At 41.1% G+C, this 72,089-nt stretch overlaps 2 protein-coding genes and 1 long non-coding RNA gene across 3 annotated transcripts in view; 1 reads left to right on the top strand and 2 right to left on the bottom strand.

Annotated features, from left to right (window-relative positions):
* SNRNP70 (small nuclear ribonucleoprotein U1 subunit 70) overlaps positions 1 to 4,756 on the bottom strand; it is a 16,664-nt gene extending 11,908 nt beyond the window's left edge. The window contains exons 1-3 of the mRNA XM_042472681.1: positions 4,647 to 4,756; positions 229 to 385; positions 8 to 70 (exon numbers count right to left, since the gene is read on the bottom strand). Coding sequence (XP_042328615.1) covers positions 8 to 70; positions 229 to 375 — 210 coding nt within the window. The 5' untranslated portion in view covers positions 376 to 385; positions 4,647 to 4,756. The remainder of the gene's footprint in view (positions 1 to 7; positions 71 to 228; positions 386 to 4,646) is intronic.
* A 13,353-nt stretch (positions 4,757 to 18,109) lies between these two features.
* Positions 18,110 to 48,772, top strand: KCNA7 (potassium voltage-gated channel subfamily A member 7). Its single transcript, XM_042476487.1, has 2 exons — positions 18,110 to 19,161; positions 41,441 to 48,772. The coding sequence occupies exons 1-2, from the start codon at positions 18,586 to 18,588 to the stop codon at positions 42,305 to 42,307; spliced, it is 1,443 nt and encodes a 480-aa protein (XP_042332421.1). The 5' UTR covers positions 18,110 to 18,585; the 3' UTR covers positions 42,308 to 48,772.
* On the bottom strand, positions 48,663 to 48,961 carry LOC121935214. The gene is made up of 2 exons (XR_006104746.1): positions 48,836 to 48,961; positions 48,663 to 48,741 (listed from the first exon to the last, which is right to left on the bottom strand). It is a non-coding gene; the product is annotated as an uncharacterized LOC121935214 (long non-coding RNA).
* Positions 48,962 to 72,089: the final 23,128 nt, after the last annotated feature.

The following is a 72,089-nucleotide window of genomic DNA, read 5'->3' as shown; positions in this document are numbered from 1 at the left end:
TACATACCTTTCGTTCCATTCGTTCTTCTCGGGTCTCTGCACGAGTAGGTGGAGGAGCATCACGAGGGTCCTGAAAAGAAAGTATCTTTTAAATAAATGACCCTCAACAGGTAATCAAGGAGACAGACAAAGCAATAAGAAACCATCTGACACAACAGGAAGACACTAAGCACTGTCCAAGCAGATTACTCAAGCCTGAGAAAGCCAGGCCAAAACTGAAGTACCTACCTCAAATTCTCGGATGTAGGGAGCAATGCCACTGTAGGGTTGATTGTGGTGCTTCTCATGGGGTAGTTTTTCCAAAGGAGGCAGGTAAGGAATAGGATCACGGGGTGCAAATAGCGCCAACAAATTTGGGGGTAGGAACTGCGTCATGTTGAGAAATCTGTTATACAAGAAAACCAACAGATGGATAAGAGAACAGGGCAAGGGCACAAGAGAAAAATCTACCCTTTACAGTGGACCCTTGGTATCTGCTGGGGTTTGGTTCCAGGACCACCACCACCCCATGGATACCAAAATCCATGGATGCTCAAGTCCCATTATATACAATGGCATAGTAAAATGGTGTCCCTTAAATAAAATGGCAAAATCAAAGTTTGCTTTTTGAAATTTATATATTTTGGGAATATTTTGAAGCCATGAAAGTTGAATTCGGGGATACAATACTAATCCACATTCAGTTATAAAACATTCTTACATTGCAAAGCCAGAGAGATAGGCCTGTTACAGACTGCCAAAATAAAGCTGTTTCGAGTCTCATTGGAGGTATGCTGTTTAAATGCTGCATGCATCCTAAGAATACAGAAGCTGCACCAAAGCTGCACTCCAGTGCTTAGAAATGGAGTGTGGCTTTGGCGCGACCTCCAGACTCTTAGGACCCATGCATCATTTAAATAGCATACCTCCAATGAGACCCGAAGCAGCTTTATTTTGGCAGTCTGTAACAGGCCATAGTAAGCACTTTCTGGTCAAAAAGTCAGTCCTACCCAAGCAAGGTAAGTGCTGGACTTGCAGTGCAATCCTTTGCATGTTAATCAGAAGTAAATCTCATTGTGTTTAATCTAATATCCCTGGCACCCTTAAAACATAACAGCTTTCTCTTTCTCCATATATGGTTTTGCCTATACTACACCATTCTAGTATATAGTATAGTGCTAAGACTGTAATCCTATGCACAATGGCAACACAGAAAACTCAACTTGCAGCAACTACTTCTGCGCAATAGCTGTGTAGCAAGTAATGACTTTGCTGAGTTTCTCCAAACTCCATTTGCATTGTCTTTTTGCCCTGGTTTTTGTATAGGGTTGTGAGACTTTCTTTTCTTCCCATACTGAAATTTGTGCACATTTTAAAATGCATTTTCTTAAGATGCAGATCTGTATAACTTACCAAATTTAGACAGTTTTCCCCATAAGATACTGACTGTATTGTGAGCAACTGCTTATGGCCATAAGCTATTTGCTTAGCAAGGCTAATTTCTTAGCAATACTAAGGTGATGCAAAAATGCAACCTTTGAAAAGGTAATCTCTCTCCCTCCCTGCTGAGCAGATAAATGTCATATTGTAAAATACTGAACTTTGAACCAACAACCAAGAACTTCTCCTCTGGAACCCTACTTCTGCAAATTGTTACATTTATGTCTTTCCTTTCCTTTAATGAGCTCGCATGAATGTACATGGCTCTTCTTCCCTCCACTTTATATTTAAAACAAATCTATCAGGTAGGTCAGGATGAGAGAAATAGAGCAACAGCATGTGTCTAATCTAAATTCACCCAGTGAGCTTTATGGTTCAAGGGAAAATGACCCAGGATCTTCCAAATCCTTTCCCAACTAGTTTTCCTTCCACATTTGCAGTTTTGACTTGTGTGGATTTGATTAATATCTTCTCTCTAGGAATCTCTAGGTCCAGTGTGATTCTCATGGTCAATGTCTGCCAGAAGTCACACTAGAGGAGCTGAAGATTCCTAGAGAGCTGTTCTTTCAGGTAAAAATCAAACAAATGAAGAAACCAGTTTTTTTATTTGTGTTTCCCTCCCCCCACTTTCATGGGGGTCCTGCACACCTAACCCCAGAGAATATGGAGCGCCCACAGTGCAACCACATTGGTTAGTAGCAGAGGCTTTCATTATATATACAGCAGAGGACAGGACTTGAGGTGCCAAAAGAAGTGCATCATTTCAGGGGGTGAGTGGAGAATTGCCATTTTCACATGTATTATCATGAATAGATTATTTGCAGGGCAAGAAAGCACAGGGAGGGGTAACCATATCAAATGAAAGTGTTCCAGTCCTAAAGCCCTTGAGGGGGATGTCATATTTAGGAGGGAGCAAGCTTGTTTTCTGCTGCTCCAGATAATAGGGCCCGGAACAATGGATGCTGGCTGGAGAAACATGTTTTTGAATGCTGTGAAAAAGGGAGAAGGAGCCAAGCACGTAGGGTTTCCAGGAAGAATAATAGAATCAAGCTACAAGAAAAGAGATTCCACCTAAACATTAGGAGGAACTTCCTGACAGTAAGGGCTGTTTGACAGTGGAACACACTTCCTCAGAGAATGGTGGGTCTTTAAACAAAGCCTGGGTGGCCATCTGTCAGTTATGCTTTGATTGAAAGTTCCTACATGGCAGAGGGTTGGACTCGATGGCCCTTGTAGTCTCTTCCAACTCTATTATTCTATGACTCTTCTTAGAAACCCTACACTGCTAGCTTGGCTCCCATTCCTTTTTTCACAACATTCAAAAACACGATTCTCCAGCTAGCCTGCCCCTTGGGTCACCTTAAGATTCCAGCCAGATTCTGAGGTGAAAAAAGGCAAGACAAAGCTGTGCTAGGAAGGGTAAAGCATGCCCCACACAGCTGTTGTTGTGTGTCAAGTCATTTCTGACTTATGACAACCCTGCAACCCGAAGGCAAACCGAGTCAGTGTGGTGTAGTGGTTTGGGCTTTGGACTACAACTCTGAAGACCAGGGCTCAATTTCCGCTCAGCCATGAAACCTACTGGGTGACCTTGGGCAAGTCACACTCTCTGACTCTGGGAAAGGGCGAAAGGGCTCTGGGGAAAATGAATGTCAGTTTCTCACACCAGATAGCTCCAGAAGCAGTATTTTAAATACCCACTGAGTGACCTTGGGCAAGTCACACTCTCTCAGCCTCAGAGAAAGGTAATGTCAAATTTCCTCTGAACAAATTCTGCTAAGAAAACCCATGGTAAACCTTTTAAGTAAGAAATGACTCAAAGGGACACAACACAAAGCAATCACTGGTGGCACAGCGGTTACATACCTGTACTGCAGCCACTCACTCACAAACCAGAAAGATGCGAGTTCAATACCAGCGAAAGAGCTCAAGCTTGTATCCTTCTGAAGAGGTCGCTAAAATGAGTACCCAGATTGTTGGGGGCAATTAGCTTACAGTTGTAAACTGCTTAGAGACTGCTTAGGTGGTATGAAGTGGTATACAATGGGACCCTGTTATCTGCTGGGGTTTGGTTCCAGGATCCCCTGTGGATAACAAAATCCGTGGATGCTTGAGTCCCATTAAATACAATGGCAGAGCAAAACAGGGCTCTGCTGCAAAACACCCCAGCAGAGAGAATGGGAGGACCACAGTGATTATTTGGGGCCATGGGGAAGAAGCAGCTGCTGGTTCTACTGCTATTTGGACCTCTGCCTTCCAAGTGCCTTCTAAGAAGCAGAGCCCTCCCTCCAGTTTATCTGGTGCCATCCGGCCATGGAGGGAAAGATGTAGGCCCAGCTCTATTGGGCCTGGCCTAGATTAAGAAGCTGAGCCTTCCCTCCAGTCCATCTTGGTCCAGGCCTCAAAGGGAGAGAAGACACTGCTGGAACTGATCCCTTCCCACCGCCATTCCCTTCTCCTTCTGTGGATAAATAAAACCGTGTATAAGGAGGGCTGACTGTATAATGAAGCTGTTGCTACCAAGGGGTTTTCTTGGTTGGCTTCTTCAGAGGGTTTGCCACTGCCATCTCTTGAGGCTGAGAGAGTTTGACTGGCCCAAGGGGGTTTTGTGGTGAGCGGGAATCGAACACTCCAGATGGAAGCCCAATGCTGAAACACTATGAACCACGCTGAATCTGCTCTCTCTTCCCTTCGGTTTCAGGTCCTCTTTGGCCCACGGGGTTTGTGATGTGGTCGCCTACCTTGCGGGTTGCTGTAAGGAAATCAGGCACGTTCATAACACACTTTAGTATCCCACGCAGCCTTGGGGTTTCTCATCCTCCGCGGCAGCTCAAGACTCCATTCCCTCCTCTTTCCTTGGACAACTTCCCCCACCCCTCCTTTGTTTGTTGTTGTTGTGTTGCCTTCAAGCCATTTCCCCTGAGGGAGACCCTAAGGCCATGGGCTTTTCTTTGCAAGCTTTGTCTTTGCCTTCCTCTGAGGCTGGAGAGTGTGGACCTGCCTAAGGTCACTCAGAGGCGGGTGTTGTGCCAGGATTGAACCAGAGCCGTAGCCCAGCACTCAAACCACTAAACCCCTCAGGCCCATATAAGCCCCCCGCTGTCCCCAAGGCCCTCTCCCCAGACACGCGCCTCCGGAAGAGAGACAAAACCCGCGTCTTCTTTTCCCCTTCGGATACACACAACACAACGCCTCTCGCGCATTCCCCTCAAGCAACCGCCTCTCACCCTCCGCTCCCTCTCGCTTTGGGGAGCAAGGGTTCCTCGGCTCCGCTGTCTTCTTCTCCTTCTCCCTCGTTAGGCGCCTTCCACCCCGCCGCCGCCTGGCCTAGTCGGCGATCCTTTGGCATGCCCGGGGAGCTTCCTAGCCCCCCCCCGGATCCTCCGCGACGGGACTTTTGGTCTCTGTCGAATGATCCTCCGCAGGAGCTTTTTTCCTTTAGACCCCCCTCCTCCGTTGGAGGGATAATAAAGCGATGGGACTGTGTTCTTGTCATGAATCATAAAGGCAGCATCCACAGGGCAGAAATAATCCTGTTTGGCTCCGCTTTAACAGCCATGGGTCAATGCTATGGCATTCTGGGAACTGCAGTTTGTTGCAACACTGCAGTCACAACCCCATAGCATTCATCCATGGTTGTTGTGGGCCCGAAACCACCTCAGTCCCCAGAATTCCATAGCATTGACCCATAGTTGTTGTGGATCCGAAATGAAACTGTACTTACCGAATTCCACAGCATTGATCCGTGGCTATTGTAGATCAAAACAAACCACTTCCCAGAATTCCACAGCATTGACCCCTGGCTATTGTAGATCCAAAACAAACTTACTTCCCAAATTCCACAGCATTGATCCATGGCTATTGTAGATCCGAAACAAACTGCACTTCCCAGAATTCCACAGCATTGACCCCTGGCTAGTGTAGATCCAAAACAAACTGCACTTCCCAGAATTCCACAGCATTGACCTCTGGCTATTGTAGAACCAAAACAAACTGCACTTCCCAGAATTCCACAGCATTGACCCCTGGCTATTGTAGATCCGAAACAAACTGCACTTCCCAGAATTCCACAGCAATAATAATAATAATAATAATAAATTTATACCCCACCTCTCCAATGAGATCAAGGCGGCTTGCAACAATATTACAAACGTTAAAATACAATGCCTCATAAAACCACCCACTCACCATAACCAATAATCACAACAATAAACAATAACAATAAACAATAGTGTCATGGATCCAAAACAAACTGCAGTCCCCAGAATTCCACAGCATTGACCCATGGATGTTGTGGATATGAAACAAATTGCATCCCCCCCCCCAAAAAAAATGCATTTTGTTTCTTATTCTTGAATTTCATTCCATGTTTATTTCTTTTATTTTCCTGGAGTGGCCGCAGTAGAGCACCTGGGAAGTGCATGTGAAGCCCTGAGATCAATTCTTTGGGGGTCTCCTGTCACAAGATGCTCTTTCCCTCTTGTTGTTGTTGTTGTTGTTGTTGTTGTTGTGTGCCTTCAAGTGGTTTCCGACTTATGGTGACCCTAAGGCAACCCTATCATGGGGTTTTCTTGGAAAGATTTCCTTAGAGTTGGTTTGCCATTGCCTTCCCCTGAGGCTGAGAAAGTGTGACTTGCCCAAGGTCACTCAGTGGGTTTCATGGCTCAGCTGGTAACCAAACTCTGGTCTCCAGAGTCATAGTCAAACACTCAGACCACTATGCCACTATGCCTAGTATGCATCGACACTGTAGAAATAAGGCAGTTTGATCCCACTTTAACTGCCATGGCTCTACAGAATCCTGGGATTTGTAGTTTGTTCATTGGACTATGACTCTGGAGACCAGGGTTCAAATTCCAGCTTGGCCATGAAAAAAACACTGGGTAGCAAGTCACACTCTCTCAGTGCCAGAGGATGGTAGTGGCAAACCGCCTTTGAAGAAACTTGCCAAGAAAACCCTGTGATAGGGTCACCATAAGTGAGAAACAACTTGAAGACTAACAATACACACACACACACACACACACACACACACACACACAACAGATGCACCCAGGGAAGAGTGTTAGCAAGTACATTACTATACTGCTTACTCATGTACTAAGTGGTTTACACAGTGTAAGCTAATTGCCCCCAACAAGCTAGGTATTCATTTTAGTGACCTACGAAAGGATGCCAGGCTGAGTCGACCTGGAGCCCCTGGATGGTACTGAACTCACAACCTTGTGGTTTGTGAGTGAGCGGCTGCACCAAGGTTCATGTGTGTTATAAATAGTTGATGTGAGAGGTTTTGTTGTTGAATGACTCTTTTACAAGACGATCAAAGTGTCTTGCACTGTTTGAAATCCCTATACCCTTTTTCCTGATGCAGCAGATGTAGATGCATGGAGAAGCCTTTAAAAATAAAAACCCTAGCACATCCAAAGGTGCAGCTACCCTGCAGAAATAACATACTTTGACACCAATTTAAATGCTGTAGCTCCATCCTATGGAATCCTAGGAGTTGTAGTTTTACAAGGTCTTTAACCTTCTCTACCAAGGAGTGTGGTTCCTTACAAAACTACAAATCCCTGGATTCTATAGGATGGAGCCAAGGCAGTCAAAATGGTATCAGACTGTAGTGTAGATGCACTATTCTCCTTCCACCTGCATCCTGAAGTGGCAAAGCCCAGAGTAGGATTTTACCACTTGATTTTAGTAGCCTGTACACATTGGTCTCATGATGGCTGGCTTGTCATGTCATGGCACTTCTTGGCAGCTTTCACCAAAAGAAAAACCAAAGTGGTTTCAGCCGAAACAGTAGATTTTCCATGCATGTTTACTATGGCGAGGGCAAGGAATCTCTATGCTTTTTCTGTCATATTTATTCTGAGAAAAAAGATGGTTTCTGTGATAAGGACTGGAGAGCAAATTGCTTGCCATTCTCAACCCCACTAAAGAGACAAGGAGTGGAGATGGTTGAAACTTTAGGCTGCAGTCTCATAATGCCATAACATCATAGACCAACCATCATGAAGCCAATGTGTATAAAGCAGCAGATGATAATGTGAAGTAAAACCCTACTGAACATCATTGGATTAACTTTGAAGTGAAATCTGCATTTTACTGATGAAAGCTTACTGACCATATTAATAATAATAATACTGTTATTAAGCTTTCAGGTAGTCCATTTTCCACCTTACTCCTAAATATGCTTATTTAAAATCATAAATGCTATAAGGTATTCCAAACAATCAGAAGCTGGCTGCAAGCAATTGTTTAATGAGCATGTGAGGTTGGCATCTTCATGCCAGAGATGATCAGAGGCAGTTGTGATATTCTACTGCTGTCCATTGTGCCAAGTAAGGTCCAAAACACATTGCAGAAATAATCCAGTTTGAGGTGGCTTTAACTGCCATGGCTCAATTCTGGGAACTGTAGTTTTGTGAGACATTTAGCCTTCTCTCTCAGAGAGCTCTGGTGCTGCAATGAATTACAGTTTCAAGATTCCCTAACACTAAACCAAGGCAGTTAAAGCAGTCTTGAACCAGATTATTTCTGCAATGTGCTTTGGACCTAACCTTGTTCCATTTGCATTATATATAGAAAATGTAGCTCACAGACTTAATAACCAACATAATCATAATCCTTACAACATAGCAATCATCGCATAAGATACTAGCTTTGTAGGTATACCAAATGGGGACACACATGTACACAGAAATCCAATTTAGGAAAAAGGACAATGGACACCTTGTCAATAACTGACATACTTGGGCAACAATAAGCCTAGAAAAGTTTATTGGCTGAAGCTCCCATGATCCCTCAACGCTGGCTTTATTGGTTGGGCTGCTGGAACTTGCAATCTAACAGGATCTGGAGTTTCAGATTTGCCTACCCTTGACCCAAAGAAGATGATCAAAGGATAAAGCATTAGCTTGTCTATTAGAAATAGCCTTAGTACCACAGAACAGCCTACAGATATTCCTTAACTGAAGTGCCAGACAGTAGGTGGCACTATCAGACAGTAAATCCTTTAGAAATAGCTGTCCAAAGATGATTTGCTTGGGTAGGGTGAAGAGGGGGAAATAATAATAGTAATACTGTATATATAAGGCTTATGATAAACCTGTTCTCCTTGCTTTTTAGATGGAGAGGAACAAGCAGTCAAAGAAACAAATTGGAATTAAACAATGGTCTACATCAACCCCACGCGCCTTCCCCATACCTACAAGTAAGCATTGGGACAGCAATGTGCCAACTCTGAGTACATTACCAGTAGCAAAAAAGTGGTGCGTTAAGGATTGACAGTACATAACAACCACAGTTTTTACTCCACTCGGAATGCAAGGATGCTATGTATGTGAAGCCGTTCAAAAGAATCTGAAAGTGAACACTAGTGGTGGCAGTGTGCTCACAACCTCAACAGTGTTGCAATCATATGTATGATTGTATTGAAAAGTCTCTTTTGCAGTGTTGGAGGTGATGATAAGAAAGATACAAATGATATGAAAGAACTGAAAGCAGAAGAATACTATCCATGAATGTTGCCACTGTTGCAGTGGAGAAGGAATATGGAAGGATGCATCCCTCTATTTTTCTTTCCAGAAGAGGAGTGATGGCATCTCTTATGGCAATAGTATAAATAATTAACTCCCTTTGCACTGGCAAATAAATGAAATGCTAATGAGGCTTTAATGTTTTTATTATTTGTGACTGAGTAGTTTAGAGTAAGTCAGAGAACAAAGAAAATAATCAATCAGAGGCTGGATACTTCTTTACTTTTTTGACAGGTTCCTGTATCATGCTAGGAATTTAAATGGTAATACGGCTTTGCAAGACAATTTGGCTGCTTTGTGCAACAGATCTCTAAGCTATCATGAAAGGCCAGTCAATTGATATTCAATGTTCTGCTTTACTGGTGGAGATGGGAATAGGTGCTTGTGAATTTTCATGGACTAGAAGCTAGATCTCTTGAGCTCATCTCCAGCCTTTTGATTAGACATGCACACAAGTGTGCAGGGCCATAAATCCGCATTTTAAAATCTTTTTACCTTCTGAGATAATGGGAAATGAGAATAAAATGTAACTCCTGTTTTTCAGCAGTGCAAAGACACTGGGATGAAAGAGAAAAACTTCTTGAAATTGATTTTTTTCATTAAACGAATAAATTAAATTATTCCAGTTTGAACGTATTAACCAATGTATATTTGATTGTGCTATTTTGCATTATAATTCAACATTTTGCAGATGAAAACAAGAACACATGTGGACAAGCAATATCAGAGTGATCAAGATGGCAAAACTTATTAATGAGAAAGAACACACACGGTAGGAGAGGCTGCAGCAGTTTGCTTTTGCCTGAATCTACAGGTAAGGGCAAGATAATGCCCCCCCTTCTCCTTTCCTGAGTTGAGTGCAAACTACTTTTGCATTCTGAACTCAATTTGTAGCAATTAAAGTAAGCAGAGGACAAAGGTGGGAACTGGGAAGAAGAGAACAAAACTGGGACATTTTAAAAGCAGCTGAAAACGTGGAACTACAAAAGATTACAGTGGTACCCCGGGTTACGAAATTAATTCGTTCCGCGGCGCCCTTCGTAACCCGAAAGATTTCGCAACCCGAAAAAGCCATAGCCGCTAGTGCTAGAAGCCGCGATTTCGTGCGAAAAAGCGCCGAAAAGCACCAAAAAATTTTTTCGTAAGCCGAAAAAAAAAACCCGTACCCCGGAACATTTTTTTCTATGGAATTTTTTCGTATCCCGGAAATTTCGTAACGCGGTGCTTTCGTATCCCGGGGTACCACTGTAATTGGAACTGCTCCTGCTAAATCAAGATGTTGAAGTGTATGATGCAGTGACATGTCCATTATTATGGCTGTCACTTTAAGTCCTTCCCTTCACAACAATTCTGATTACAGGTTTGATCTCAGGTAACCTTTTCTTCTATCTCCTATAAGATATCACAGGCCTGTTACAGACTGCCAAAATAAAGCTGCTTTGGGTCTCTTTGGAGGTATGCTGTTTAAATGATGCATGCACCCTAAGAATCCAGAAGCTGCACCAAAGCTGCACTCCAGTACTTAGAAATGGAGTGTGGCTTTGGCACGACTTCCGGACTCTTAGGACCCACGCATCATTTAAATAGCTTACCTCCAAAGAGACCCGAAGCAGCTTTATTTTGGCAGTCTGTAACAGGCCACAGTTTTCCCCAAGATAAATAGAAAGAGTGCTGAATAACTGTCATAATAAGTACATATGGAATTAGGTCCCTGCTATGTTTTCATTAGTTGGAACAAGACAGTCTTCCTTGGATGCTTATCAAGATCATCTGTCAGATGAATTGGCCATGCTAGCTAGGGGCAAAGGGTGGTTCTAGTCAAGCACATCTGGAGGGCATTGGTTTGGGAAAACTAACAGAAGATCAGTAACAGTAGATACATTTTCCTTAAAGATAATTTGCATGGCTCTGTTTGTCTTCTCTTGCCATGCACTGTAACACAAGGCATTGGTACTTCTATTTCGGATATATTCCCAGTACTTGCTGTGGCCTGAAAGAGCTGGGCAAATAGCCATGTGAACAGGTTATGCCCCCAAGAACGTACTCCAAAGACTCCATTCTAGTTTGTGTTCATATGTCATTTTATTCAGTTTTTCTGTTTGTTTTTTTAAAAACTGGTCATGGCTAAATCCCTTTACATCAAAACAAGGAGTTATGAATGGTTAGTAATCTGCCACAAAAAAGGGATGGTCTGCTCTGGTGTCATGACTTTAGTGTAGCCCTCAAGGGCCCTACTCAATAGAATGAACTGAATGAAGGTCCCTCAGCTTTAGAAAACCAATTTAGGGGAGTAAAATATGTTGCCATCTAAAGAACAATGGGATGACCATAGGATTCGCATGTAAAATTAGTTTAACTACACCACTGGCCTAGGTTTGTTGGTCAAGTCTGGGCCTAGTCCTTGGAAACAAGTAGTTGCAAATAACTAAGTTGTAGTTAATTATTTTCTGCAGTAATGAAGACATAACTACATTATATTACACTTGCAACTTAACAAATGATAGTGTCACTCCATTTGAAGTATAATAAACTTTTCAGTTAATTTTACAGTTAAGGGTCTATGGCTTCCCTACATGGTGAAGGAAGGATAACTATCACATGGTTGTAGTGCTGGCTTTTACAATGCTTCATGCTTCTTCCTTGCTCTTTGTTGTGGTCAAAGAGGTGATGCTGAGGTGGGCGGTAAGTGAGTGCATCTTGTACCACAGGCAAACAGCTCATAACATCCCAATTTTTTTTAAAGTAACTAATGTAGTTACTCGCTAAGAAAATATGAAAACTTGCTTTCTAAAAAACTTTATAGATACCAATAACTATCTGTTTTGTGGAACAGTCTTGGAGCTGCAGATGTAACTTACTATACTTTTTAAAATAACTTCCCCATTTCTGGATAGCTGTACCATTTAGCAGTATTGGGCTATTGCCTCTGGTAGCAGATGTTGGGACTAGCAGTAGTGTCATTTACAGTTGCCTGTTTAGGATCAGGTTTCTGGGCCAGAACCTTAGATCAAGGGATGGACAAGCACATGGATACAGACACAGAGAGAACATATTACCCTGTTTGGACATTAAGACAAAAAGAAGATCAGAGGCTGGATGGACATCTGTTGGGGATGCTTTGATTGTGATTTCCTGCATGGCAGGGGGTTGGACGGGATGGCCCTTGCGGTCTCTTCCAACTTTACGATTCTATGGCCTGTTACAGACTGCCAAAATAAAGTTGCTTCGGGTCTCTTTGGAGGTATGCTATTTAAATGATGCATGGGTCCTAAGAGTCCGGAGGTCCCACCAAAGCCACACTCCATTCCTAAGCACTGGAGTGTGGCTTTGGTGCAGCTTCCAGATTCTTAGGATGCATGCATCATTTAAACAGCATATCTCCAAAGAGACCCGAAGCAGCTTTATTTTGGCAGTTTGTAACAGGCCTATGATTCTATTCTATGACTCAACTACAGGTGCTGTTTCCAGATCACAAGGAAATGAGGGGATTGTTGCTTCTGATTTACTTAGAGAGTTGGGATAAGGAATATTTAAACTGGCCTGTCACTGAATACTAAAGTTAGGATTGTCCATGCCATCATATTTCCCATTTCTATCTAAGGTTGTGAAAATTGAACAGAGAAGAAAGGTGATATGAAGAAAATCAACTCATTTGAAATGTGGTGCTGGAGAAGAGTTCTACGGATACCATGGACTGCTAAAAAGACAAATAAATGGATTCTAGAGAAATGAAGGCTGAAATCTCTCTAGAAGCTAAGATGACTAAAGTGAGCCTGTCATACTTCAGACATTTCATAACTCACTAGGAAAGAGACAATAATGCTTAGTAAGTTATAAGGCAGTAGGAAGAGAGAAAAACCAAATTCCAGGTGGATATGCTCAATTAAGGAAGCCAGAGCCTTGAGTCTACAAGACCTGAGCAGGACTGTTTATGCTTAGATGACTGTTTATGCTCAGTTCATCTTCTGCAAAGGAAGATCAAGACCTGCATGTGTGTATGCAAGTGCATGTAAAATTAAACTGTAGATACGAACTAGATTTTTACAATTAAATGTAGGTTAATTCAATAGATGCACAGAAGTTTTGGAGTGGATTAATAAATGAGACATGATGTCCCATGGGAGAAAGTCTGAAAAGCACTAAAATGGGACCTCCTTTAAAGTTCCCTGCAGTTCAAGACATGTCCTTCTCGCAACAGGAAAGGCAGACTGAGGGGCTAAAGAAAACATTTGTAAAGTTAGTAACAGATAGTGTGAAGAGCAGAGGCTTGGGGCCTATTCAGACGTTGTTGTTTTTAACACGACTATCCGAATAATCTCATGAACACATTCTGGTTTTGTTGTTCACACTATTTTTTTAAATTGGAACCACATCTATATGCATCTCTGTGAATTCTGTTACTCACATGGACTTGATGAGGCAGATGTATTCATAGATGGACATCTGTCGGGGATGCTTTGATTTGGATTTCCTGCATGGCAGGGGGTTGGACTGGATGGCCCTGGTGGTCTCTTCAAAGTCTACGATTCTATGATTCTATGATTAATCAGGTGCATTAAAAATTCATGTGAACAGCAAAGATTCAACTCACATTCTAGCAGGATTATTTTAACCATCTGAATAACCCCTTGGAGTGTGCATCAGCACCATTACCACCCTGTGTTGTTACTAAAAACGAGGAAGGGAGAGGGAGATAAAATTGTGGCAATACCTTTAAAACTAAAGGGTTTTTATTTTAGCATGAGCTTTCATGGATATAAACATGCTTTCTCAGATGCAGTACCAAGTGATATTAATATCTCAGGTAAAAAGTATATATATATACACAGAGAGAGTTGTGGGAATTGGATAGAATGTAATAGGATTCAGACTACATGATAAAGAAAACATTTTAAAGTTGATAACTTGGCTAGTATCAAGAGCAAAGGCTTGGAGGGTGCATCAGCATCATTACTAAAAGCAGTTAAAGGACAGTATGCATCATATGTGACGAAAATGAACAGATCCCTGCTTGTAGGCTCACAGTCATAAAAAGGAAACTAAAGAAACAAAGAAATAAAAATTCCCCATGAGCCAAGAGAAGAGTGCCTTAGAGAGAGAGAGAGCCAACTTTGTAACTGCTGAATGGGAAGCAAAAAGCGGGTCGTACTAAAACAAAGGACAGTACTTGCCCATAGGGAAAGCATACTTGCCCATAGAGAAAGCATACTTGCCCATAGAGATTCATTGGAGATTGCTTGCCCATAGGAAACAATGGAGATTGCTTGCCCATAGAGAATCATTGAAGATTGCTAGCCCATAGGAAACAATGGAGATTGCTTGCCCATAGACATTCATTGGAGATTGCTTGCCCATAGAGAATCATTGGAGATTGCTTGGCCATAGGAAACAATGGAGATTGCTTGCCCATATAGAATCATTGGAGATTGCTTGCCCATAGGAAATAATGGAGATTGCTTGCCCATACTGAATCATTGGAGATTGCTTGCCCATAGGAAACAATGGAGATTGCTTGCCCATAGGAAATAATGGAGATTGCTTGCCCATAGAGAATCATTAGAGATTGCTTGCCCATAGAGAATCCACCTTCAACACTTTGCTTAAACCTCCCTCTCCTCCTGTCTCTTCATCTTTCTCTCCTAATGACTTTGCTAATTATTTCATCTCTAAGATTACCACTATTCGCTCTGAGATAGTCCCTCCTGATTCTTCTTCTGCTCTTAATCTTCTATCGCCTTCGCCTAACAAATTTTCTGTCTTTCCTCCTGCCTCTTTGGATGAACTCTCTACACTTCTGAACTCTTCCAAACCTGCTACCTGTCCTCTTGATCCAATTCCTACTCGTCTTCTAATCTCTATAGCTCCCTCCTTTCTGCCCTCGCTCCTCCATATCTTCAATCTCTCTCTCTCTACAGGCTCCTTCCCGTCGGACTTCAAACATGCTCTCATTTCCCCAATTCTGAAAAAACCTTCTCTTGACCCCTCCTCTCTGTCTAGCTATCGTCCGATTTCTCTTCTCCCCTTTCTTTCTAAGGTTTTGGAACGGGTTGTCTATTCGCGCTGTCTTGAGTTTCTTGAAGCCAATTCCATCCTTGATCCCTTTCAGTCTGGCTTCCGCCCAAGGCATTCTACAGAGACAGCTCTCACTAAGATCTCGAATGACCTTTTACAGGCCAAGGCTAATGGCCTTTACTCTGTTCTCATTCTTCTCGATCTGTCTGCAGCCTTTGACACTGTTGATCACTGTCTTCTAGTTGACATACTCTCTGACCTTGGGTTCTCAGACTCTGTTCTCGACTGGTTTAGATCTTACTTGTCTGGCAGATCTTTTGCAGTAGTTGCAGGGGGTCAGACTTCTTCTCCTGTTCCCTTATCTGTTGGAGTTCCCCAGGGCTCTGTTCTGGGTCCCCTTCTGTTTTCTCTCTACACACTGTCCTTAGGAAAACTCATTAGCTCTTTTGGCTTTTCCTACCATCTGTATGCCGATGACACCCAGCTGTATCTTTCTGCCCCTGACCTTTCTCCAAGGCTTGAACAGCAAGTCTCGTCCTGCCTCACAGCTGTCTCGCAGTGGATGCGCCATCGGCGTTTGAAGCTCAACATGTCCAAGACGGAGCTTCTTGTCTTTCCTCCTAAGCCCAACCTTCAACACTCCTTTTCTGTCTCTGTGGACAACATTTCCATTCAACCAGTCCAGCAAGCCCGCAGTCTTGGCTTTATCTTTGACTCTTCTCTGTCGTGTATCCCTCAGATCCAGACCACAGCCAAGGCTTGTAGATTCTTTTTGTACAATATTGCCAAAATCCGACCATATCTCTCCGCCTCCACTGCCAAGATCCTGGTCCATGCCCTAGTGATCTCACAACTTGATTACTGTAATGTCCTCCTGGCTGGGCTTCCTCTTTCTCACCTCCGTCCTTTAATCTCTGTCCAGCATTCAGCTGCACGCATTATCACTTCCACCCACCGCTCTGACCACATCTCTCCTGTGTTGGCATCCCTTCACTGGCTCCCTCTCCCTTTCCGCATTCAGTATAAGCTCCTGCTGTCGACATTCAAAGCCCTCCATGGACTGGCCCCTCCTTACTTATCCGACCTTCTCTCTCCTCACCTTCCCACCAGGGCCCTCCGTTCTGGTAGTCAAGGTCTGCTGTCCCAGCCCAGGATTTCCTCTGCCCCATCCCGGATTCGCCCCTTTTCACTTGCTGCCCCTCACTCCTGGAACCTTCTTCCTCCACAAGCAAGAGCCATCACTTCTTTAACCAGCTTCAAAACGGAGTTGAAAACCATCCTATTCAGAGAAGCCTTCCCAGGCATCGCATAATTGTCGCTTACTATCTGATGTTCTGTTGTTGGCTGTTTATCGATCCATTTCCTGTATTGCTATGTACTGTATATGTATTATCCTACTTGTGAGTATGTATTTTCCCTGGATAATGATTAACCTTCCATTATGAAGCCAAGCCCTCCCTCCAGTCCATCTGCCTTGGTCCAGGCCTCGGAGGTTGAGAGGAACTGCTGGACCTCTTACCCTTTCCCGTCACCACCCCCTTCTCCTTCTGTGTCTTGTCTTTCTAGATTGTAAGCCTGAGGGCAGGGAACCGTCTAACTAAAAAGATTGCATGTACAGCGCTGTGTAAATTTACAGCGCTTCATAAATAAAGGTTAATAATAATAATAATAATAATAATAATAATAATAATAATAATAATAATAATAATGATTCTCTATGGGCAAGCAATCTCCATTATTTCCTATGGGCAAGCAATCTCCAATGAATGTCTATGGGCAAGTATGCTTTCCCTATGGTCAAGTACTGTCCTTTGTTTTAGTACGTCCCACAAAAAGCAACACAAAACAAAGTTTGCCTTAGAACTGCCACAAGGTGTAAATGATTTGAAGGCACACAACAACCAACAGCAAGGTCCTTTGTTTACCAGTATCCTTTGTTTGCCAGTTGTCCAGTTTAAGTCCAGTTTAGAGATAAAGAATCATAACATGTGAGAGCCTTAATTGGTGAAAACAGTTAGTACCAGGAAAGCATAGTGAGCAGGTGGGCAGGGCACCTTGTTGCAATCTTCCTTATTAATGATGAGGCATACGGTATTTCTATTTATATTACAGTACCTATTTCCAGATTAACAACAATTAGAATATGAGCTGGCGGACTAGCATGGTGTCAATTTGGTGTAATTTGGTACATTTCCTTTGTTTTTGAGCAACATTTTTGGGCAACCCACATAAGGGGCCAAGAGGGGACAAAATCATGGGGCAGGGAACAATGGAAGAGAATTAATGCTAAGTAAGTTGTCTACCACTTGGTGAAAAAAAGAACCATGAAAAACAGACACAGCACTGAAGCTAATAGAGGAGAATATATGGAGATTAAAATATTTAACATTAATGACAGCTTTAAAAATGTACTTTTTACTTTTTCAATCATATTTCCAAGAATCCCTTAGCCACTACAATTGCCGTGTTGGCTGGAATATTCTGGGAGCTGTAGTCCAAAAAATGAACTTTTCCCTAGCTCTGCTTAATACAGGGGAACCATATGTCTATGTGTCTGCCTTTTCCGTGCCCACCTTTGAGTGTTAATATTGACAGCTAAGAAAGGGATAATAAGGTGTTAGAGAAGGCTGGGGCCCTAAATATGGTCTAACGTAGCATCACCTCTAATCCAGGGCTCAGCATGGCCCTTGAGATCTTACTCCCAGCCTGCACCACTCATGAGCAACCCACCCACCTACAGAGATGACCTGACTCAAGCACCACTTTCTTTCTAGAGAGCAAAAGAGTTCTTGCTGTCAGTCCTTTGTACCATCCTGAAGGTGCCCTGCCTTGCCCACCCCCACCCACTCTCTGCCCCAGGCAATCTGCCTGCCCCTATGTCACCACCATTCCAACTATTTTTAGCTCTCCCTTCCTCTGATCAGAGTACTGCTGGGATTGCTTTTAGGCATGGGGATGGGGGTGGTGCTGGGATGTTGGCAAGGGGGCCAGGAGTCTGTACCGTCCTGGGGCAACATGATACCTCTAGGTCTGGGGAAACTGTTTACAGCAGAAATCTTGGACGCTGGCACTGGAAGGCAGGGGTGTTCTCAGAAAGGGGACATAGAGAAGGGCAATTGGTGTTGGTAAGGGGTGGGGGCTAGTTTGTGGGGTCTACTCCCTTTGGAAACATCAAAGCAAACTTGTATTCAGTAAAGCAAGGGGGACAGAATAAGGGCGATGGCACTTGGGTGTCAAAAGCGAAGACCGCTTTAGCAAAACACATTATTGCTAAGAATGAAAAGAGATGGTGTGAAGTAGAGAAAGGATAAGGAGCAGAGGAGGAGGAGAGAGAGGCAGGCTAGGTCAGCTATGATTGAAGTAGGGAGTGAATTAGTGAAAGGAAAGAAAGTGGAGCTAGTAGGGTAGCAGGGCAGGAAAAGAAAGAAGATATCAAATGAGATACAGAAGCAGCCTAAGCGAACTGATATTGGAAAGTGTCTACAGCACAGAATAGCTTCCAGGAGGATTCAAGGACAAACCTTCTCTTCAGGGAGACAAGGCCTCAGCGTTCTGGTGAAGTCCGAATCATGGACCCATACCTTGTCCCAGGATCCCTTTAGCTGCCAGTCCTGCCATGGAGAAGCTACTGCCTTTGCCAGCAGGGGATGACGAGCCCGTTGTGCCTTGTGAGGGGCGTCCTCATAAAGACTGCTGTGAACGGGTTGTGATCAATGTTTCAGGCCTACGTTTTGAGACTCAAGTGAAGACCTTGCGCCAGTTCCCTAACACACTTTTGGGTGACCCGCGGCGACGGCAGCACTACTATGACCCCCTGCGCAATGAGTACTTCTTTGACCGCAACCGGCCCTGCTTTGACTCGATCTTGTATTATTACCAGTCTGGAGGGCGGCTCCGGCGGCCAGCCAATATTCCCATTGATGTTTTCCTGGAGGAACTCAAGTTTTATCAACTGGGGGATGATGCTCTCACCAAGTTCCGTGATGATGAAGGCTTCATTAAGGAAGAAGAGCAGCCCATGCCAGACAGGGCATTCCTCAAGCAAGTATGGCTGCTTTTTGAACATCCAGAAACTTCCCAGGCAGCCCGTATCATTGCCATCATCTCTGTGATGGTCATCCTTATCTCCATTGTGATCTTCTGCCTGGAGACCTTGCCTGAATTTCGGGATGACAGAGACATATCATTGCCAGTAAGTCATGAGACCCATATTGATCCTTTTTCCCTTTGCCTTCTCTTCATTTTCTTAGCACTGCTACCATAAAACAGTTTGGGTAGTTCAAAATGTATTCTGTTTGTTCTGCCTCAAAATGATCATATCAGATTAAAACTCACTCAAAAGCTTCAAAATGTACCAGCATTGTAATACTGATCCAAACACATCGCTGCCTTCACCACAGAAATGCAAGTTTTATTATCAGCATTTCACTGCTGAGGCATGGCATTCATCATCTGTTACAGTCACCAACAAAAGCAGAGTTTCTCCTCTGAAATTCACTATTGGGGGTTGGGGTTGTCAAAGGATGCCAGATTTTGAATTTGATGTATGCTGACTGTCAAGGGTACATTTCAAATTTAATTTTATAAAATGCTTATTTTGTTTCCCTATCATCTCATTGTCTCCACCTGGAAAGATGAGGCCCAGGTTATCTTATTGCTAAAGAATGGGCAGGTCCCTAGCTGAATATGGTCATTAAGGCTCCACATTGGCATCAATATCTTATCATATTAATTTTCAATACAGGTTGAATTGCAGATGTCCTTTTGAAAGTTCTCTTGCTCAGACTGCTTTGCACATAAGCTCTAGTGGATATTAGGGACAATACAGGTAATACAGGTCATTTCACTGTTTTGAGTGCTGGAATAAACAATTGCCTGTTCAAATTCACTACTGATGAGTCAAATTAGTACAAGTTTTAGAAACAACCTGAGCATTCTTGTTCTCATCCTTTTCAAACCCTAGGGCAGGCTTCCTAAACAACAACAACAACACTCTCCTAGATCCACATATGTTGGATTGCAGTGTCCATCATCTCAACCATTATGCTAGTTGGGAATTGTGGTCCAGAACATAGAAAAGTTGTAGTCAAACACATCTGGAGGACATCAGGTCAGGCACAGCTGCCTTAGGAAATCTATTCCATGTTAGGATGGTTGAATCATTGTTAGATGAAACTTTCAGAAAGTAAATATGGCCTGTGAGGCTACAGTACTGTGGAATACGGAAATATGCCCCATCAGCAAATGCTATCCCACAGTCCTGTATGCTGTGCTTTCATATCCTTAGCATTTGTCTAATTAACAAATTGTAAGCCGCTCTGATAGCCTTGGCTGAAGAGTGGGATATAATAATAATAATAATAATAATAATAATAATAATAATTATTATTATTATTATTATTATTATTATTATTATTATTATTATTTAGAAATCTATACCACTGAGCCATGGAAGTTAAAGTAATGTCAAACTGAATTATTTCTGCAGTGCAGATACAGTGCCAGTCTACACCCTCAAGCTGCACATTTCTTCAGTAGCCACAAACTGTGATGCCATTTCCATTGGCACATCATCTATGTGATATACCCAAATCTTGAGTCACTGGGGTCCCATTCAGTTCCCTGATATTGTGGCAGGGAGAAGATTAAGCATGATACTTCTTCATGTAACCTGCAAGCTCCCCAAGCTGCCTGTGGTTTATTAAAATTGGTTGCCTGGGTCTTTGGTTCTTTAGTGCTTCCAGACAAGCTTTTGTTATTTAATCACTTTGCTTTGTTCGTGGAATTTTACAATCATCTCCAATTTGCAGGCCTAGCTATATTTTCCAACTTTTCTTCCATTTTTAAAAAATTATTTATTTATTTATTTATTGGCAAGGGAGTAGTAAAAAAGCAACAGAAGAGAAGGACTAGCTTATTCCTTTAGCTTTATTAATTAAATTTCTACCTCACCTTTCTTCCTCCCCAAAAGGCACAAGGCAGCTAACAGTAAAATCTTAGGGCGTTATGCACATCACACTGCCTACCAACAGAATTCCATAGAATTCAAATCAAAAACATATACAAAGGTAGCAGTTAGAGCCTGCCCCCTCTATTTGGAAATATCCTGTGTTACATATCTTCAGAGTGTGGAAAAGCCACTTTTGGGGGGCACAACTTCCCTAGTTCCCCAATCACCATGGCCACTTCTGCATGCCATAATTAAAAAAAGATAATACATCTAGACTTTATGTAAAGGTAGTGGCTCTTGTTGGCCCTGACTGCCCTGACATATTCCTATTACCCTCCATGTTACCTTCCCAGAGGGAGGGTTCTTCTAAATGCCATAGGGAGCCTCCACAGGTAGAACAGATATCCCACCACTATCACAAGCATGGTTGGTAAGGACACAAGAGAACACCTTTTCTGTGGCTGCCCCTAGACTGTGGCACTCCCTTCCCAGGGAGACCAGAATGGCCCTTTCCTTGTTGTCCTTCCACCAGCAAGCTAAGACATTCCTGTTCAGACAGGCATTTAAAACAGAACATTTGTAAAGAATGGGCTGGGGTGTTGCATTGTTTTAAAGAGTTTTAAACATTTTTACCTTCTTAAACTGTATTTTATTCTTTTAACATGTAATTTGTTTTACTATTGTAATAATTTAATTCTATTTTAATGTACCATGCTTTTAATTGTACTTTTTTTTTAATATTGTAAGCTACCACGAGACCCAGTTTTGGGGAAAGGGAGGAATATATATATATCTAATAATAATAATAATAATAATAATAATAATAATAATAATAATAGGCACCGCTGCATTACAGATGTTTCTCTCCTCCATGTGGAGAAGAATGAAGTTGAGTGGCAGGAATGCATTACAGTGGCATCACTGGGTTGTTATCACCTGGTGCAATAACTCATACCACACCATACAGAATCCTTAGGAATGCTTTTTGTACTAATGTTAGTCATAAATTTTAATTCCCATATACAACCAAATGTAATGGTAATACAGTCAGCCCTCCATATCCATTTAATCTATGGTTTCAAGCATCCACAGCCTGAAAATATTTCAAAAATATATAAATATAAAAAAACAAACCTTGATTTTGCCATTTTATATAAGGGACACCATTTTGCCATTTTATATAAGGGACACCACTGTATTCAATGGGACTTGAGCATCCATGGATTTTGGTATCTATCTATGGGACATCCTGGAACCAAAACCCACCAGATACCAAGGGCCCACTGTAGTTGTGACATAAACAACTAGCAAAATAAAAACCGTACTTCTAAATTATAGTATCATGCACACAGCCTAAATGTATTTACAAGTACATAGTTTAAGGTGCTTAAAATGAAAATCTGGTAAGATGTGATATTTTTAAAGGAAATGTAAAAACAATAAAAACATGAAAATTAAAAAAAAATGTAAAATTGATTTTAAAAAACTGGTGCCTCTCCTTTTTCCTCCCACTGAGTCTTGCCTCACTCAGCCCATTTGTTCAGCATTTTAAAGGGACATAATTGAATTTAACATCCTGTTCCTGCCCAAATGAAGATGTTTGGGGAGCAGTGGTGTCACCCCCACTTTAGGGTGTCATCTGGAGTGGTCCATACCTCCTGAACCCTTGTAATGACACCCATGATGTGCTAAAGGATATAGGACCAATATGTATGGCCCTGCTTTGCCCATTGCAGGGCCAACCTAAGATATTTTGCAAGCAGAAATAAAAAAGCAAGAAGCAAAAAACAACACTCCCTCCTTTTCTCTGTATAAAACCCAAACAGATTTGAATCTTTCTTCAGCACTTAGCAATGGTACGTCATCCTCCATTGATTGTATTGTACTAAAGGCAGAAGGCAGGGGAGGAGGCTCCAAAATAGTATATAATGGTACGTACATAATTCTCTCATTGACTTACATTTTGTGCTGCCTCCTAGCATTTGCCACCTGAGGCAACTGCCACATGCTGCCTAATCGTAGAGACAGCACTACCCCTCACATGACTTTTACCACCTGGACCCTTTAATCTGATCTAAATCTGAGTGTTTTCCTTGGGGACTTATATTAAACTTATATTTTAAATTTATTTTCAGGAGGAGGTAAATCTGGGGGCTGCACTCATGATTAATGTGAACTTAAGCTATATGGCACCATAGTGACAAAAGAAAGATGTTTCAATGCAGTGGCTGTTAAAATGAGATTTTAACTGGTGATTAAAGCCTTATTTCTGTCCTCCTCGTTTTCTTGTTGTCACGTTGCGCACAATCTGCTAAGGAACAGTGGATTCGTTTTTCAGTTGCTTCAAATGCTTCCAGTAAGTCCGGTCTTTGTAACATTTATATGGGTTCCTTCACACAAACAGACAGAAGGCAGCTTGTTTCAGAACATAACATTCTATTCAGTGATGAAAAATGATACTGTGCTGTATTTATTGTGTTTGGGAGATGTCAGCATCTGCTGCCCTTACCTCTAAAAGCACTGAAATTGTCTCAGATGGGATATGCTTGGATTCAGCAGGGTCAGATTTGAGCACTGGAGTGCAACTTTAGAGACCAGGGTTCAAATCCTGGTCCGGCCATGTAAACTCAGGTGACCTTAGGCAAGTCACTCTCTCTTAGCCTCAGAGGATGGCAATGACAAACCTTCTTTGAAGAAACTTGCCAAGATAACCCTGTTGACAGGTTTACCTTAGAGCTCCCATCACTTGGAAATGATTTGAAGGCACACAACAACAACAACAACAACAACAACTCAGTTATGCTGGTGGACATTACCTCAGATCTGAACTAAGGTTGAACTGTCAGTTCATCCAGTTTCCTGTATATGGAATAGGGAAACACAGTGTTCTGTCTTTTACCTCAAACAGCGAAATGTCTCTGGCTGGCCCTGGGAGGAAGAAATGAATTCATATCTCATTCGTTGCAGGAAAAATAGTGCCATACATTTCTATTACAAAAATGACAACAGTGAGATGTTGATTGGTTGGAGGGGATCAAGGGTTGAGAGAAGTATGTGTGTCCACTGATAAGAACGAACTATTGAAAATAAATTACCACTAAGTTGGATACTTTCTAACAAAATGCGAGGGAGGAGTTAAAAAATTGGTTGATTGGTTTAAGCTGGAATTTGACATTAGTTGATTTACAGAATTAAGATATTAATTATATTATCAATTAATGAAATGTGAAACTGCACAAGAGAGTCAAAAGAAATTTACATTTCCCAGTTGGTTCTTTACTCAAAGTCTAGTTTTAGATTTTTGAAACCTTTTAAGCACAAATTTTATTGCATGCCTCTGTGCCCAGGCCAGAGGCATCCCATACCTGATTGTGGCATCTCATACCTAATCCAGACTTCTCTGGCACTTTTTGAAAGAACAGGATTTTCTCATTCTTTGCAGAGTATGGGAAAATCTGGATTGGCTATGGGATGCCATGATCGGATATGGGATGCCTCTGGCTGAGGCACAGAGGCAAGAGTTAAAATCCATGCTTAAAAGTTTTCATCCCACATCTAGGTCGGGAAGGAAGAATGAGAAAGGGCAGTGCAACAAGATTCAAGGCACATGCTCAAAAGTAGTTCCAGTGAGATTGCAGACTTTTGGGGTTAGCAGTCTCCATAAGTGTTCCCTCACCGTCTTCCACTTGATTTCTAAACTCAGTATTCCATACTTCATATTCATATCCATATTTCTGAAAGCAGACCATTCTTTGTATCTATAAATTCTGGAGGCCTTCCAAAAATTGTAGAAACACTTAAAATCCATGTAGAGTTAAAAAAAAAAAAAAAAGGACAGGGGAATGAGGAATAAAATAATAGATGGCATTTTTCAGCTTCATTGTGGTAAGGTTTTTGGTGCAGACTTTTTACTTAAACATAAATGATATTTTAATGTAAAGGTTGTAGTTATTTTTTTTCCTCTTCTAACCAAATCTAATTCAATTACATTTTTAAAATGTATTAACAATTAACTAAACTCATTGACCCATTTCTGTGTGAAAGGGGCGTATGTGCAGTGTTCTCAAACCTAGTATTCTCCCAGTGACCCCATCTTTGTTAGCTGGAGGGCACCAAGAAAGTCTGGTGCCAGGAGCTCCTTTGCCAGCTGTATCCTATTTAACTTTTTCATGCATGCATTCTTCCTGAGAACTAACTGCTCAAACCTTCACAAATCCTAGTCCCCTCCAAGAAAGCCCAGCCACTCCTAATTGGCTTCCTAGCAAGATTTCTCTGGCGCCTGCTTTCCTGCTTGGTGACTGGCACTAACCTGGCGTTTAGCTGGGCCAGGGCATGAGCAGGTGGGCAGGATTAACACCTTCAGTGCTGTGTTTGCCATGGAGGGATCCTGAAAGCAGCAGGGACAGGGGCAAAGTGAAGAGGGGAGAATTGATGTAATGTCTCCGGCTTTCAGAGCCAGAAGAACCTGGCTTAAGAGGCCAAGAAGGGAATCCCTGTGAGGCACATTGCCATGGAGAACCCCCACTGCCCCTCCCCATCAAGTGCTACCCAAGGCTTCTGTGTCACGTGGAGCCCCCACCCTGCTGTCCCTATTTCAGTACAGGAATGCAGTCAAGCACCTTATGGACATCCATGGAAGCAGGTCATCTTTCCTGACTCTACACTCCGATTACATTTTGCAAAGCTAAGCTCTTTCCTTGGATTTTGGATAAACAAGCCATTTGCATAACAGGTTTTGGAACCCGGTTATGATATTTTTGAGGTCAGATTGGTGTTTTACATTCCTTCCTTATGCTCCCACTTACAACAAATCACTGAAGATGGCAGAAAAAGTCATGGATCCTAGAGTTACCAGGTCTCAAGGTGCTGGCTGAAGTCTTTCTGAGACACCAGGTGGTGAGACACATCTCAGTTGGACAAAAATCTAATTTTGTAGGTATGAAGTGCCTCTAATGCTTGGTTATCTATCTCCAACCATTCTTAATGTGTTGCATCTGTGTGTACATTATGCACCAAAAAGTTAGAACCAGAGAGAAAGCCAGAGGGTGCATGTTCCTGTGACCAATATAGTTTGAGCAAATCAGGGAGAGAAGGTCCAGAATTGTGACTCATGAGTTGTCTTGTTGCACAAAGCCTGGGGAGGGGGGATCTCTCCATGACCTGGTGTTGCACCTTTCATAAGCCCCAGCAGTATGTAGGGACTAGGAAAACTCTGCATGTGTCATTTGTGCTGTAGAGAAGGCTGTGTGGGAATGTAAACACTAGTGGTATTAATGGCCATTTAGTCTAGGGCAGCTTCCATGGACTCCGCAGAAGTTAGTCCTAGTGAATTCAGTAGGTGTGCTTGTTTGTGTTCATATGGGAATTCAGTCCCAAACATACCAAGGACCTTATAACAAGGGGGCAAAGTGTCCAAATCCTGTGGATAAATGGAGTTTAAATCCTGGAAATATCCTGCAAAAGTGGGATTGTTTTCAGACCCATCGGGCTAATTGAGCATTAACACGACATTAACCCATGCAAAAAGTGGGCAAAATTGCATCTCTTTTTACTTTCAGGATTGTCCCAAAAGTAAAAAGTGGTGCGATTTTGCGACTTTCTGCACAGGTTAATGTTGCGTTAATGCTCAATTAGCCCAACATCATCTGAAAGCAATCCCACTTTTTGCAGAATATTCCTGGATTTAAATCCCATTTATCCATGGGATTTGGGCACTTCCCTCCCATATGATAAAGTCCTAAATTCCATTGAATTAAGTGGGAGTGACCTCTGAACAGATGTCCATAGGATTGTACTTTTCAAAAAAATCTTCCTCCCTTGCTGTTTTAGTCAAGCATATCCTTGGCTCTTATAATCTTTTTCTTAGCTTACATCTTCCTCTGTTCCTAGGCCCTGTGAGAAGTTTTCCTTACTTCATTTCACTGTGTTGTTGCCATTTCTGTTTTGTGCTTTTAAGTTATTTCCAATTTATGGCGATGCTAAAGTGAACCTAGCATGGGATTTTCTTGGTAAGATTTGTTCAGAGGGGCTTTGCCTTTGCCTTCTCTGAGGCTGAGAGTGTGTGACTAGCCCAAAATCACCCAGTGGGTTTCCATGGCCAAATGGAGATTTGAAACCTGGTTTCTAGAGTCCTAGTCCAACCCCCAAGCAATTATGCCATGCTTCCCTGTGTCCTCTCCTCTATTTATCAGTTTCCTCCCTAATTCCACAGATCCCTGCTTTCTTTAGGGCAACAGTAGGCCACCAGGTGCTACCCAAATGTTCTGGACCACAACTGTTACAACATCTTACCATGGGCTCCCCTGCTTGGGTTGATGGGAGCTGGAGTCCAAAACATCTGGAGAATTCGGTGATGAGAACTCTTGCTTTCAAGCTCCATCTCCATCCCTCCTTTTTTCTGTTTCCTTTTCCTAACTAAATTGCTGTATGTTTTTCCCTGCTGAAATGTCTGAACCAGGACTATGGATCTCTCTGTCAATTGTCATATCTAATGGAAATGACAGCTATCTTGGATGTGGCATGTTCTTGTTCTGTCCCAGGGATGGGGAAGTGTGAGTTGTGGACTGCTTTGTATCCCTGAAGCCCTTTGAATGCCCCTAAAACTCTCATGATTTTTGGACAGCTGTTGTCTGAAAGCTGCACCACAAAATATGTGAAAATGCCCCCAAACCATCTCCCAGTGCACCAGCCAAAATTATGGCTAGAACTGATGCGATCCTATTTTTGGTTGGGGGTCAGCGGGCCAAAATTAGTCTCCCATGCAATTTCCCACCCCTGTTTTATGGGGTACAATGGAGCATATATTTTCACTTCCTCCCTCTTCTACTTTCTTTTTCTCTCTTTAATTGGATATTTCTTATGTTGGTTGCTATAACTGTATAAACACTGCTATAGTCTGCTTTTATTCATGGTTGTGTATAAATACACTAAAGGCACCAGATCTTGTCTGATCTTGGAAGCTAAACAGGGTCAGCCTTGGTTAATACTTGTCTGGAAGACCGTCAATGAATACCAGGTGCTGTGGGCTATATTTCAGAGGACAAAACCACCTTGTCTAAGAAAACCCTATGAAATTCTTCAAGTCTCCATGCAACTTGAAGGCATAAATATGTGTACCCCACTCAAAGAACCCTAATAATGAAAGAATGCTTTTAAAAATCCCAAAACCAAATCTTGTAAACAACTGTGGCAAAGCAATGCTTGAGGACACTTCTGAGCAAACATTGCTCTCTAGATGGTGTTGAACTGCAACTCCCAGTGTTCCACAACAGCTATGCTGTTTAGGGTCTCTAGAAGTTGCAGTTCAACCATATCTGGAGGGCCACATGTTGACCATTCCTTCTTCAGAGATTTCAGGATTTTGTGCACACACTAAACAAGCATGTTACTGCCAACTTTTTTCAGCTACATTAGAAATGGGGAAAAAGCTGTAGCACAGCTGCATTGTAAACGATCCCAAATGCCTTTCTACAAGCTGAATTGTGATGCAAGTTGAGTTGACACATTTTACAGATACTATAAAGCTGTTTGTGCACTGTGCAGCTATGCATGTCTATGCTGAAATAAGTCATTTATTTATTTATTTATTTATTTAACATCCCACTTTTCTCCTAGTGCAGGATCCAAGGGGGTATACAACATTTTAAAAGCACAATACAGTTTTAAAAAACCATTAATAAAAAAGTTAAAACACAGTTGTACTAAATTTCCCTTTTAAAACCACAAGTTAAAAAGAGTTAAAAACAGCATTAAAGGATGCATAAAAACGTAATAAAATAAAAACACTCCACTCCACACAAAAAGCTTTATCTGCCACAACATACTAAGATCCAAAAGATTCCTGACATAAAAAGATCTTTAATTTTAAACAGAAAGACAGAAAGGAAGGGGCCAACTAGATCTCCCAGGGAAGGGAGTTCCATAATTTCAGAGCAGCCACCAAGAAGGCTTTCTCTTGTGTCTTCACCAGATGACCCTGAGATTAGGTGGTGGGACCAAGAGAAAGCCTTTTTCTGTAGATCTTTGAGCACAAGGGAGATAGTTTTTCAAGTAGTCTGGATTCAAGCCACGTAGTCATATTGTGTTCAACGAAACTCATGTCTTATGTATTTATTACATTTACAGTGGACCCTTGTTATATGCTGTGGTTTGGTTACAAGATCCCCCGTGTATAACAAAATCCATGTATGCTCAAGTCCCATTAAATATAATGACATAGCAAAATGGTGTCCCTTATAAAAATGTAAAATCAAGGTTTGATATTTGAAATGTATACTTTTTTTGAACATTTTCAAACCGTGTATAAAAAATCCGTGTATAAGAAGGGCTGACTGCATTTCATGCCTTTCCTCTGTTTAGTTCAAAGTGGCATATATGGCTCTCTTATTTCCCATTTTGTACTTGCAGAAAATCAGTCACATAGACAAGGCACCTGAAACACCGCACTCATTTTCATGGCTAAGGGGGAGCTGAACCTGGTTCTTTCAAATCCCAGTTCAGGAGTCTCACTGAAACATTATACTGGCCTTTTCACAACTTGCATGTGTGGTTCAAGTTTCGTCCCATGCCTTGGTGGTTGATGGTTTTCATGTCAGTGGGGCTTGTTAGCCATCCTGAGTGCATCTGCACTGCAGAAGTAATGCAAGTTGACACTGTTTTAGCTGCCATGGTTCAATGCTATGGAATTCTGGGATTTGTAGTTCTATTAAGTCTTCTGTCAGAGAGGTCTGGTGCCATAACAACCTACCAGTCAATAGGATGGAACCATGGCTGTTAAAGTGATATCAAACCGGATTATTTGTGCAATGCAGATGCAGCATGCCTTATACTTCTGAGTCTTTCAAGAAGCTATCCAAGGTGCTGAACCCTGTCTACAAAAAGAGTTCAGCACCTTGGATGACCAAAGTTTGGATTAAAACCTCAAATGACATGAAAATGCCCTCTGGCGAATGTTAACTAGGGAACCAAAGTTGCAAGACAGAGTGACTCAATAGACCTCCACTTCTATTATTGGAAAGAAACTCTGAATTCCTTCCATGGAGAGAAGAGGAAAAAATGGGCTGAATGAAGTCAATTTTGTACATGACACTAAAAGTACACTTGAGCCTTTCGTGCTTTTCATTTCCATGTGGGCACGTTTTAATATGAGACAGAAGTTCAAAAACAGACATGTGTTCATGCACTTTATAGTTGATGTAAGTATGAACTGAATCCAAGGAGAACTTGGAAAACTTACTCCTTTTAAAAATAAAATAAAATTATAAAAGTACCAGTATCTGTCAGATAGCATCACTGAGGTTTCAGCTGAAAAAGTAACTTCCCCAGCCTTTGTACTCACCATACATACAGTAAATGCAAGAACCACTTTAAGTGGACAGACATAGTATTGAAAGATGCCCTTCATGTGTATCTGTGCACATCTGGTATTAGAACCATGCTGCCATTCATACAGAAAGGGGCCAGAGCCTCTTTGATAGAACATATGCTTTGCATATAGAAGGTCCTAGGATCAATTCTGGTGTCTGTAGCTTAAAGAATTTTGGCTGACAGACAATAGGGAAGGAAAAGACCATAAAATGGGGCTGTTTCAGGACATGTCTAACTGTATGCGATCTTAAAAGTGAACTTCTCAAAGTCTGCTAATTTTGTGTTTTGTGATGATGCTGCCTACTGAACCCACCTATAAGGAAACAGGTTGCCTAAAAGTGATGGCGCTCTAGGGAGAAAATCCATGGCAGTTCCAGGATCTATGAAAATCCATCTTAAACTTCAAGGTGGTGTTTCATGAATCCTGGAATTAAAGTCTTCCCTGATAATTTTAATAAAAATGTTCTATGATCCCTTTGGGGCCATAATAGAATTCATTCTGCTGTGGGGGTACAAGTGTGGAACAGCCTATATGTCGCTGCTGCTTTTCCCCACACTGTCCAGTTGACCCTGCATTATACAGGTCATTTACAAGATATTCCTTTCAGTGTCTTAAGTTCTGTCCTGCCCTGTCCTCTCAGAAACTGAGAAGATGACATCTCCATGTGGTCTGTCATCTTATTTTGGTCACAACCGCCTAGAAGGCCATCAACACCAAAGCCTAAGTACTTGGAACTTGGTTCTATATTCAGCAAAGCTGTTTTATGCAATGGCCTGATTTCAGCCTGCAGGGTTAAAATGAGCCATGATTATTGCTCTACCAATTTTTTCCCCCTCAGCTGTCTCAAGAGGAGTTTCCATACTCTGGGCCGGCTCTCCTTTTAGGTAGAATGAAGTGGCTGATTCCAATGGCTGATTTTGACTGTCACAAAGCAGTCACATTTAAAATAGAACTACTGTAGTTGTATTGTTTTATTGCCAGGAAAATGGTTGTAGAAGGTTCTATGGGGATTTCCTCTCTCGGGTACCAAAATAGCCTTGGATATTATTAATACTGACTTGTGTGCAGAGCATGGAAAAGTTACTTTCCTTGACTGCTTCCTTCGTAACTCCCAGACAGTGCTGGCTACATTGGGTCGGAAATTCTTTTTTTTTTTAATTATTAAAAAAAAGTTCATTACATATATACAATATACGAAAACAAAAATAATCCTAAGACAATAATAACATGCTTAATCTACTTTTGACTTCCTTGATCTTCCGTTCTAACCTTGGGTGTTTTCCAACTCCACCTTCGAGTAGAAATAACCATTGCTCCTATATATCTATTACCGCCTCTTCTTCTTAAACAGCAATTGACATTAAAATTTTTCCTCTATACCTGTATGTAAAGCTTCACCCATCTCACTGTAACATCTACTTTTTTTTTTCCTCAATAAAATATGCAGTCTGAGTTCCCATAGCTTTTGTTATATCTTACTCATCTTGATCGTATATGAATAAAAGAAAAGAAATTGCCTTATATCCATCCTCCTATCTCTTAAATTATGATTATCTCTACTTCTATATACAGTATACTATACAATCATTATGGGATACCTTTAAATTTACTCCGACCATCTTCTTTTACAATACGACACTAATAATTTCCACATTTCCTCATTTGAATTTTCTTCACTTCCCCCGTCCCTTAACCACATAGTTAGCGTATCCATTTCCATGGCCTCTAATGCCTTCAATAACCATTCATCTATATCTATGTCTCCCCTCTTTTTCCAATTCTTTGCCACAATAATCCTAGCTGTTGTTATTAAATATAACACTAGTTTTTTATATTTTCTTAGTACATTATCTTCAATCATGTTCAACAGTATTATTTCTGGTTCTAATCTTATATAAATTTGGTATATCTCTTTGATTATTTCCTGTACCTTTTCCCAAAACTTCTTCACTACAGGGCATGTCCACCACATATGATAATAAGAACATCGAAAATTCTAGTAGACTACTGCCCCAAACCATTTCCAAATTCTGGAAATAGTTGTGGAGATGACAGCAGAATTGAGGGTACCATTTAAATAGCAGCAAATAAAAATAAAGTTAATGTTTTATGTTTTCATATATTTTTAAAACTATGGGAGGAATACAGATTTTTTTTACCATTTGCATTCTTCACCCAAAGGGTGTGTGCAAATGTTTGAAATAAACTACTGATGGCAACATTTACTAAGCACAGCAGCTCAGGATGTAGGGATATTTGGACTAGCTGCTAGTGGACTCTAGTCCTCCAAATCTTGTGCCTCTTTGTTGTATTCTCTGTGTGTAACGTGGAAGTTCTGTCTGTTTTTTACACGTATGTTTACACTTTCTCAAGAGCTTTTCCTCAAATGGTATGTACAGAAATCACTGCCATAAGATGTAGCAATGACTTCTAATTTGGAAAGGGAATTAAACATACTCATGAAAGACAAGGCTATCAAGAGGGCAGGTTGGTCCTTCAGTAACTGAGACAGTGCGGTTAGAAAATCTGAGTGTGTGGCTTCCCAGACGCACTGGGTTGGCCAACATGAAAAGATAACTTTGGACTAGATATGGTCTAGCAAGGTTGTGATTAATGGATCTGATGCAATTTAGTCCTCTATGGAAACTCTGTAAAGTGGTCCCCCCACATTCACTGCATTTAGGGGTGGAGGACCCCCATGAAGGTGGAAAAACCACAAATAAAAAGAACATTATTCTTTTTACCTAAGAGAACACCTCTCTAGGACTCTCCAGGTCCTCCAATGCAACTCTGTGGTCAACATCTGCCAGAAGTTGATCATATAATCATGCTGGAGGACTTACAAATGCCTAGAGAAGTGTTTTCTCTAGAAACATCTAGGTTCTCTGATACAACTCTATAGTCAACTTTTAGCAGAATTGTGCTGGCAGACTTATCCTACAGAAAACATATTAATAAAAACCACAGATAATCAAATCCGCAAAAGTCAAAGCCACAAATGTGGATGACTGACTGTACATGAAGGAGAGTTATAACATTACTGGAATATATCAGCTATTGGTAGTGGACATATAGAAATTGCGACCTTCTCCAGAGTGGTATGGCCAATCCATTATGCAGAAACATGTATCTTTGCATTTTGGTTTGGAACATGGGAAATTGCCTTGTTTAGAGTCAGAGTCTGGTCCATCTAGTTCAGTAATACCAGTAATACTTGGTACCACCCAAATGTCTTGAACATTGCCTTCCATTATCCCTCTCCAATGTTAGTTAACTAGGATCCAAAACATCTGGAGGGTATCAAGTTATAGAAGGCTAATCCGTGCTGACCAGCAATTGGTCTCCAAGGGTTTCAAACCCAAGACTTTGCCAGTTCTACCTGGAGATGCCAGGGACTGAATTCAGGATCTTTGGTAGACGAAGCAGGTGCTCTGTCACTAAGTCATGGCCCTGAGCTACACTTAATATAGCTATGTGTGCCTCATGATTAATGAGGAGTGAAGGACAACTAAGGCTTCCCTGACTTTAGTCTGTCTCTAGGATCAGCATGTCTGCACAACCTCATAATGCTACTAGGATTTGATCCTCCACATGAGGACTTAGAAGGATTATTTATTTTATTTAAGCTTTATGCTTATGCCTTCAAGAGGTTCAGGGTCAATACTTATAAAACTGAACAACAAATCCATACAGCACATTATAACTCAAGTTAGAACCTATTGAAAACACATCTGTGTACATACACACAGCTCTACAAATGTTCTGAAGCACGCTTTCAGGCTTACTTTTGAAATGTAGCTTCAGTCCTGTTTCACCCAACCATAGAGTGAGAACAATATGGTCAAAATGCTAGTATGACAGTATTGATTTTCTGTGGAACCATGGAAGGTGACAGAAACTGGGACAACTCCAAGCTAGCACTAAGCCTGCCTGTCTCTATAGCCAGGGTCAGCTTTACCATTAGGCAGAGTAAGGCATCTACTTCAAATGGAAACTACTGGGGAAGTATTACAACCAGCTCAGCAGGCCCCAAACTTTTCTATTGCCTTCAGGTGTGCCAGTGTCACCACTAGGTTTGGCATCACCCAATGTAGTGAATCGTGATGTCACACACCATTGATCTCCTGCCATACCACACCATTCAGAATCTTTAGTAATGTTTTTTGTACTAATATTATTCATCAACTGCAATTCCCATATTTCCCTGAATGTAAGGACAATAATTGTGACATAAACAACTAGCAAAATTAAAATTATACATTTAAATTACAATATAATATGCACAGCCTAAATGTAGTTACATGTACATAGTTTCATGTGGTTTAAGTGAACATTTGGTAAAATGTGGTGGGTTTTTAAAGAAAAATGTAAAATATTTTTAACATTTTAGATTTAAAAAAAATTAACTTAAAAAACCCCTTGAAGTCTCTCCTTTCCCCTCCCACTGAGACTTGCCCCACTCACTTCATCTCTTCTGTTGAGCTCCATGGTGTTAAAGGGATGCAGGTGAATGCCACAGCCTGTTTCTGCCAAAAGGAAGGTGTTTAGGTAGCAGTGGTGTCACACACCCCTTAGAGTGTCACCTGGTGCAACTCCCCGCATCCCCCTAGTGATGCACATGATGTGCAGTGGAGGACACTGCCCCATCACCAATGTTGAAGGAAAATACAGCTGCCAACCTAGTTTGCTTCTATATACGCTCTATGCATCCGGCAGTAAAAAATGTCTTTGATCAGTTCTGTTCACACTATCAGCTGTAATCCAACACAGTGCCAGGGCAAAGAGGTATAAGAATTTTATATGGATGCAGGGAGCCAGATAGCAGGTGCAATTTCTCAGGATCAAACTGCATTCTGTGCTAGAGCATGTATCTTTAAGAGTGTGCTAAGCACTGGGCAGGCCCTCGTCGGCTATAAGAAATTTCAGCCAGTATCTGAGATACCGTGCAATAAAATGTTGCAGTGTGACGTGCTTGGGTTAAGTGTGCCAGCCAGCCACACTCTTTCAATATATTACATTTCTCTGTATTTGCTTTCCAATGATCAGGGAGTCCTCACTGACTTGTTTGTGAAAGTGGATTTCCCCAGTTAGGGTCTAGTTTTGTTCTAAAGATTTTTTTTTCTCTCACTCCTGCCAACCTTAAGATTCTGCCAAGCCTGGTCATACTTTTGGATAACACTATGTTGGCTATGCAAGTATCCATACTTCAGCCTGACTTTGGCCCCATACAGACAGGCCAAAATAAAGCTGCTTCAGGTCACTTTGAGGTATGCTGTTTAAATGATGCATGAGTCCTAAGAGTATGGAAGCCACGCCAAAGCCATGGCGTAGCTTTGGTGCGGCTTCCGGCCTCTTAGGACACATGCATCATTTAAACAGCATACCTCAAAGTGACCGGAAGCAGCTTTATTTAGGCCTGTCTGTATGGGGCCTTTGTTATTAGTGTTTACACCAGCATTATAGAAAATGGTAGGATGGAGTAAATTTGGCACTGGTCAATAGCTGGATGAGAGACTGTTTGACAGCTCAATGGATTTTGCTCTGAGTTCCTAGGAGCAGGAGTGGGGTACTGAGAGGAAGCCAGAGACTGCAGATAAGACACAGCATTTTTTTGGAAACAGTTTCCAAAATGCTCTCCACCCAACATCAGTGTTGTAATGATGCGAGGGCTGTCAGAGATGATGCTCCAGGACTTTTTCATTTGCAGGGACAATGGCATCATCTGCCACCCCCATTCTTTGACTTCCTAGTTCCTTCTGAGTTTAGCTGCAAGCTCTACTGTAATTGGAAGAAAAATAGTTTCCCCAGCAATTGTATTTACAAACGCTTGTTTCTAGTAGATACCAAACTGCTAGGAAAAAAAATTAAATTCACACAGCACCTGCAGTTTTTGACTCCCTATGGGGATGGTCTGATAGGGATGTGCCTGGGAAGAGTCTGCATTTCCATCATCATCATCATCATCATCATCATCATCATCATCATCATCATCTTTTGATGTCTTTGCCTTTTTCCCGTTGCAAAGTTTACAAATTATAAAAATCAATACAAATTAAAAACACACAAAACACAGTAAAAATTAACATATACAAGTTTATTTTTTAAAAATCAGTGTACAGTATAGAGTCAAAGCCATTTAAAATTGGAATAAGAGACATAACATAAAACATAACAAAATGGCACAGCACTAAAAGGCCATTAAGAGTTAGTTTCCAAAAGCCTGGTAAAATAGGAAAATTTTCACTTGCTGCCAGAAGGTGAGCAAAGAGATGGCCATCCTAGCCCCTCTAGGGAAGGGGTTCCAATGGGAGCAGTCAATGAGAAGGCCCTCTACCTTTTAACACTGCGTCCATATACTGTATTTTGGCATCTTGCAAGTAAGTTTCCAAGTTCTGTTTGTTGCAGTTCACTCTTAACTATATCTTCTCAATATTAATGCAAATTGTCCCACCCTCTTTTATGTGTTACTGAAATGACATTTCGTCTGGCCACAGTTCTAGAAAAATGGGAAGAAAGGAGGGCATGGAGACTGGAGAACAAAAAATGGGGAGCACAACTACTATGATCTTTAGCATTCTTTACTGGTCCCTTGCAGTGGGAAACCTGTAATCCTTCAGATGTTGTTGGTCTTCATCTCCCATCAGTTCCAGCTAGCATGGCCAATGATCACAGGGACTGGACTAAGTGGCCCTTGTGGACCACCTAGTCCAGTCCTATGATTCTATGATCTATGATGGGAGATACAGTCTGGACATATCTAAAATGCCTTGGGTTATTCACCTTGGATCTAAGCAACCTCTAAGCAACTGGTAACTTAACAATTATTTCTTTCTGACCTTACTAGTACAGAATCTGAGTGTAAATTCTGTTTGAGCAAGGATGTTTGGAGGGCTGCATGTGTGTGCCCCAAAGCATCCTTCTACCACTCCACAGGCATGGATATCTTCAGCCTGACACTGTAAAGTTTCTTTCAAGTTTAGTCCAAACCTTCCTCTTTGTCTCTTTTCCCCATTGGAAACAAACAAGCAAACAAACAAAAATCCTCATTACAATCTTGGATCCTTCGCTTATTCAACACATGGATATCAGCCAGAGTGATCCATTCCAGGGACTCTTCTCAGTCTGAGCAGATCTCAGACAGAAATCCATCTCTAACCCACCACGCACCTCACTTGCTTGCAAAGCAAATGAGCCCTGCTTACATGAAGAACAGGAGTCAAAATTAGCGAGCCGGGAAATTAGAGCTGACCAGAGGACAGAGCTGGGAGGGACATTTGACCTTGACATTCGGCTTTTCTCCAGGCCTAGAAACAGCTTTGATTTGATGCCTCCTAAGAATATCTAGGCTAACCTATTACCTCTCCCTCTCCCACTGCTGCCCACAGCCCAATTTCCACCAGCTACTCTCTTGAAATAAATCTGCAATGTATAGATCTTGAGACTGTCCTCTCTCCTACCCCCAAAGCCACAACTGACATCATATCTACCCCAAATATCCCTCCCCCTTAAGTTACATGAAACTGGTAACTTAACAAAGTATAAAATCACTTATGTTACAGTGGTGTAGTGGTTTGAGAGTCGGACTATGACTCTGGAGACCAGGGTTTGATTCCCAGCTTGTCCACAAAACCCACTGGGTGACCTTGGACAAGTCACATACTCTCAGTCTCAGGGGAGAGCAATGGCAAACCTCCTCTGAACAAATCTTGCCAAGAAAACCCCATGATATGTTGACCTTAGGGTCGCCACAAGGCAAAGACACACAACAACAACAACAACAACCACAATGGTGCCTTGTGCTTGTGCCTCATGCTCTGCTGTGGGTGCTGGGATAAAGACAGATGGAAGGAGAATGTGCATTGAACCACAGACCACTAGCACGTAGCAATCAAATATTGTTGTATTTAAGTAACTAAAAAGTAGTTGTGAGTGCTACCTTCCGTCTGAGTTCTGACAGTTTGATCCCACTGAAAAAGTAATTTCTGGCTTCTCAGTCATGGATTTGATGCTCCTATTTTTTATTCCCAGTGATAGGTCCAAAGCCAGCTAAATAGTAAGCCTAAATTGTTGAGCAGCAGGGATGAATGAAACTCATGGGGTCGCTGTAAATTGACCGGTGACTTGAAGGTGAAAGAGAGATGGACAAGAGCCATCTCTGTGGTGTAGTAGTCTGAGTGCTGAAGCTGGACTCCAGAGACTAGGGTTCAAATCCCTGCTCAGCCACAGAAGCCCACTACATTGAGCAAGTCATGCTCTCTGGACATCAGAGGAAGGCAGTGGAAAAACCCCTCTGAACAAATCTTGCCAAGAAAACCCCATAATAAGTTCATCTTAAGTGCTCCATAAGTTGGAAATGACTTGAAGGCACAAAACAACAGCAAGGGATAGATGAGAATGTGTTTAAAAAACAATTATCCAAAAATCAATAATTGCTTTGTAAATTCAGTGGAAGGAACTTAACATTTTAAAAAGGGTGAATGTGGGAGAATGCAGAACTGACAGATTTGTTCATTTAGGCAGAAGGGTTGAAATGCTTATATATGAAAAATCTGGCTTACAAACACTACATACTTGACTATGTTTGTTCTGCTAATGGCTACTTCTCTTTCTCTCCTTATCTTTACCAGTTACAAGGCAGGAAGGTCCAACACAATGATCTCTGTACTAGGAATAGCTCTACCTACTGAAGTTGGTGATGCAAATGGTTAACAATTTTGTTTAGTTCATTTTTTTTCCAATAAGAATTTACCAAAACTCAAAAAACTGTTGATAAATTTTATGGAAAGGACTTTATATTTCAAAAATCAAATGTGTGCAAAAGCAAACCTGACTGATTTGTTCACTCCTACTTGGCACAGCTGCTTTTGTCACTTGCCAACATGAGAGGGAGAAATCATTTGAAATCACTGATTGCAAAGTACATTTTAATTTTATTTACCAGTCATTATTTTTATACTATTTTTCGATTGCAAAGCCATTCATAGCTTAAAAAACTACAATCTATATAAAGCAAGATGTTGCCTGTTCAGTTGAATTTAGCTAAATTCTACTCACAAAACCATCAGAGGCATTCGATGCAGAAATAATAATAATAATAATAATAATAATAATAATAATAATAATAATATCTTTAACACTGGCTGTAGCATCCAGCATTACTCATATCTCTTTCTTAGGACTGTTTAGTTTAAGTCGAGTATGATAATATTTTGGAGTACTCAAACATTCCTCATGTTGTATATCAGCCTTAGTTGACCTTCAGAGAGTATATCTGTTCTGAACCGCTGTCAAACACACTATCTGCTATGGATGAATAATTGGGGTGCCCTCCAAGGTTAATCTAAAATGAATGTTATGTACAACATGTGTGTATTATGTGCCTTCAAATCATTTCTGACTTATGATGACCCTAAGGTGGGGTTTTCTTTGCAAGATTTGTTCAGAGGTTTGCCATTGCCTTTCCCTGAGGCTGAGAGGATGTAACTTGCCTAAGGTGCAAATCTACGGTGCTATATAAATAAAGCATAGTAATAATAATGATGATGATGATACTACTACTAATAATAATAATGTCACCTAGTGGGTTTCATGGCTGAGCGGGAACTGAAGCCTGATCTCCATACAACACATAACTTATACATTAAATCAGACCATCACAAAGATACCCTTCAAATAATTGTGAAGATCCATACAGGTGGTTTGAGCGCTGGACCAGAGTTTGAATCTCAGCTTGGCTATGTAAGCTAGCTGAATAACCTCAGGCAAGTCACACTCTCTCAGCTTCAGAGGATGGCAATGGTAAATTCCTTCTGAACAAATCTGGCCAAGAAAACCCCTAGATAGGTTCACCTTAGTGTCACCATAAGTTGGAAACGACTTGAAGGCACACAACAATAACATGCCCCAATTAATGCAGTAGATGTTTTCCTGAGCATAGCTTCTTGAACAGAAACTTTGGTACCAGAGGTAGAAAGAACAGGGATAGGTTTCTACACCACAAAACGGAAGAGCACTGCAACAGGTTTCAGCAGACCTTTGATTCAAAACTTACAGTATACACCTGTGAAATGAAACAACCAACTCAGGAAAGCCTGCATAAGTAAGCTTCTTCCAGGACGCATCTGCAGTTGATTTTGTTTCTTGCAACAACCTTGTTTGTTTCTTATGATTTCTATTTTGATGATGAAACATATAAATCTATGCTTTATTGACATGCCAGGGTGAATTTGATCACTGAATAGTCAGAAGGTGCATTGCAAAAGAAGGTCAGCCATCTCTGTGTGATGCAACTATTGTGCAACTATGGTGTCATTTTTATATAACTACAAGAACTACAGGGGAAGTATGGAAGAAATGGGGGATTGTCAGTTTGGTAGCTATATTGATCTGAAGAAGAACATGGAGCTTAGAGAGGTTGATTCCTAAGAGCTGGGAAGAATAGAAGCCTGAACAACATTATTTTTAGGGCCTACACTGCTCCACACTATTTCTTCCTCCAGTCCCAGGCTATCACCTTTTTGTGTTTTCACAATGATTAGGCAAGTGGAAGAACAGCAGATGGAGTGCAAGTATAGGAGATCAGGTCCCAAGCATTTGGAAGGACAAAGGTTGCGTACACCTGCTGTAACAGTAGAGACACCTAGCTAATCCGCATGTTTTGATCCTACCCGCAGTTGCCCATTTCAAATAGAGGCCCACCCATGAGTGCTACAGCTGTGAAATGGACTATTGATTAGAGTAATTCATTATTATTATGGTCTTTACTGGGAACAGCGAAGAAAGGAAATTCGTATTGTTCTCAGAACTTGGAAAAGGATATATATATATATATATATATATATATATATATATATATATATTCTTAGAATTAATGTGGAATGGTGGGAGTTGTTGTCCAAAAAGGTAACACTTCTAGGCTCTGGCTTATTTTATCAGTGTTTGGAGAGAAAATGCAGTTGTCCTTATATTGAAGGGATGGCAAAAACCTAGATATAATAGGTGGTGCTGGCATTTTAGGAAACAGGGTTTAATTAACTTCTGCTACGTAGCTGCTTCTATTGGATTACTCTGGTACTCTTTTATTAACAGTGTCATTCCTCTCTCTCTCTTTCTCTCCCTTCCCAACCTGCTCCTTCACTTCTTCACTTTTTGCAGTCTGTTCATCACCGTTTGAACAACAGCGGCCCTTATACTGTACCAACAAAGTCTCATGGGGATCCCTTCTTCATCGTAGAGACTATCTGCATCTGCTGGTTCTCCTTTGAGCTCCTTGTGCGGTTCATAGCCTGTCCAAGCAAGCCAGCCTTTTTCAAGAACATAATGAACATGATTGATTTTGTGGCAATAATCCCTTACTTTGTAGCCCTTGGCACTGAGTTTGCACAGCAGCGTGGTGTAAGCCAGCCTGCCATGTCTTTGGCAATCCTCAGGGTCATCCGTCTGGTGAGGGTCTTCCGAATCTTCAAGCTTTCCAGGCACTCCAAGGGCTTGCAGATCTTGGGCCAGACACTCAAGGCCAGCATGAGGGAGCTCGGTTTGCTCATCTTCTTCCTCTTCATTGGAGTCATCCTCTTCTCAAGCGCTGTCTACTTTGCTGAAGCTGACCATGATGACACAAACTTCACCAGCATCCCTGCAGCCTTCTGGTGGGCTGTGGTCACCATGACAACTGTGGGTTATGGTGACATGTACCCAGAGACCATGGGTGGCAAAATTGTCGGTTCTCTGTGTGCCATTGCTGGAGTACTCACCATCTCCTTGCCAGTGCCTGTCATTGTCTCCAACTTCAGCTACTTCTATCACCGTGAGACAGAGTGTGAAGAACAAGGCCAATACATCCATATCACGACTTGTCCATACACCCCACCACCATCCCCGGCTGCCATCCGGGAAAGGGCTCACCTCAAGGAGAAACATGAACACAAGGACACGCTTTCTGTGCCTAATTCGGAATTGCTTGATGGCATGGTGCCCATGGGCAACTCAGAAGTGCCCAACAAACGCCTTGTGACCCAAGTGTGACTACCAGATCCATTCATCCAAACAACCATCCCTTCACACCTTGACCCAACCTTCCCTGCACCTCAGCATCTTTAATTGGAAGGCAATGCTGCAGCATAATAAGTCAATTAGCTATAAAGACTGCTCTCTAGTTGAGCTTAAAAAGCCAGAGACAATAATAGGTTCAAGAGAGAACTTTTAACACCAATTTTGGAAAGAGGACTGGAGAGAGACAGCCACATCCCTAAATTTGGGATGGGGGCAAGTCATGGTAGGTTGTCACTAAAGCAGACACATAGCGAGAGAGAGAGAGAGAGAGAGAGAGAGAGAGAGAGAGAGAGAGAGAAGGAGTCATGTGGACTACATTGCAAGGGGACAGTTCCACAAACATGCATGTGCATACCCACGCACCCTATTGCTCTGTTCCTTCTTTGGTTGATTTAGGGTTCAGCCAATCCAGAAAAAGGACCTCCTCTCTGCTTCTTTTATTCCCTGCTCTGGTCAGTGACCCATCTTCCTCCAATGACTCAAAAGATCCCTCGGCATGAAGATGCCTTCATGAAGTCACAGCGATGTGTTCTTAGGTTACATCTCCTGGAGCGCACTATGGAACATACCCAGAGCAATCAGGCCCCAAATAGAAAGAGTGGGGATAAATAAGGGAACGTAACCAGCCAACCACTTTGGAATCAGGGTATCACAGGGAACACAGTCACCATACTCAGGGCGCACTGTAAATACATCTCCAAAATGAGGCAAGCTGCTTCAAAAGAACTATCCACCTCTTTGTCTCCCAGGTCATGCTTGCTGCAGGTCATGAAAACAAGCAACAGGACTCCATTTTGTTAGGAATTTCACAGGACATGTGTTAATTCTGCAGGCTGCAATGAAGCTTATGTAACATACTTTTTAAGTTTTGCTTTTTGACAGACTATTTCTCAGACTTAATACAAAAGTCCTCCCCAAGCAATAAATATGAATAATGTTACCATCTCCTCTCTCCCAGGAGGCCCCCCTCACAAACTCAGGTCAACCTTTCAGTCCCTATCTACCATTAGGCACGGTGAGGCAGCCTAGATCATGTTACTGATCTGAGGATACAATTTAGGGCTGGCCCTACCATTAAGTAGGGTGAGGCAGCCTGGATCATGTTACAGATCGGAGAATGCAATTCATGAATGTCCCTACCATTAGGCAGGGTAGGACAACCTGGATCATATTACAGATCTGAGGATACAATTCAGGGCTGGCCTTACCATAGATGGAGTGAGGCAACTGCCTCAGACTACTCGTTTGGGGTATCATGACAGGGCAAGCAAATTGTTATTTAATTTATTTTTTTTTATATTTACTGCCTCAGGTGCCACAATAACTTGAAAGGCCTCAGGTACTATGCACCGTAATGAGTGGTGGAGCACCATTAGTTGCTCCACCTCAGGCATCAACACATTTTGGGCCTACCATGGATCCAGCAGTGGCTAATCCATTATTTATTTCATTTTTATTGTTTACCACCATGTAGAGGAAGAGAGATAAAGTACCATCTGGGTTTTTAGTAGCACTAAAAAGTCTTGAGCTATTTTGGCACAACCTAGCAGGATCTCCCTGTAACACAACCCAAGTCAACACAGTTCTCCACAGTCCAGTACAACTCTTCTTCATTGTAACCGCCTTCTGTTTTGATGTAACTATTTCAAAACACCCCGAAACAGCACGGCTCCCTGTCTACACAGTCCAAGGAGCTACAGAAGTACTTCATTCCAAGCTGATTTCATCCTTGTGCCAATCCAGAGCCTGGAAACATACTTCATCGCCAAGAAGACAGGATCTCTGCTCTAAAAAAAGACACATTGCTTTTGAAGCCATCCCCTGGAACAGAGCAGATATCTTTGTGCAGGAGAGGAAAGTTAAGTCTTAACTCTGCAAATATCCATCGATCCAGAAAAAAAGATGGGAAACCAGGGAAGAGAAAAATCTCCCTAATCCCTTCTCTCCCAGCTACATTACTTGTCTTAATATGAATTTTTCTTTTATTGGTCTTAAGTGCTGGGTAGAGTGAGGGAAATGTTTACATCCCATCAGCATTTTTCCCAAGCTAATTTTTAAGCACTCTGTCGTCTAGAGACTGTGAAGAAAAAATACCATGCAAATTAAGAATAAATCCATAGTTGCTTCAGTTTCATTCACCTGCAAAGCACAGAATGTGCAGAAGTGAATAAGAACTACTGAAATAGCAACATAGCCATGGATGTCTTTACAGAAATGAACAGAACCTGAAAGAGTTAAAATTAACACTAACTGCTATTGTAGGTACAGGCATATTGATGCTATTGTTCCTGCTCATTTTTATCAGAATGAATTTTAACTACAAATTGATTGTGTAGATTTCATATGGGTGTTCATTACATTGCAAACCATAAAGCTGTAGGTGTTGCTTGTAGCTGGGTTTGCAGGATATAAGGTGAAGGACTAGCAGCGAGATGCAAAAGTGGACATGTTTTCTGGACCATTAATAATTGTGTAAGAGGGACTTTCAAGAGATTAATTGATTAATATAGTCTTTACAGGTATCGGGAATGGGTGTCTCTCCTAGTGTTGATAGGCTACAGCCCCCATCGTGCTTCACCATTGGCTACACTAGTTAGAATTGATAGGAATTGCAGTACAACATTCTTTGGAGTGGTTCACATTGTCCACATCTGCTTTACTCTATGAATGTGTCAATCCCCCTTTAAAACAAGGGTCTCCATCACCACATCTTGTCGTAGCAAACTCCTACAAATAAACTATGTACTGCATGAAGAAATGCTTCTCCCTATTTATCCCAAATCTTCTCCCAGTCAAATTCATTGGATAACTGCAAAATCAAGTATTACACGAAAGGGAGAGGAAAGTTCATCTACTTTCTCTACATTAGGGATGAGGAATACGTGATGCTCCATGTGTTATTTAATTCTCTCTATATCTGTAACATTTTTATCACACTCTACAGCCAAAAATTGGTTCATGGAGTGATTTACATAAACTATCTTGTTGAACTATAGTTCCCATCTTCCATTGCCACTGGTAATGTTGTCAGAAGCTAATGGGAGTTGGTGTCCATCTGAAGGTCCGAAGGGCTCCTGCCACTAAGTGCAGCTCTTAGCCCAGAGAAATTGAGTGCAGCAGAAAAACAATTACTATAATGACTAGAATTACCATCTGCTATTTGATAACTCTTTGCCTTTAACAAAAAAGGAACGCCATAGTTGCATGATTTGCATAAATGCATTCATACAGCTTTTAAAAGAAAAAAGGTACAAAGGTGGCAACAACCTGTATTACCATCCATGGCCTTGTATGCTAGCTGTAACTTAAGCATTTTGAATAGCATGTAATTTCTCTGCATAATTTTAGTAATTGTAACATAATCTGTATGCAAAAAACCCTGCACTGTAGTTAATAACTAGATTCACACTGGCTAAGTTTGCAGATGGTATTCCCCCATATAATTACTATTCAGTGATTGCAGATGCATAGTTTAGAAGTAAAAGAAAGATACAACATAGTGCACATTCAGAGAACTTGGATTTATATGAAAGCTACTGCAAAGCTTAATGCATTGAGCAGTGCCCATCTCTATCCTCCAGACACATGATGTTTATATTTGGCATCATCATGTGGAACGGCTCTGTTTTCCTGAACTGTACCATTCAAATTGCAAGTAGGCAACTGCAATACTGAAATCTTGCACATATTTTTTCTTGCATATAATTTATTTCTTTATTTATCACATTGATGTCCTGTCTTTTCTCCAATGAACTCAGAGTGGAGTACATGACAGTTATCCATGTTTTTTCCTTCATAACAACCCTGTGAGGCAAGTCAAGCAGAAAGAGAGATAGAGAGAGAGAATGAATGAGACATTCACATGAAGTCACCTATCACATTTCATAGCTCAATGGGGACTTGAACTTGGATCTGTTAAGTCCTGATCTATCACTCTAACCATTACACCACAAGCTGGCATGTATGGAAGAAGTGTAATAGACTTGAATTGTCCAACCCTCATGTGCCTGAACAGAACTACAGTGATGATAAACTTTATAAATGTGTATGTATATATCCCTTCAAGGTTCCTGTCAATTTATAGAGACCCTACGAATTTCATAGCAGTTTCTTAGGCAAGAAATACTCAGAGGTTATGTTGCTAGTTCCTTCCTCTGAAATATAGCCCACAGCACCTGGCATTCATTGGCAGACTCCCATCCAAGTACTAACCAGGGCTGACCCTGTTTAGCTTCCAAGATCAGATGGAATCTGGTGCCTTTAGGTACTGTATTTAGACCTGCTTTAGAAATAGAGTACCATAAATGCAACCACATTAAAAACTACCAAGAGTAAGGTTACTTTTTGGATTTGTAGTTCTGAGATTCTGGGACATATGGTCCACAAGAGTAATTTTTCCAGGCTCTGAAGCTGCCTAAGAAGTGGATGCTCTAAACAACTGTAACTGATCTGTCTTACTAAGTAAGTGCTGCTGTAAATATTTAATATAGTAAACAACATGCCAGCAAAGCTGAATAATAGGTAGAAATTCAACAGGCAATTTTCTTTTTTTGTTTTGCTAACATAGGCATAAAACAAAGACCATGTACCTATTCATTATGCATAAGGTCTGTCACAAAAATGATACTAGCAGTCTTCCATGAACCATTGGGAGTGATTTTATAACTTTATGTATGACATTTTAGCCACAGCAGTATATGCTACAAGGCTCATTAGCCTTGTAACGTTGTACACATGGATACATACTGTAATCAAGGGTAGCCAACTGCCAGGAGGCCACACTGGACCTCTCTAGATCTGTGCCCTGTATGCACCACTTAATTTGTCCCCATATGCCTTATTGACATGTTAAAAAATGACCACTTTTGCTACCACCATTGCTAATTTAGCTTCAGTGAAAACCTTGGCAGGGGCCACAAAAAGAGCTGGATGGACCATTAACTCCACTCACCCACTTCTGAGTGTTTAACATGGGGGTATAATCTGTAATTGATTTACTCTCCAGTGTTATCACTGAGACTGCAATGTTATGTGCACTTTGTGGGATGAAATCCTAAGGAACCCATGGAATTTATTTCCAACTAACTGTAGATAAGCAGGGTATAAGAATGCTCCAGTGTAAATGCTTGCAGTCTTCTTGTGCTTATGCATGTAGTAATTAAAATATTTGGGAATGATAACTACAGTGGTTATCCAAGGACAAGAAGTGAAAAGTGAGTTAGTTAAAAGCTATAGTGCAACTGCTCCATTTTATGGCACACTGCCTAGTAATGTTTCCAGATAGGACCTTTCATATTTTCCTTTTTACAAGAAGCTTTCTGATCTTCCTCATGCATGGAACCTGCCCTACCACATCTTGGAAACTCAGAAGACATCAACTGAATTGTTCCCACCTCATTTGTCTGCCTCTCTGATGCCATCATGCATCTCAGTGACACAATGTCTACCATAATGTTCTCCAGATGATGATCCTGCTCCATTTTGGGGATGGGAATGCTTTCTGCCTCCACCAAGAGCCATCCATTACAAGGAAACCCAGCAAGCAAATGAATCTCAGGTCTTGACACTAGATGTATTATGCCATAATTGCTCATTGAAAAACTCTGTCACCTTGGGAGCTAGCTTGGAGCTCAACTTTTCAAAATGTTTTACAAGGAGATTATCTACCAACACAGGCAAAGGACTTTTGCCAGCAAAAGCAAGATGATGAGGTCCCTTGTTGTCTTGAAACAGTTGGACCACAGGGTCTTTTTCATTCTGATTTTTTTTTTGAGATACTCTTGGCTTGCTCCCTGAGTATGTTTTGCAGAGGAAAAACTCTCATGAGTGTGGCACCTATTTCCTCACCCACCCCCTGAAGTGTCTACCAGTTGCTATATCAGAAGATGACTAAATTGGCTTGTGATTTTTCACATGCTAGGCACTTTGTTGCTTCCTCTCTGTGGACAGTTCCACTCTCCACTAGAGATGGGACTGTCTTATGTTGGCCCTTCCAGAACAAAACCAAACAGTCTCACCATCTTTGCCACTTAGAGGTGATGGTGGGGATTTCTTTCATTATTGTATGATTAATATTAAGAGACTGCCTCTGAATTCCATCTTCTGAAACTGGAGTCCCGGGCCTTATCGTGAACTGAACAAAATGTGGGAATAATACAAAAGCATTTTGTGATACTGGATCTGTTTTACAATGTCTGATGAGACTTTGGTAACCTTGGTAAATCCAGTGGCTATAGACTGCCAAATTTTGGGTTTTCAACTGTGCATAAAATGGATTGTTTACAGAACACTGCCTGTGCTTCTCTTCAAAGTGGGTGTTCTCTTTTCTCTCTCACCTTATATAAGAGCTTTCTGGCTGCAATCCGGTATACTGTTGTCAGAAGAAAGTTCTCTCATCTTGATTTTATCTGTAATAAAGTACAAGAGACTTCTTATTTATTCAGAATAACTCAGAAGATTAATGCTAAATTTATTCCACCCCCCTCATTGTTTTTTCCATACTGGGAATTCTGTTACAGAGGTTGAAAAATAACAGTTTTGGACGATTAACCCCCAGAATCCTTCAGTCAAAGCTAGATAAGAAATGCTAGTAGTCACAAAACATTATGTTTCCAAACTCTACTTTGTTCATTGTGTGTCAACAAAAATCTGAACGGGTGGGGTTGCAGATTAAGTAACAAGGCAGTTGAGTAGTTCAGGAGCAACCTGCAATGACCCTTGTATCTCCTCCACCTGCCATCTCCCTTCCCCTTTTGCAGGGTGTAAGCTGTGTTGCATCCCAGTTTAGGAGGCCCAGTCATCCCCTCTGCCCTGCTGAGGTGGCAAGGTTTAAATATAGGCTGTCAGAATAGCCTGGATTCCAGAAAGGCTTGACCAACCATTAAAAAAAAATTGGCTGGACAACCAAGACTTTAGAAGAGAGGGATGCTTTAAAAAAAACAGAGTTTGGGATGACATGAGAAGACAGATCTCTAAGAATGAGGGCACCTCTTTGTGGAAATAAATGGCCTGAATATTGAATACTGGAATACTGAATATTGGAAGGGCCAGACCTACCATTACGGAGAGTGATGTCTTTATCACACTATTGAGATCCTGCGGGCAAATGGGAATTAAACACAATTTAAATTAAATTTGAATTTAAACAAAAATTGCAAATTCAGGGAATTTATCATATTGAATTGCTTCCGAAATGAAATAACGTGAAGTTAAACTGCAGTTAAAACGGAGAAAACCGGCAGCTTTTTACTTTTGGGATGTTCCAAAAGTAAAAAGTTGCTGGTTTTCTCCGCTTTAACTGTGGTTTAACTTCACGTTATTTTATGTTAACTGCGACATTGTGTGATAAACTTCAAGCATTTCTGGGTTATCTTTGCATTAAATTGCGTTTAAATCCTATTTGCCTGTGGGATCTTGCTAGTGTGATAAACTCCTGAGAATGCCATCTCTGACAGCAGAGACTGACTCTCATGAAAGTCATGTCAAATTGTTAGTCATTTAATTTATTATCATCTTATCTTTACTGCCAGAAAGTTGGAGAGGTATTTGTGAGTTTGAAGTAATGAAGTCTTAGGCTGCTTTAACTGTCACAGTTCCATCCTATGGAATCCTAAGATTTGTAGTTCATTGTGGCACCAGAACTCTTTGAAAGAAGGTTAAATATCTCACAGAGCTACAAATCTTAGAATTCCATAGCAGTTGCCAAAGCAATTCCAGAGCAGGGTAGTTAAAGCAGTGTCAAACTTCATTAATTCTGCACTGTAGATTCATCCTTAGCTGCCAAAGTAGCTTGAGTTGCCTCAGTGCCCTAACTTTGTCAGTGAAATGGATGTCATTTGCTGCTGAGACTCTGGCAGCAAAATATCTGGGGCCAGCTCTGGCTAATGGCAAGAAGTTGTCTTGCATTAAATCCTGGACCCGAGAAGGATGCTTCCAGATGAGACATTTCTTGTGCAATTGCCCTGCCTTGTGCGCATAATGTTTCCAGAGGTTCAAGTATTGTCAACTTCCATTTGAAACTCTCCTGTTCCTACTTATCCAGTAAGGACAGTTAGACAAAAATAGCAGTACGAAGTTTTTTGAATCGCAGTGTCAACAGCAACCAATTCCAATTTTATAACTGAGGAACACTTTGGCTAAGAGATATGTGATTAACACAAAGCCAATCATAGGAAACACTGGGAGCAGGACAATTCTCAGTTTTACTTGAGATTAAGGAAAATCAGAAACTTTTATAGATATATTGCAAATCTCACGGAGCTGCACCAGTACATCCCAATACACACTACTCTTGGGCCCTGATTTAAGGTCATTGAATACTGCTTAGTTACTCCAGTAAAATCCACTTTTCAGTTGCCCACATATCCTCACAATCACTTTTTCAAGTCATAGTTATGTGTTGAGTGGGAATACTAATTTATGTGGCGGTGGTTTTAAGTGCTGAACTAAGTAAGGCATGTTAAATAGCATCCTATAAGAAGTACTATATAGGAAATGTGTTACTGTGCAGCATTAATCTTCACCTGAGAGATCACATCCTTACCTAAGGTGAACCACAAGGTAATCTAAAATGGCCACCACTGGATGCATCTCAGCAGTTGAGTATGAAACCCAACAAGGACAGAAGAAGCAAAGAGTCACAGAGTGAATGGGAAAGAAGAATGTGTGTGTGTTGTTTTTTTTTTGGGGGGGGGGAATATAATAAAATAAAACCAGGTACCTTGCTAAAGGTTGTGGTTAAATGTGAGGAAGGTTACAGGGTGTGATGAGGATCGAAACTACTGGCTGCAGCACCCTTGATGTCCCATTCTGTCTGAAGCTTTTTTCAATACTATACCTTGAATGCTAGCTTGAGGTAGGAGAAACAGGGCGGGTTACATGACACACAACTCTCTCCTCGGAGATACCTCCCAGAATCTGAGGTGACAGCTCCACTTTAGTAGGTAGGGCTCACCAGCCCCTATCACTGTTAGACATTATATTAGACTAACTAGACATACCTACCAATGTTTTAGAGATGGCACCTGAGAAACAGACAACGGAGCAACATCAGAGTGTGGTCAAGATGGCAAAGATTATTAATGCGGAAGAACAGACAAGCTAGGGGAAGCTGCAGCAGTTTGCTTTTGCTTGAGCTTACTGGGAATGGCAAGATTTTGCTCCCTCCTCCCACTCCCCAGCTAAATTAATTGAATACAAACTACTTTTGCACTTCAAAATTAGTTTGCAGTAACTGCACTAAGCTGAGGACAAGGAGGGAATGTCAGATGAGCAGAGACACCCATTTTAAATTGAAGCTGAAAAAGTTGGACAATTATTTGGGATTCTCCCTACCAAACTAGGCCAGTTGGAGGGCATAATAGAGGTAATGTCGGCCCCGACGGATGAATTAATAAGACAAGGTGGTTAGACTTAGAAAAGCAACAGTAGGTAGTGGTGGCAGTTTACAGCTATCACACGCCTCACCCCATGCCTCCTGCTAACTTTGGGTTTTGGGAATCACACGTGGCTTACTGTCAGCTGAGGCCAAGCTTGTGTCTCCAATGTAAACAGGCTGCGTCTCCAGGTAGCTAAGAATAGCCTGTCCTGGAACTTGAGAGACCAGCTTGGGCCAGGGAGGACATACAGAGTTTACATACTCCTTGGCTTTGAAATGGGAAAAGCCCACAGTGGGGAAAAATGCAACACTGAATGTAGATGGTTAATGCCTGACAGCCCAGGGCTGTATACCCTACAGCAGGACCTATAATTTCAGTATTTGTGCAGGGGATGTGAAGGCAGTTGGGTATAGCAGGACATTTGTGTCCCCCTACTTATACAAGAACAAGAGGTTGTTGTTGCTGTTGTGTGCCTTCACATTGTTTCTGACAAATGGTAACCCTATCATGGGGTGTTTGGTTTTTTGGGCAAGATTTGTTCAGAGGAGGTTTTCCTTTGCCTTCCCCTGAAGCTGAGAGCATGTGACTTGCCCAAAGTCATCCAGTGAATTTTCATAGCCAAGCAGGGATTCGAATCCTGGTCTCCAGACTCATAGTCCAATGCTCGTATCATTACACTACACTAGCTCCATTAATACAGTTTATCTCCCAGGCCCATGAAATAGTGCTGGAGGGAGAAAATTTGGGGAAATTACAAGAAATTGTGTAGGCCTTACTGTATACACTAGGGGGCAATGGCCGCAAACACAATGAAAACCCAAACCGTATCTTTATTTTTAGCACACTGAGGGAAATAAATATTCTTGCACCTTATGCCAGGGTACCCTTTGCAGAAAATGAGGAAAATGTCACAATGTTCCCATCTCCCATCTGGCCACAGCCCATTCCTTTTGCATCATGAAAATCTGGAAACCTCAGCTAGAGTCAGCACCCAGCATCCTAAGGCAGTTAACAAGATCCCAATATCCACAAATTTAGAGCTGGCACTTGTTTTATTTATTTATACTTCCATGAATCCAGCATCATTTGTGTTCCCCCGACTTTCCACCCTTCATGACCAGGTATTTGTCTTTTCTCTTGTAATCCCTCTTCGGGGTTTGTGTGCCTTTAACAGTATAGAATCCCGGAATTCAAAACTGAGATATTGACACTTTTGTTTTCTGATGGTTCAGTGTACAAAAACTGTGTTTCCCACAAAAAAATATTTTAAAAACCATATAAAACTGCTTTCAGGCTATGTATATAAGGTATATGTGAAACATACATGAATGTTGTGTTTAGACTTGGGTTCCATCGCCAAGATATCTCATTATGTATATATATGGAAATACTATTCTTGTTGTGTGCCTTCAAGTCATTTCTGACTCTAAGGTGAACCTATCATTGGGTTTTCTTGGCAAGATTTGTTCAGAAGAGGTTTGCCATTGCCTTTCCCTGAGGCTGAGAGCATGTGACTTGGCAAAGGTCATCCAGTGGGTTTCATGGCCAAGCAGGGAATCGATCCCTGGTCTCCAGAGTCATAGTACAACACTCAAACAATGCTTGTCCAAAATCAGATAAAGGTGATCCAATATGTAGCAGGAATTTCCCTGTCATCCCGTGTGCTGGGAGGTTTGCATTTGTTTAACCTCTGACTTGCATGCTGCTGTCAAAGATCGACCAAGAAAGGAAGAAAAGAAAGGGAACAATGGCTCTCCTGAGTTTTCTTTTTCATTAGTCCACTGCTGTTCACATGCCATCCTTCTTTAGTATCCCAGGACCACACTTCTGTCTCAGAGAGTCTACTATTTTGGTTTCTCAGAGAGACTGGAGACTTGAATGGTGGCATTCACAATTTACCACACTCCTTCCTATGAGGAATGGCTTTGGGAACAGCTTTGCCCTCCATACACACCTGGTTTTTAAACTTGGTACCGGTAATCCTTTTCTCTTGGACATATTCATGACCATGGAGAACCTTTGCCAACTTCCCAAATCCCCCTGGGGCCCAAAGGGAGAGGATGAGGCCAACTGCAAGATCTTTATCATCAGTTCTTTTTCTGATGTTAATCCGAGCATTGAAATTCAACCTCAGATGTACCTCTACCAGGTGGGTGAGTAAAGGTGTGTTGACATAGGGATTCTGCCATTGTGACAGTGGAGGGTTGTTATTTCCGTACACTTAGAGAATGCCTGTAGCTTTAGGTGTTCAACAGAAGGGAACATTCTGCCAGGTGTAGTTTCTTCTATCATCACCTGTCTGTTTTGATAGTAGCCAACTAAAAGATCACAAACAGGAAAGTGAGATTCAAGTTCATTAAAATTCATCATCAGGCCGAAGAGTTTTGATAAATTCAAAAGTTTACTTCGTCGAAACTCTTTGTTTGTTGGGTGTGCCTTCAAGTCAATTCTGACTTATGGAAATCAGTTTTCTTGGCAAGATTTGTTGAGAGGGGGTTGCCTATGCCTTCCTCTGAGGCTGAATGTGTGTGATTTGCTCAAGATCATCCAGTGAGTTTTTAGGACAAGCAGAGATTCGAACCCTGGCCTCCAGAGCTGTGGTTCAGTGCTCAAAACACTACACCATGCTGGCATTCTTCAACTGGGGTGGTGAATAAAATGGGGGTGGTGAATGTCAGTGGCATCACTAGGGTTGGTGTCACCTGGTGTGGTAACGCATGGTTTCAACCCCCCTATTGCCCTCCTCCCATACAACCCCATACAGAATCCTTAGGAATGTTTTTTGTACTGATGTCATTCATAAATTGTAATTCCAATATCACTGAATGTAATAGCAATAGTTGTGACATAAACAACTAGCAAAATTAAATTATACCTTTAAATTACAATATCGTATACACGACCTAATATATTTACATGTACATAGTTTCATGTGGTTAAAGTGAAAATGTGATGTGTTTAAAGAAAATTTGTAAAAAATAATTTTTAAAACACTATTAACAATTTATTTTTTGAGGGAAAAATATTTTTTAAAATTTAGAAGAACTTGCTGCCTCTCCTTTCTCCTCCCACTGAGCCTCACTCCACTCACGTCATCTCTTTGGTGTGTTATAGGGACATAGACAAATGCCACAGCCCATTTCTACCAAAATGCAGATGTTTGAGGATCAGTGGTGTCACCCACTTTAGGGTGTCACCTGGTGCGGTACAGACCCCACACATCCTCCTGGTTGGACTGCAAGACTCATTATCTCTTTCCATTGGATATGCCTGCTAGGAACAAACTGCAGTCCAACATCATCTGGAGGACCATACATTCATCCCCATAGTGCCAGCAAGGTGTAGTGTTTTGAGCACTGAACCACAACTCTGGAGATCAGGGATCAAATCCGTGCTTGACCTAGAAACCCACACATCACCCACACCTGCAATATAGGTATTGTCCTTATTTTAGGATTCTGCCCTGTTCATGGTCCAACATGGAGACCTATAATCTTTTTTTCCTTATTATTAAGGCTGATGCAGGATGTTGTACTGTTGGAGGACTGTCACACACACACCCTCCCATGAGTCCAGCTGCATCTTTCAGAGCTTGGAAATACTAACATCTGGGTTATGGGGTTTTGTTGTAGTGGTTTGTGTGTTGGACTACAACTCTGGAGACCAGGGTTTGATTCCTGGCTCGGCCATGAAGTCCAGCTGGGTGACCTTGGGCAAGTCACACTGTCTCAGCTTCAGGGGAAGGCAATGGCAAACCTCCTCTAAACAAATCTGGACAAGAAAACTCTATGATAGGTTCACATTAGGGTCACCATCATTCAGAAAGGACTTGAAGGCACATAACACACACACACAAATGCAAAAAGTAGTTGAGCATCTGGATCAATACCTCTGATCTCACTTGTCCATACTTTGCTCTGAGGGCTCATCAACATGAAACATTGTGGTTGAGGTTGACATGGAGATTTCCTGGCCTGTTGTCAGAAAGCCACAACCAGCTGGGAAAATGTGGCCATTTGTTAAAGCACTTCAGAAAGAGAGGGAGGGGATATTGTCATCCTTTGTTATGGTAAATAGCTGTTCCAGTTTGTAGAGGATGGACTTCTCTATTTTATAGGGGACATCTAATTTAAATATAAAGAGCGGTCAGAAGGGAGAGCTAGCAAGGGCCTTGACGTTGTTGTCTGTGAGTAGTGATCACCTGGGCAGCAGACACAGATCCCCTTGGTCTGCTGCCCAGGTCACAGTCTTTTTCATTATGTCTTATATTTCCATTTAAGTTATAGCTATTATTTCGAAATTGCTTTTGTTGAGTGCCTTCAAGTTGTTTCTGACTTATGGCAACCCTAAGGTGAACTTATCATGGGTTTTGCTTTGTTTTTTGCACTATTGGTTCAGAGGTGGTTTGCCATTGCCTTCCCCTGAGGTTAAGCACATGTGATTTGCCCAAATCACGCAGTGGGGTTCCATGGCCGAACTGGGATTTGAACTCTGGTCTCCAGAGTCATAGTCCAACACACAAACCTCTATACCACACTGGTGTATTTGCACCATATAACAAGTTGAGTTTCCCTTAACTGGAATTCCAAAATCTTAAATATTCCAAAATTGCTTACATGGGTGGCTAAGACAGTCACACCTTTGCTTTCTGATGGTTCACTGTATACAAACTTTATTTCATGCACAAAATAATTTAAAATATTATGTATAAAATTACCTTCAGGCTATGTTAATAAGGTGTTTACGAAATGTAAATTGATTTCATGTTTAGACTTGACTCCCATCTCCAAGATATCTCATGATGTATATACAAATATTCCAATCTCCAAAATCCAAAACACTTCTGGGTAAGGGAGACTCAATCTATATATACAAATGAAAAGCAAACCTGTGTCATTTTTTTGTCCTTTATTTGGATGGTGCTTAAGTGACCGCCTCTCCCACCCTGAGATCTGACCCTGCTGATTACTTTTGTATATTAAGAATATCATCAATATTATCACCACTTCCACTATTATATTCTTTCCCTGCTTAGTCCTGCTTCCACTGTCTTCTGCTTCTTTTGTTAGTTTCTCCACTGAATTTTTGTTAGGTTTCCTGGAATGACTTGCAAGGGTCTTCTTCCACTCTGCACAATGCAATGCATTTTCAAAGTAACTCTGTGTGTGTGCATAGAGAGAGATGGAGAAAGAGAGAAATAAGGGAAGAAAACAGCTGTGGCCCTTTTAAATTGACAACTTATTTAGTTTTCAAACACAACTTACCAAATTCTTCCCTGCCTACCCTTTTCTAATCCCCTCTCCAGCTTCATATTTTACAGTTGTAAAAAAATGTTTAGTTGTACAGTAACATATGAAGTTGGGAAACAGCTGTTAGTAAAGGAACACTTTCAGTGTCTAGACTTCAGCAATTTTTAAAAATCACAACTTGGAAATGTTACAAGCAGTGGCCATGATTTCTGGGGGATTCTGGGAGTTGTAACTGAAAAAAGATACATTCTCAAACGCTAATAAAAGTTCACTATGGGATGGAGAGAGCTAAAGATGGGTTATACAATACATACAGTGTTACATACAATGGGATGTTACATACAAATATTCCTTAGTCTAGCCTGCTTTACAGCCTTGTTCTGGGAATAAACTGAAGACCAACCCTGTCACCGTGAGCCGCTGGATCAAAGTGGATTAATACAATAAAAACAATAAAATAGTGCTTCTGATGCTAGTAGTCAAACGAAACCATGTACTTTGGAAACGACAAGAATTAAACAAAAGGAAAAGGTTTGGTAATCCCAGATCATAAAAACAAGAAGGATATAATGATATTAAATAACATATATTGGTATATAATGATATAAATATAAATGTTGTGATACAATAATGATATAATACAAATGTATTGGTGTATAACGATTGGTAGATGATTGGTGTATAATGACTGGGGGGAAACGTCTCACCCTGCATACTTCTTCAGCTACTGTATATTATCCTGTTTTGTCATTGTTTTCCACTGAGGTTATTATTGCACCTTTTTATTGATTATGGATGTTAGATGCACAATAAAAATAATGACTAAAAAGAAAGAAAGAAACTACAGATATTTTGCCTTTCTCTTTTTTTAAAAAAAATATTTTTATTAATTTGTTTCATACTAAAATACATATTACTGAGGTACATAATACTCCACATCTGTTCATTATACATATTTACATCATGGTTCCTTTTATCTTTATCAACTCCGTAAATTACTCATCAATATATCGGTACTTTTTATTACCACTACATATTTTAATTATACTTCACATGTATGTTACTGGTAAATAAAAAAACCCATTATAGTCTTCTTTTCTGCCATAGTTTAACCTTATCCAGTTTATTATATTCCACATGTTGTTAACTGTTTCTAAGTGAATTGCATTTTTGATCTGAAAATTAGCCAAAGATAATAAGAATTGGAACAAGAAAATATTAAAAACTGTATGATTAAATGGGCACAAGATTTAGGACAAAATATTCAACTCATACAATGGGGAAAAATGGACAAAAAGGATAAAATACTCCAAGAACTATGCTGTGCAAGAAAACTTAATAAAGATGCAATTTAGATGATATTTAACCTCAGATATAATCTCAAAAATGTAAAAAAAAAATTCATAAAAACAGTTGTTGGAAATGCAAAGGTGAAGTTGGTACTATGTTTCACTGCAGGTGGAAATGCAAACAAGTAAATAAATTTTGGACAGAAATATATCAGATAGTATAAAAATTATGCCTTTCTCTTTTTAATGGATTGTTTTTTAGGAAAAAGATGAATGCGTTTGGAAAACGTGAGAGAATGAAAATGTCATCTGGACATGTATACTGTACACTTCCATGAATGAGACAGGGTGGTTGCATGATCCAAGACTCATCTGTCCAGTTCTCACAGTCTTTCTGAAAGCTATGCCCCTTGACCTAGACGCTGTACTCTCTTATGCCACCTGTCATGGATTCTAGCAATTGGTGTCACTAGGAATGGCATCACCCGGTGCAGTAACTCATGCTGTCACCCACTCCCTCGATCTCCTCCCATGCAAAGCTTGCATGATGAATTTTGTGCATTTTTGTTGGCCAATAAAGGTATGACTCTGTTATGGATTTGAGATTTGGTAGTATTTTACTGCATGACCAACTTGGCTGCCCCTGGATATGTTAGATTGACAGATTAGTTTATGAAGAAGATTTTCTTTTGGCGATCTTGGATTTTATATTTTATAGGAGCCTGACTTTAGTTTTACACATCTCACTGTGAGGGAGATGTCTCCTTGCCCTACCACTAAGCACACAACATCAGCAGCAGCCTATTTTTAATTCATTCTTCCCACCCATCCCCAGCAATACAAGCTTTGTTTCCCCACATCTGCTGCATCTGGCTTTTATTGCCCAGAATGTAATTTCCGCCCACTAAAAAGGGGGAAAAAAGAATCCTACTATTCCTACAGCTGTTTGAAACCCTTCTTGTTGGGCAGATGATTGACACCTCCAAGGAGAAAATAGAGGCCCATGGGAGGGCTTCCATTCAAAGGAGATCTCCTCTCCAAATTTCACACAGCAGGATGGGGGAAATTCAGCAAAAGACCTCCAACTGAATGCAATGGCAACTGGGATGAAACAAGGCAAAAGATTGGTCCCACAGTTCCTCCATAACTACTTAGGGAAACCTTTCCCCAGTTGGATGCTGTCCAGACCCCCTGTCGATTTATGGAGATCTCATAGGATTTTCTTCAGCAAGGAACACTCAGAAGTGGTTTTGCTAGTTCCTTCCTCTGAAATACAGCCTACAAAACTGGGTATTCATTGGTGGTCTCCCATCCAAGTACTAATAATTAAGGTTGAAGGGTGGGGTATAAATAACATAAATAAATAAACAAACAAATAAACAAATGAACAAATAACCAGGGATACAGCCCCCTTAATCCACATGCTGCTCTTCCTACTGCAGCAAGAAGTGGAATTTTCCAGCCAAAACGGCCAGTTCTGAGGGCATCCTGGTGCTTCAAGAAAGGCAGAATCTATGGCTGAGGACCAGACTGGCCACATCTCTGGCAAGGAGAGGAATCTCAGAGAGCGAGAGAGTACTGCCTGGAAAAGAAAAGTGTGTGTGCGCGTGCATGTGTTCATACACATTTTTGCTATGTGCTGCTGGCTGTCACTGTTGCAGTTTCACATCCGCTGCTGTAGACTGATCTGGAGATGGAATTGCATTTTGCAGATAATAAAAGATCTGGAGCTTTTTAATTGTACAGAGCTTTTCTTGAGGCTGGCAACTGAAGAGTTTTGTGCAAGCCAGAAAACTGCACTAATTTTCTTATGAAATAAATTGCTCCAGTTGCTTCAGATTGTTTTAAATTTAAATATTTAAAACAATTTCAAAATATGGTAAGTTTACCAAAAAAATCAATGAAAATAGGAGTGAGGAACAGGGTTTACAAAGACTGGCAATCTGGTCATCCTAGTCTATCATTTCCATTTTAATTTTCTCCTAGGAAGAACTAAAAGGAGGCAGCATGGTGTAGTGGTTTGAGCACTGGACTAGGACTCTGGAAAACAGGGTTCGAATCCTGGCTTGGTCATATAAACCCACTGGGGTGACCTTGGGCAAGTCGCATTCTCTCGGCCTCAGAGGATGGCAGTGGCACACTCCCTCTGAAGAAACTTGCCAAGAAAACCCTGTGATAGTTTCGCCTTATGGTCACCATAAGTTAGAAATGATTTGAAGACATACAATAACAACAACAGAAAGAGCTGTTTTGTATTCCACATCTCCTGCTGAACCAAATTATTTTTCTATCTAGATCTAGCTCTCCAGACTTTTTTTGTTTAGATCCAGTTAGTTGGGATAAATGTAGGTGTGAACATGGACCTTAGAAGCAAGATCCCCTCTCACGAAAGCATCATCTGTTTTACATCTGGTGAAACCAAACAAGAAGGCTAGCTGGGCCATAATGCAAGGAGACATCTGGTTGAGGCAGCGGAGGGGAAGACAAAGCAGATTCCCTCCCCTGAGTAGCAAGACAACAGTTCACTCCTCAAAAAGTGTAGGTGAGGTCTCCCTCATGCATTATTGCACAGGCTGGTTGGGGGCTGACTAGGAAAACACATATATAGTTAGTTGAGGAAGGCTGCTGCTTGTATTGCTTTGAAAGATTATGGTACAAATCATGATGCTACATACTTAAGCAGGCAGTCAGTCAGTCTATGACCTCATTGGGCGTTATCAGACAAGGGAAATTGGAAGTATAATCCAATGGCAAACCGAATGCAATCATGGGGTTTAACGTTATTGCGTGATAGACTACCACACACAATTTTGGGCAATGGGAAGTCAGTCCGAACGCAATCATGAGGTTTCACGTTATTGCGTGAGAGGTGATCACACACAATTTCAGGCAATGGCAAGCTATTTTTGGGCAATGGGAAGTCAGTTCGAACACAGTTCGATTTCACATAAATTCGCTGAACTAGTGAATTCACGTGAATGCATTCTGGCCCCACTTTCTTTTCATTCAAAATTAAGAGAAATTCCTCCCATGTGATAAACTCCATTCCCTCGACAGAATAAACCAGTTTCTGAGTCGAATCGATGAAGCGATTTAGCGCCAAATAGATGTTCACACTATTTGAGCAGCAATCAAAACTTACCCATTTCAGTTTAACCCACTTGGCATTCACATCATCAATTAATCAATTCAACATGGAGTCGCATCACAGGACTGACTGTGCCACAGAGAACCAATTCTGATCTGTAGTTCATTTAAACCAGTCCGCTTGCAAACTGGTTTATTAGATAGTGGGAAGGAGGCCTATAAATACTTTTTCATCTTCTTTCTCTCTTCTGCCTTCTAGAGCTCATGGCCTCCCATTGCTTCATTCCCCCCCCCCCCAATATATAACCTTCTCTTAGAGCCAGCATGGTGTAGTAGTTTGAATGCTAGTATAGGAAACTGGGACACCTCAGTTTGAAACCAATGGCAAGTCATACTCTCTCAACCTTAGAGGAAGGCAAACCTGTTCTGAACAAATCTTGGTAAGAAACACTCATGAAATGATAGGGTTGTCTTAGAATCACCATAAATCAGAAATGATTTGAGAGCACACAACAACAACAGCCTTCTCTTTTCTCAAAGTCTGAGAACTAAACTGCACAGTGTCTGAATGCTGAAATTTTTTTGGTATAATCTGAAACCATGGGAAGGGATTTGAATTAACAGAATCAAGATAATAGTTATGGAAGTGGATTTAACCCTCTCCTCTCCTGCTGCGGTCCCAGAAGAGAAGGGATCACTGTTTTGAAACAAGTATTTATTTATTTTTTAAGTTGAAGGTTAAAAATTCCCATTAATACCAGTGAGACCAAAGCAAAAATTATTTAAACAGAGCCATTTTCTTCAGGGCTGCAAAAGGAGAGAAAATATTTACAGTCACACTGTCTGGTTATTCCATTACTTTTTTTTAGTTAATAATAGCAATAATAAATAATAATAATAATAAAATGTTTATTTATATACCGCCCTATCAAATACCAGGGCGGTGTACAACATCAATACAATACATAATACATAATTAATACAGATTAAAAACACAATTCTGCCAGCGGCCACACTGGCAGGGGGAGGATCAAAGCATAGTCGGGGTAGGTGTTAGGAGAATGCCTGCTCAAATAGTAGGGTCTTCAATCCTTTCCTGAATTGGGCTAAGGAGGCGACAGCACGGAGCTCGACTGGTAGCGAGTTCCAGAGGTTAGGGGCCAAGATGGTAAAGGCCTTCTTTGATGTAGATATTAACCTTGCCTCTGGCACGCTTAAACGCAACTGTCCAGATGATCTGAGTGTGCGGGGCGGATAATGATAATAACTTTTATTTCTTACCCACCTCTCCCCATCAAGGCATGAAACAACATTAATATGTCACATTCAACATTCAACACAACATCAATTTAAAGGAGCAAATAACACAAATACATATTAAAACAGTCAATCCATATTTAAAAATTCATAATCTAAAATTAACAATTTAAAAATCATCTGGATAGGCCTTCCAGAAGAGACTGGCCTTTAATGCTGTTTTACATTTGGACAGTGTATTCTACATGTTTAAAGTATATCTGTATTCACTCCCAGTCCACAAAAGCTGAGGCGATGAGCCGCACCCCGTTAGGTATTGTTACTTACACCTTTAAAATCTTTTACTTCAGACACAATTCTTTTAGTCTGGCATATGGATTGTCACACAGAGTGGATAAATAATATTTTGTCAATACACAAGCTCCAGTCTTATAATGATTTTCTCTAAGTCCCATTAAACTCAGTGGAACGTGTGTCTGGGTAGTTAGGATGGGATTGCTACACTAGTTTTCCATTTAATAAACCCACTTATGCCAGATACTAATTACAGAGTAATGTGGCAAATTTCCTCAAAGGAAGATATTGCTTCTTTCCACAAAACATAATAGTTTAATAATGAGAAAATAGCATTCTTCACTTAGCATATCTCTTATACAGGGGTAGGCAACTGTTTTGAGCCAGGGGCCGGGTTGCTGTCCCTCAGACAACTGGGGAGCCGAAGCCAAAAAATAAATAATTTAAAAAAAATTTTTTTTTAATTAAATAAATAAATAAACTGGGACAAATGTAGGACAACATTTTCAAATGGTGGACACTTTTTTTTAAAAAGTGGGGGACACGCAAAATTTTTTGCTGATTTCTTTAAAAATGTTATTATAAATGCATGTTTCTGAGGCGTCTATAGACAATTTCCCCCTTGCCCCTGCGCGCAAGAGGCCAAAGGCCCCGGCGTCAATCGGCAGCAGGACCGGGCTGGGGCCGGTCCCAAGGCCTTGCCGGGCCACATCCGGCCCACGGGCCGCAGGTTGCCTACCCCTGCTCTTATATATTATACACAATTTGGTTGAATTAACTGTTTTCTATTGAACAGAGCCTTCCGATACAGGAAGGAGTGGGAAAACTGTGGTCCACTATAAATGATTGAACTTGAGTTTCTATCAGCTCCCACAAAGATGGCGAGTGGTCAGGGTGATGAAAGTTGTACGCCAACAACATCTGGAAGGCCACAGGTTTCCTACCTTGGGACTAGCAACTGAGCTTTCCCAGTTTGATTGCTGTTATAACATGCTGCTACTAGATTAAAAACAATAAAAAAGCTGCAAGGCTCCCCTTCATTACTTTGCCCTCCCCTGCCTTCCCAGAAACTTTCCCTTGATTCCTTTTTGATTCTTTCTAAGCCATGCTTAAAAGGAAACCAGCACTGGAGTTCTCATCTAGCTCCATTTAGGGGGAAAAAACCCAAAATTAAAAAGAAGTTGAGAACAACAGTGTCAATATCTCCATAGCAGTTTCTACTGGCACTATTAGAGGGGTGCGGGGTCGCAGAAGAGCACAAATGTGGCCTCAGATATTGAATAACATTCCTCAGTAATATAAAAAGCTTTTACTTTTATGTAGAAAAGCCCTGACAATATAATATAATCCTAAAAGGGGAGGAACAGGAGTGCTGGGCAGACCAGGATCCCCACATTCCTCTTAAAAGGAGAGAAAGTATACATTTCATGATATTAAATAATTCTTTTAGATTCCTACAAAGTTCTGCTGCAGCAGCAACCATGGCTGAAGGTTCCCGGTTCACACAAGGCTAAATTCAGTTCCTAGCTTCCAATAAATAGTCCCTATATTAAATTCAAGGCTGCAAAATTAAAAACTGGGACTCAGGATATGATATGCTTTCAGAAGGCTTCCCACATTCACTGGAGACTTTAACCCTCTGAGCAGCTCTGTATTGACAATAGAAGGCAACCCACATTACAGTATTTTTCATGGTGGTCCAAAGCTTGCTTAATTAATTCATTTTATGCACTTCATTTTACATACCATTTTACATATTGGCCTTCCTCAATCTGGTGCCCTCTAGATATTTTTCTTGACAACTCTCACCATCCTTGGTGGTCGATATTACTGGCATGGTGGTTGTATGCCTTCAAGTCATTTCCAACTTACAGCAATCCTAAGACAAGCTCATCACAGGGGTTTCTAAGCAAGATTTGCTCAGAGGCTGAGAGAGTGTGACTTGTCTAAGGTCAGCATGGTCAAGTGGCGATTTGAATCCTCACCTCCTGAGTCATGGTCTAACACTCAAACCACTACACCACACTGGCAACTACTTCAGGTAAACAGATATTGAGTATCACGAGAGGACAGGAAAACGTTAATTCCTAAATTGATCGATGTTATATTTTCACTGCCAGGGATGAGAAGAGGCTTGTGGGGATTTTCAATATTCACATATCAAAATAATGATCTGGCTTTCAGTACAATGTGCCTTGAATTGAAACAGACCAGTTGCTTCCTTGAGTTGCCCTAAGAAGGCTATCCCAACCCTAATTCGCTTAGACCTGTAAAATAATGTTTGGTAACAGTGGACACATGTATTCCCCTGGCCTTATGTCTTCTTTTGCCTTCCTCCCAGGGCACACATGTCTTTGAAAAGCTCAAGGAATGTAGATCAGGACTTGCACAAATTTTTCAGTGGGCTGGACCCCACAGATGTTTAAAGTTCAATTGCATTCCTCAGATACAATGTATACCTGAATATTTCAACTGCTAATAGGGTTTTCCATATCCATTTGTAGAGTGTCAGTTGTTCTCATCTGGATATATTTTACAACTGATTTACAAACGGTGAAGGTACACCAAAAGACACCAATAGACAAAAGAGCATCTCTCATGACTACCCTAAACCAGTCCAGTGACTGTTTTCAGGCTAAGGCTCTCTCTATGTTTTAAATGAGATTTATAAGATTTAAACCCAGAACTGTTTCTGAGGTTAATAAGTCTTGTGGCAACTCAAAAACTAACTAATTTATTGTGGCACAAGCTTTTGTAGGCCAAAGCCGACATCACCAGATGTCTTAAACTAACACACAATTTCTCCACCAGAATGTCTCTTTAAGGTCATTTCCCAGGCGGCAACTGCATTGGTTTCAAACAAACCTCCAGGAAGCTGTGTTTCCACAGTCCATTAACCAAAAAGAAATATATACTGAAGAAATTTCATCACATGTGACTATGGTAATGGGATTTATGTCCTCAGGCATGCTTGTGATTGATAGCATGTGGGGAGGACAACTCAATTAGCAGAAGAAAGAAAGAATTAAGCAACCAAGTAGACTGGCCTTCTCCAACCAAGGCCCTATCCAGATGGTGAAAATAATCCAGGATGAATCCGGGTTGAATCTCTGTTGTTCATAGACATCCTAGATTCACCCGATTAAGTTGGAGGGGGGGACTGCCAAAAAAACCACTTAACTTGGGATAATCAATACCAGGATTTTCCTAAGGGGTCATTCAGGCGTTGTGACAATGAGAATCATCTCACTCATGCATTCCGGGTTTGTTATTCACACCATGGAACTGCATCAATCCGCATCTCTGCAAATTTGGTTGCTCACATGTGCAAGCATTCGAATGAAGATGGAGTTGACAACGTGAATGCATTCGGAAATCCTTTTTTGGTATGCAGCATTTTTTCCTGGGTCTATTCAGGTCTATTCACATCATTTATTCACACTCCTGACGATGCAGATCTTTTCTAAAATCTCGGAGGGAGACCCAATTTGATTATCCTGGATTAAGTGGGGGGCTTTAGCAGCCCCCTCCCAAACCTAATTGGGTGCATTCGAAATGTGTGTGAACAATGGAAATTTAACTCAGATTCATCCTGGATTATTTTCACAGTGTGAATAACCCATACATCTTTTAAAAGATTCACATCATCTGCAGTGTGAATAACCAATACAAATAGACCTGGGATAATTCAGGATTAAACTCTGTATGTCTTAAGCATTTTGAAGACATTCACATCACTGACTCCATATTTATTCAAGTGCTGGCATGTGTGAACAACCAAATTCCTAGAGATGCGCAGAGATGCGGTTCCATAGTGTGAAGAACAAACCCGTAATGAGTGAGTGAGATTATTCACATTGTCCTGCTAAGAAAAAACAACATCTTGGTGATCCCCTAGTTCACTGCAGATGTGCTTGACTGAGACTCCCATCATTCCCTCCCGGCATGTATAGTGGTACCAGTTTGGAGAAGACTGTCCAAGACTTAAAAAAGTCACTTTTGGGACTACAGCTCCCAGAATCCTCCAACCGGCATAGTAGCTGTGTAGGTTGGGAGGATTCTGAGAATTGTAGTCCCCAAAGGTACATTTTCTACCCAAAGCCACCTGCCTCCAGTTGGATTATTGAGTCATGGAGCCTGAAATGTCTCTGTTAATAACTTTTTTAAAATTTAAAGTACATGAATAAAATGTGGTTAAGCTGTTTAGTCTGGAACAGTGAAGATAAAAGTTTTAAAAGGAACTGAAAGTACATGAATGGATTTGTAAAATCTGATATGGCTCTAGGACTATAAAGTCTGGACTGTTACCAATTTACATCGGAAGAAGATGCTATTGAAACTGGACAATTACCTGGATACAAATTGTGTCTCCCGTTCTGACTTTTATGGGTTTTGTTCTGCCTTTTACACATTTATTATTGCAATGTAGTTTTATAGGATTATCTTTATTCTACTTATCCAACTTTTGTCCTGTTTTAATATCATGCATTTGTTATTTTTTTTTTTTAAAAAAAGACAAAGATAGCAATGTATTGGAGTCATAATTACAAATTACAGTATTTATGTTTTATGTTTACCTCATTTTCTTGCTTAGTTGTGAATTGCAATCCAACACATTTGGAAAGCACCAGGTTGGGGAAGGCTGAACTAAACCAACAAGGGTATGGTAATGTTCTTTCTCATCTTCCACGCATTCCAGAGATGTGCCCTCTGCCTTTTGGGAAGCAGAAAAAGCCCTTGATTTGTCTTTTCCTACACATTTTCCAAAAACAGAGAGAGAGAGAGGTTGACGGCGGCTTGACACAAATAAATGAGGCCGCCTCAGGAATCTGTTTCCTGCTTCACACGTTGCTTTATGGTTCACGGTAGGTTAAATAGCATGGTGCTAGTGCAATTACAGTAATGATGATGACATTGTAATGCTTTTAATTTTATTTTTAGCCTGTTGTCTAATAAATAAGGGCATGTATCACTGATATAGTGAGTTTCAAATGCTCATAATTAGCTTTGTCTCATTAATCCTTAAAACAGCCCTGCAAGCAGGTCTATTCCTAGGATTAGACTATGGGGACCATGATTTCTATTCTGCGGAAGAGTTCTCTATTTTAAAGTGTCCCTTATTTCGTCAGATGACATTCCTCTATTGAAAGTGTGCTCTGTTTCAAGACTGTTCAGTCCAAGGGAGTAAAAAGTGGTCCATTCACAGGAGTTTATCAGACAAGGGGAATTGGAAGTATAATCCGATGGCAATCTGAACGCAGTCATGGAATTTAAAGTTATTGTGTGATAACCCACTACACACAAATTCGGGCAATGGGAAGTCAGTCCAAATGCAATCATGTGGTTTCACGTTATTGCATGATAGATTGCCACATGCAAATTCAGGCAATGGCATGCTATTTTCAGGCAATGGGAAGCCAGTTCAAATGCAAAGCGTATTCACGTAATTGTGCGAAACTAGCCCCACTTTCTTTTCATTCAAATTTAAGAGAAATTCCTCCTGTTTGATAAACTCCACAGTAAGTACTCAAACAACAAACAGAGCACTTGGGTAAATAGGTCATCCTTTCATACTACAGTTATAACACTATGATTCCACTTTAACTGTCATTGTTCCAACCTATGGAATCCTGGGATTTGCAGTTTGGAGGAGGTACTTAGAATTCTGATCCAGAGAGCTCTAGTGCTTTAGCACATTACAAACCCCAGGATTCTACAGGACGCAACCATGACAGTTAAAGAGGAATCATAGCAATATGCATGTGCAGTGTGAATGGGCTTCTAGGTACAGTCCTTTCCACTGTAGTATGATAATTAATATATGAAACTGTATGCAAAGTGCTCTTCTTTGGCAATACAGTATATTTCCATCTGTAACTGGGAATATCAGATGTATTTTCTATTGCTGCAGCATATGAAACTGGTTTGTTTTTTTTTAGTTTTAATCTATTCTTCCAAGAATGGTTTATTTGCAACAGGAAATCAGGGCCTAGGGTCCCAGGCTATTCTGTCTGTAGTATGTATAGCCCAATGCCACCTTTATAAATCCTCCTGCATTTTTCCTCCAACACCATCTGGATCCTGTGCCTTTCATTCCTCCCACCTCTCTGTTTCCCTCCTATCATATATCAGATGTTAAATAATTTGGCAGTGGCAGGTAAAGCCAGGTCAGGTCGAAATCCACACCTCCTTCAGGACAGACAGCTTGAAATGAGAGCAGGCCCATCATCTATCTCCAATTATCGAAGAAGAAGAGTCGACAAACAAACTAGTTTGAAACAGCAACTGGCAAGAGCTAGCACCACGTGGCAACAGGGCAGGATTACAGCCTTGACCAGGTGCAACCTCAGAGCTTGAAAAAGTTATTTTTCTGAACTACAAACTCCTTTTTCCCAAAGTGTGAGAAATCAGACAGCTCCTACATATATGCGTCACCTTTCTCTTCAGGCAAAACTAAATATGCATCAGCATCGATCACTTGCTTTTTGATAACAATTACCACAATATGCACATGTCCTCTTAGGCTGAAAAGAACAGTGATTTTGGGGAGAAAACCAAAAACTGATGGATTCCCTTTTCCAGGGCTAGAATTTTGAATATTTGTTTTTTTTCCTGCATTTTAGTTTGAATCCCAATGTATTCATCCATACATGTGGTGCTCAGTTAGGGTGGCCACTGGCCACTTTTTTTCTCTTGCTGAGAGGTTCCTTATCTTTAACAACTATATGGAAAGCAGGTACAATGTGACCCTTTCTGTGTTGCAAATAACAACACCTTTTGAATTTGGCTGGGGCAAATGTGAGACAATATGTCATTTCAGTTTGTTTTGAAGAATTTGTCAACATTTGCAAATTGCTTTGCAGGTGAGATAGAAAGAACATGAGGTATGAACAATCTAAACATGCAAGGAAGCAAAACTACAGAGCTCTACCATTACAAAGGCCCAATGCAGTCCCTTGCCATTGTATGGCATTGTCTCCCCTTTTTGAAATGACAGGAAATTCTAAGATTATCGTCTTTGAGATTTATTTATTTTAAAAATTCATTTGACAAATATATAGGAAGACAAGGTGGGAAGCAAGCATGGTAGGTACATGGCCTGGTAATGTTCATATGTTGCATGTATGCATCTGTTTCCCACAATCTCTAATCTTCTGATTATTAATAAATCATTTCCCTCGCATTGGTTAGAATTTAGACTAGGTTGCACTTCTCCTAACAAAATCATTGAGACAAGTTTGTCATGAGTTAATTTAGTTACATGGATTCAAGCACCCATGGTTTGAAAATGTTCAAAATTTTTTTACTATGTCATTTTATTTAATGGGACTTGAGCATCCACGGATTTTGTTATCCATGGGGGATCTTGGAACCAAACCCCAGTGTATAACAAGGGTCCACTGTATATTCTTTTTCATTCCAAAATGAGTGTTAAGTTAGTTTGCAACATATATTTGGAGGAATGTTCCCTTCATCTCGAAATAAGGAACTAGGAACTAGTAATCAACTTCAGCATGGTCCTGTCTGGTTTATTGTCATTTTTCTTTTTCTAGGCCTAGAACCGAGGTCCTATGAATTACTCAAGGACGTGACCGTCATCAGGTTTCACTCTCTTGCTCCACAGATGTTACAAGCAGGCCATCCGTTATTTTTAATTTACTCAGCCTCTCTGTTCCTCTGCTTTCCTTGTCTACCCATTCATTTATCCATCCATCCACTGAAGAGGGCAAAGGGAAGACTTCAAAGCACTCACAAACATATCCCTTCAAGCACATTCATTCCTTTCATTCATTTTATTAATTTGGAAAAGGTCCTTTTTTAAAAAAAGGACAAAAATGAACAATAAAAGAATAGCTCACATGGCTACACTGGTGGATTACGGCACTAATATTTACCAAATGTGGGATGAAGCACCCACCCTCTGCAATTTCCTATCCCTCCCACTTCAGGATTGTTCTTCATTGGTGCATTCATCTACCACCCCCCTTCCCTTAGCAAGCCCTTCCTAACATATGATTTGACCCATTGTTTCACATTCTTTATCCAAATGATGGGTTTTGGTTTGTTCTAAAGACAAAAGAAAGGGGGAGATTCCAAGTGAAACGGTGCAATGCATAGCAGGAAAAGCCAGTCATCCTGAAGGTAATGGTGATTAGTGGTTAGGGCAAACCACTATCAGGAAGCTGAAACTGGTTTTCCAGAGGATTTATTTTCTTTATTAAGGAGCTGAGCAGACAGACAGAGAGGAAAAACCAGGTCACTCCTAGGATTTCCTGAATGTGGAGGAACCTCTGCTTTCTGCACCACCCAATCCCAAGGCAGACCAAATATCCATGGGCAGTCTGCACCACAAAAAGTCATTCCGGACTAGTCTATTATTATTATTATTATTATTATTATTATTATTATTATTATTATTATCATCATCATTATTATTGTCTCCCCCCCATGCATGTGCACCATTGCATGAATACACCATCTGTGACTGCCAGTTACCTCTCTCATTCTGCCCAGCTGCCATCCCATTGGACTCCCCATGCAACCGGCCACACAGTTGCATGAGCAATACACCGCCCCATGCAGTGCATCAGTGCACCAGGTGACATATTGGCAAAGCACAATCATGGAGGCCTCTCATACATGCCCTCTTGACCCCCTTCACCCCATGGCCCCCATTGGACTGACTAGTGTGTGTTTTTAATTACATCCATTGCATTATTGGCGACCTGCTATATTTGTCGTAATTCCACTTCATGCGGTTTGTGATGGCTCAATGGGTCGATGGTGCAGCTGGCCACTTGTGCACTTGTATGCTCAACAAAAGAAAAAAAAGGATGGCAAGCAGTGGAGCCAACGGCTGCCTCTCACTGGGCCCAAGGCACATACTCCAGACTGCTTCTGGAAGCCACCTGGGCCTTCCCGCATTCCCACATTTGTTTCATGCTGTTTATATGCTGGTGTGACAATGCACACTTTCCTCATTAGAGCAGAGTAAATGGACACTATTTTGCTCTGGGTTTTTACCCCAGAATAAAAAGGACCTTTTTGTGCCAGTTTTCTTCCATTTTGGGCTTGTGTATCATATGAACAGGTAAGCCGCAAGTTGGGTTGAAGCCACTCCTTTTTGCTAGTGTAAACAACCCCTAAATGCCTCAAATAGTAGTAGTAGTAGTGATAATAATAATAATAATAATAATAATAA

Source organism: Sceloporus undulatus, chromosome 6 (assembly GCF_019175285.1).
Source record: "Sceloporus undulatus isolate JIND9_A2432 ecotype Alabama chromosome 6, SceUnd_v1.1, whole genome shotgun sequence".
NCBI classification, from domain to species: domain Eukaryota; kingdom Metazoa; phylum Chordata; class Lepidosauria; order Squamata; family Phrynosomatidae; genus Sceloporus; species Sceloporus undulatus.
This window is presented reverse-complemented; position numbering and strand designations above follow the sequence as displayed.

Bases quoted from the DNA above. Each gene is read 5' to 3' on its own strand.
- KCNA7 (XM_042476487.1), top strand. From the start codon at position 18,586: ATGGAGAAGCTACTGCCTTTGCCAGCAGGGGATGACGAGCCCGTTGTG. The intron at 19,162-41,440 runs GTAAGTCATGAG...CACTTTTTGCAG, and splicing joins ACAGAGACATATCATTGCCA to TCTGTTCATCACCGTTTGAA.